At 26.2% G+C, this 72089-nt stretch overlaps 4 protein-coding genes and 1 non-coding gene across 6 annotated transcripts; 3 read left to right on the forward strand and 2 right to left on the reverse strand.

Annotated features, from left to right (window-relative positions):
- Positions 1 to 337: 337 nt before the first annotated feature.
- Positions 338 to 4507, forward strand: LOC112604252 (Golgi phosphoprotein 3 homolog sauron). The gene is made up of 5 exons (XM_025353209.1): positions 338 to 427; positions 505 to 758; positions 3544 to 3790; positions 3877 to 4052; positions 4160 to 4507. The coding sequence occupies exons 2-5, from the start codon at positions 561 to 563 to the stop codon at positions 4406 to 4408; spliced, it is 870 nt and encodes a 289-aa protein (XP_025208994.1). The 5' UTR covers positions 338 to 427; positions 505 to 560; the 3' UTR covers positions 4409 to 4507.
- Positions 4508 to 14694: 10187 nt separating this feature from the next.
- LOC112601949 lies at positions 14695 to 14790 on the reverse strand. Its single transcript, XR_003115073.1, has one exon. It is a non-coding gene; the product is annotated as a U6 spliceosomal RNA (small nuclear RNA).
- A 12276-nt stretch (positions 14791 to 27066) lies between these two features.
- On the forward strand, positions 27067 to 45207 carry LOC112601528 (very long-chain-fatty-acid--CoA ligase bubblegum-like). 2 transcript variants are annotated; one of them, XM_025349211.1, is made up of 17 exons: positions 27067 to 27087; positions 39269 to 39354; positions 39487 to 39533; positions 39647 to 39675; positions 39854 to 40052; positions 40123 to 40257; positions 40425 to 40620; positions 41319 to 41420; positions 41498 to 41644; positions 41703 to 41771; positions 41853 to 42034; positions 42208 to 42373; positions 42437 to 42571; positions 43819 to 43968; positions 44037 to 44177; positions 44248 to 44494; positions 44851 to 45207. In XM_025349211.1, the coding sequence occupies exons 2-17, from the start codon at positions 39286 to 39288 to the stop codon at positions 44925 to 44927; spliced, it is 2091 nt and encodes a 696-aa protein (XP_025204996.1). In that variant the 5' UTR covers positions 27067 to 27087; positions 39269 to 39285; the 3' UTR covers positions 44928 to 45207. The 2 variants fall into 2 exon arrangements, with proteins under 2 accessions (XP_025204996.1, XP_025204987.1); XM_025349202.1 differs by lacking the exon at positions 27067 to 27087 and adding an exon at positions 32366 to 33232.
- On the forward strand, positions 29173 to 31249 carry LOC112601535 (cryptochrome-2). The gene is made up of 2 exons (XM_025349223.1): positions 29173 to 29724; positions 29791 to 31249. Exons 1-2 carry the CDS (start codon positions 29607 to 29609, stop codon positions 31212 to 31214), a joined length of 1542 nt encoding a protein of 513 aa, XP_025205008.1. The 5' UTR covers positions 29173 to 29606; the 3' UTR covers positions 31215 to 31249.
- Positions 45208 to 51680: 6473 nt separating the features above from the next.
- Positions 51681 to 62144, reverse strand: LOC112602408. The gene is made up of 3 exons (XM_025350505.1): positions 61866 to 62144; positions 54907 to 55523; positions 51681 to 52892 (listed from the first exon to the last, which is right to left on the reverse strand). Exons 1-3 carry the CDS (start codon positions 61936 to 61938, stop codon positions 51909 to 51911), a joined length of 1674 nt encoding a protein of 557 aa, XP_025206290.1. The 5' UTR covers positions 61939 to 62144; the 3' UTR covers positions 51681 to 51908.
- Positions 62145 to 72089: the final 9945 nt, after the last annotated feature.

Raw genomic sequence — 72089 nt, forward strand, 5'->3', positions numbered from 1 at the left:
CAATAATGATCAATGATCATATTAATATATTATAACTGATTTAACTAATAACAATGATAACTTTCGAAGGAATAGTCGTCGACGCAAAGCGTTATTATTCATTAAGATAACACATATTCCACGCCGTGTTAATGTGTTATCATCTCGTTTGGGCCATTCGTGACCACATAACGATCTAATCGTCCAGTCGACGACTGTTTTTAATCTTGAGCCGTGGTTTTGGTAATTGTGCGCGTGGAAGGGGCGGTGAAAACATATTACATTATCGTGAATTGTGATACTACTATACGATATTATTATTACTATTATATTTATAATACCATTATTACCATTACTGTATTATTGTGTAGACGTCAACAAAAAAATCCTTATCAATAATTGTGCGCTTTCGCCCTCTCGGAATTCGCATTCGCATCAAAAACGCCAAGTGCGTAACCCTCGAACGACAACGTACGTTATTTTGATCCACTGGGTTTGGTTTTTTTTTTTTTTGTGGAAATTTAGTTTCTCACGTAATACACTGGTGACTACACGCGAGAACTCACATACGGTTCGCCGAGATGATGATGAGCCGCGCCGATGGTCTGGTGCAGAGGCGCAACGTCAACAGAGACAACGCGGACGGCGTGTCCAAGGAAAACGGCCAATCGACGGCAGACAAACTTGACTACGAAGAGGACATCGACGATGGTGACTCGAAAGAAACACGGCTCACGTTAATGGAAGAAGTGCTGCTGCTAGGTCTCAAAGACAAAGAGGTATACTATAGGTGTACGTTCACTTCTATTAAGATTCGCGATTGCCTTTACTTACACATCTAAAATATTTGTTATATAAATACCCAGTCAAGCGTACTAGTCATAATATTATTTTAAGCATATAGGTTATAGATTAAATATCTATTCAGTAATTCAAATTGACTACTTTTACACTTTCTAATCAATATTTAAGATGATATTCCTATTTTTTACAAATGATTAGGATGTAAGCCCTAATAGTAGGCATTTATAAAAATAATTAAATCTGTTTTATTTGATTTTTTAAAAATACCCATTTCTTAATAATCAATTATCTTTTTTTATCCATATTTTTATTTATTTTTTTTTTTTGACGCTTTGTCTGATTTTTAAGACCTTCAGCTCTTTTAGATCCCATTTCATTAGTCTAATCTGATAAATGTTTTTTTAAGCTATGCAATGTATAATTTTGCTACAGTGTTGAACCCAACATATTTTTCATGATAGTTTATTGATAAGTTTTTTAAACATAGTTCTACATGCCCTATGTACAATTACCTACCATTCAGCTAGTTGATCAGTGTCTAAACATTAAAATTCTATTATTCAAGCTAAATTAATTTAATTAGATATATGGTGTCTTTTAAACAATTATATAAAATATTTTACATGTTGTGCCATATCAATGAAAGTACCTTGTATAGAAATGTTGTACAATATTATGGATATAGCAGTTGATTTTGATAGACAGGTACATTCTAATTTATTTAAAAGCTTGTAGACTTCAATTTTTTAGTTTAATTGCAATTACAATTTAACAAAAATATGTCTATACCTACTTGTATAAGAGTAAGCATATGCCTAATATTTATTTTATGTACATATTAATGATTATTTTCTCATATTTTCATGTGCCTATATAATTTTTAGTATTTTTTAATGGATACCTTTACAACACCATAAACATAAAAAAATTAATTAATTTAGATAAGTACCTATTGTTTCTTGGTATTTGATAAGTAGTATAACATTAATTGTGTACCTACCATGTAAATATTTATAGAAAATTAAGGTATAGACTTCTTTATGTCCTAAATCCTTGATATTTTTTACAGATTATTTATTATTTACAAAACTGGTTTTTATCGTGGATTTATATTTATATATGAAAAATAAAAATATGTTAAGTAAAATTTAACCACTCTGATTTGGCAAAATGCTTATATTTAATATTAACATTCATTAGAACTTTTTGGTTATTTTTCCTTGTAATTATTTTATTTTAATTAATCTATACAGTGTTTGATTGAAGGTATTAAGTAGATAAATATTGTTTTGTTTTTGAATCTCAATTTGAATACAATTGTTGATACTTTAAAAATATAAATTCTGAGTATATTATTTTTATTTATATTTGAATGACGCCTACTATTTTCAGAAAAAAAATGTATATTTTTATTTAATAATTATTAATTAATATATAACTACAGATAATAATTATTTTTTCTTATTTAAAAGTATTGTACCTACTTGATAGTAATATTACATGATATGCTAATATTTTTTTTATATATATTCAAAGAACAAAATATAAATATTCTTAATAAGAACGAATTTATGCTACTAAGTATTAATATATACTACTAAAATTTGTTTGTAGATTAAAACATTTTAAATTAAAAATCAAAGTAAGTAGGCAGTAATTTAATAGGTAAATAAAAGGATTTACTTAAATAATTTTTAATATTATAAAAAATAGTGAAAATGATTTTTTTTTTTATATGTTCTACTGTCATATCTACTTAACAACATATATTTGTTACTAATGACCAGTTACATACACTTGTACAAACATGGTAATCTGTATAGTTTATTTGAGCCCCATATTCAATGCTAATTGATGTATTTGTGTATAAATATTTAAGTAATTCATAATAATTCAATATAGTTTATTTTATATTCATATCATATTAAATTAAATTATGCTTGTTATAAAGTATCTACTAATAAATGTAAAATATTATCATGATATACCTTATGAAGATAATATTTTTATTTGCTTTAAAGTATTATTGACAGTAGTAAATGTAACTGTTAAATGTTTAAAAAATAATTATGTAACCTCATGATTGTTTTAATTTTAAGAACTCCAATAAACCTTTAATGCAAGTATCACTAATTGCTAAATAAACTAATAAAAAAAAAATTATTATTTTATTTATTGAAAAAATGTTTCATATTTCTGTAATATTTACTATGAATCTAAAACACAATAATTATATAGATAATTAAAAATCATAATTTTTATATATTTTTAAATATAGATAGATATATAGCCTAGCATTTTTAATTTAAGATTGTTAAGTACTCAAGTATCACAAGAATTATAAATCCATCACTAACTATTCTTTAAATGATAAGTAATTTTTTAAATAAATGATTCAAAATTAATATAAATATGTACTTATAATAAATCTCTTTAAAAAATTAAAGTTCGAATTTGAATTCTCAAATAGTTAGAATAGTACTTGATAGTACTATTTTTTTATTAAAATCAGTCAGTATTTTACAACTAACATGTTTTTAAATTTTAATTAATATTCATGTTTTAATTAGTAAAAACTTAGGCTCGATCAATCCCTATTTCTAAGTAACATTTTTAATCTATTATATTTATGAATTCAAAACATAAGCTCGTTATTAATATTAGTATAACTATGCCAGTCACACTTTTGTTGAATTCGTTAAGGTATTTAACATACTATTAAATATTTATAAAAGGTTCATTTTTATAATTATTTTACAGGGATATACATCATTTTGGAATGATTCAATTTCATCTGGCTTACGTGGATGTATACTTGTTGAACTTGCACTTCGTCAAAGAATTGAACTAGAAAAGGCAGGGATGCGAAGAAAAAGCTTACAAATGAGAAAAGTAATTATAAAAAATGAGACACCTACAGGTGATGTTTTGTTAGACGAAGCTCTCAAACATATCAAAGAGACTAATCCTCCTGAAACAATACAAAGTTGGATTGAATATTTGAGTGGTATGTTATATTATATAAATTCTTATAGATAATTCAACAATTTATTATTATTATAAGAGCATCATTAACTTGATTCTAATTTATAGGTGAAACGTGGAATCCTTTGAAAATTAAATATCAATTGAAAAATGTTAGAGAACGATTAGCAAAAAATTTAGTAGAGAAAGGTGTTCTTACCACTGAAAAACAAAATTTCCTTTTATTTGATATGACTACCCATCCATTAACAGATAATGAAGCTAAAGTGAGACTAGTTAAAAAGGTAATTAACTCAGTATTAAGTTATTTTTATCTACTTATTTTGTAGTTTACATGACAAATTTATGAATATTAGTTATTTTTGTATGATTTTTTGATGTAAAATATTAGGTACAAGATGCTGTTTTGTCTCGATGGATTAATGATCCGCATAGAATGGATAAACGACTATTGGCTTTATTATTGTTGGCTCAAGCATCAGATGTATTAGAAAGTGCATTTTCTCCGTTAAATGATGAAGATTATGAATTAGCCACTAGAAGATTAAGAGAATTATCAGATATGGACTTAGAAGTTGAATCAATGAAAGGTTCTACTAATGACGTAATTTGGGCTGTATTTGCCAATTTCAATAAATAAGTTCATTTGAGACCAAATAGTTAACCAACATTTTTAATACATTTCTGGGGGGAGAATATATATATATGTAATAAATAATAATGTTGTATAATCCTTTGCCATTTTATGATTTATAGATTTTCGTAATGATATTATATTTTTTATTTAAAAATACATTGACTAGGTAAACCTAATGTATTTTCAAAAATGTAAATAACAAGAAAGTCAACAGACTGTTGTAAAAAAAATAATGGTTAGATATCAAATGTGAATGCCTTGTAACATACATGTATTAATTATTTTATAATACCTAATATTACTTTTGATCATTATGAGTTAAACTAAAATTTCAATTAGTTAATTTATATGATACACTTATATAAAGATATATTTGCATCTTATAGTTCAGTAATAATACTGATCACATAGCTACAATTTTAGTGCCATTTTATTCTTAAATCCGCTATTGTTATTAAAGATGTATTTCTATATACATTTTTATATTGAAATTTAAAATTTTTTTTTTATATATATATATGAGTATGAAATATATTATTCCTTTATTAAAACTACCAATTTGTATAATTTTTTTCATTATTTAATATTAATTTATGATATTTATTAAAATATTTATATTCCAAGAGCTTTGGATTTAATTTTAGTTGTAAAAATATCACAAAAATAAAGTTTTAAATATTTGCGATCATTTTCTAAGCTTTGATAAAAGCATTTTTATATAATACATTTCATTCCATTGACAATGTTTTAAATTTGAAGTTAAAAATTCTACAATATCAAACATTTGTTAATTAATTTTGGTTAAAGTCATTTCTAACATTTTTTCATTGATCAATTAGCTTTGGCTATTTACATCTAATATACCTTTTTTGTTTTATCATCTAAGTGTATCTAATTAAATTTTTTATTTTGTTATGCTATTATCATAGTTTGCTATCATCTTACATTATTTTATAAATTAAATAAATAATATCTAATATAATTTCAGTATGGGTACTGAGTATAATATGTGTAAACAATGGTTGTATGAAAATTGCTTTATTTGGCTGTGATGGATTTTCGTATAATTTGTTTAATTTAGTTTGTAAAACATTGTATATAATTAATTAAACAAATTTGATTAAAATATAAAAATACAATTTTAACATTTTATACGCCATACAACTATAATGGCAAAATTATTACTATACCATCAATAATTATGTACATTAACTTCATCTAAACTTATTTATATTAATTATTATGTTTATTATAATTTATAATATATTGTTTTCACTTTATGTTAAATATTTCATTTTTTTTTTTTTTTTTTTATATTAGTAAAATTGTAAGAACCCTACAATATGATATAGTTTGTTAAGTATTAAAATTGTTGCTTTTAAAAATCTATTAAGTTTATTATATTGTGAGGGTTAGGATATGGGTAACATTCTTTTGTTTTTTTTATTAATGGTTTTAAAAAAAGAATAATAGAAAACAATATTTTACCATCATTATGCAAGTGTATAATTAGTAATTACCTAATAATATTGAATTAATAATTTTGAAAAATATGTAATACACCAAAAAAATAACAATCACTTCAATTTTAATGGTTAGTAGTTTTTTAGTGGCACAAAAAGTAAGTGATAACCAAGTTTTACCACGACTCTTGTACTGTCTGTAGTAGCTATGGATTCTCATTGTGTTCATGTAATGCTTGCTGTAGTGTTAATGCATATGCCTTTAAAAATAACTACATTTTTAGTACCCATTGTTAAAATTTAAAATCGGACTTAGTGTAAACTAGGACCAAGTTGGTCGCTGTTTACTTCTCATAGCCCTTGTTTTAGTAATAACATAAAATATTTACACTTATTATTTTAGTCTTCCAGTGCGCTGTCTACTTAAACATAATGACCTATGTAATTATTAATATAATAATTTTAGTCTTATACCAAAAAAATTTTTGTGAACTTTGTACATCATTTGATTGTTTTAATAAAATAATAAACAGTACTCTCCAGTGTGCGAATATTTTAGGTAATTTAATAACAATAAAGGTGGATGGTATAAGAATGAATGCAAACTGAACGACCTTTAAAATTATTTAAAACTCCATGACAACTGTGTATATAAGATATATATTTGTTAAAATATACTTCTCAGAATTATATTTATTTCATAATATTGTATTGAACTCGTGCTGTTTTAATTGTAAAAAATAATAATGTTTACATCATTCAAGTTACCTGTAAACAATTGTTATTTTAAATTATATTCAACGTAATATGATGATTAATTTTTTAGGCTGCACTGTTGTTAAATATAAATAAAACATATTTATGAATATTATTAATGTATATTATAATTTATTATTACTTGTATAACCTAGACATTATATTATATACATATTACAATAACTTATATTGTATTAAAACATCAGGTGCTCAATACTTGCAATGTATGTGTTTTTATTTTCACATGTGCTGTCCATTAAATTATATTTGTAAAAAAATATATGTCTAATATATGTCTGTGTTGAGTTTAAATAACAAATTTAATTTATAATTTACGTAACAAGTGTAGTCTTATAATGTGTTTTCTGAATTATGCTGTTACTTATTATATATAATCTTATGATTCAAATATATATATAACAAGAGTATTATTTAAACATTGAAAACCAAAAATTTCCATTTAGTTGTTAATTTTCAATAATCTATATTAATAATAGTTAACACAATTTTTTAGAATATTCTAATACATTAGAAAGTGTTTTAAAATGTAAGCTTGATATTTTACTAGATTTGGTAATGACATACCACAACCATTAAAATTTACTTACAACAAAATATGTTCTATGTTGTTTATAGTAGGTACTAGTTAAATCAATGGCATAATTTGAGTTATATAATTGAGGTCCCAAAATTTAAGTGTCCCAATTTAATTTTATTGTTGGCTGTTTTTTCATCATTAGAGTACAGATTTTAAAGTACTAAAAAACTAGAAAAAGGATTTAAAATTTAAAAAAAATGAATTTAAAATAAGGCAATACAATTAAAAAAAAAAAAAAACCAATGTTACGTTTATCAAGCTATAATTTTATTTTTCTTGTATGTAATACTTAATCTCTAAATTTAATATAAAATGTTTTAGATAATTTATAAACATAATAAATAATAATATACTGATATCCATGAGTTACATTGGAAGATCAAAGTTCAAACAAAAGTAATATGTTTTATGTTTTGAACAGAAAGATGAATGTATCAAATTGTAATGATAGACGTTTAGCAGGTGATCAACTTTTCCGCCAAAATCAACCTTTCCATTTACCGCCAGTACAATAGGTAACATTATATTTTCTTTTTTCGCCACCACAAATTTTAGTTTCTATATTTTGGTAACCTCTTAGATACTATGAAAATATGATGACTCATTTATAATTATTAATTAAATATATGTTTTTACAAAAACATATTCAAGTGATACTTAAAATTAAAATTATTACAATATTATATAAGATATTTTATAATGTAATTACTAATATGCGGATTTATATGTATTAAAAATTCAAAAATATTTACATATATATGTATTTATTTTTATCCAAACGTGCGATTAAAAATACAAGATATGTAAAAAAAAATGTTTTTATTCTTATAAAAAATTATAAAATAAGTATATAGGTATAAAAATATAAATTATACAACACTACTACATTACATTATTATTTTATTAAAATTATATTTAGGAATACATTTAAATTAAGTAGGTACCTACTTATTCAATTGAGTAAGGTTGTCAAAAGTAAATCGACGTCGATTAGGACGCAATATGTTTTTATAGTGGCTAAAGGACCTTTCCACGTCGATGGAAGTTATAGGAGCAAATTTAAAGTTCCTAATTCAGTAAGATTAAATTCAAAAGAAGTTTACATATCGCTGCCGTTGTAAATATTTTAAATAGCTTCAGTGTCTTTAAATCTGGGTTTTTACTAAGTAGGTACTTGTTTAACTTTTTTTTTTATTTTTATTCCGACCTCCTCGAGGGCTTCTTTTAATTTTTTGACGATTAAGTTAGGTGAATATTTAACAAAAATATGTAATATCAACTATAGCTTAAAATAATCAGATATCTATATATCTTTATAACATATTTCTATAAAGGAATCATTTATTTATTTTACTTATTTCTTATAGTTACTGCAGGTAGGTACGCTATTGATTTTATAGGTATATATCGGCATATTTCTCTTCTTTTATACTGGTCAATTAAATAATGGTTTGTTTTTTATGTCATTTTAAAATTTGGTTTTGTAATGCTTTTTTGTTTGCTGACGTTTCTTAATTTGCAATCAACGTCATTTATTTCATTATAAAATAGATGGCGATTGTTGATAAAACTATTTTTGAAATGTGCATGAAATGATTCTCAGGCGCTTTTGTCGTGCACATAAGTTTTGAAGATGAAAGTGCCAAAAGTTTTAAAGGATATATACAATCTTCAGAAAGATATGTTTCTACAAAATAGTCAGCAAACTTTTAAAGTCTCTCATTAATCCGACACTTGCTCATTAAGTTGTCGATGAAGCAATCATTTACATCTCTCGGATTTAGAAATAATAAGTCAAGTATATTATTTAACCATGTTTACCAATTTCAGATGACTTATCTTTATATTGGTACATTCAATAAGCTAATTTCTTGTATTTTAAGGTATCTATGAAGATGATTGGGTTAAAATACGAAATCGACATCCTGAAATATTAGTTTAATTCTCACAATTAGAAGTTATCAAAATATAGAAACTGAAATTTGCGGTGACGGAAAAAAGAAATATATATTATGACACTGGCGGTAAACGGAAAGGTCGATTTTGGCGGAAAACGGTGACACCCGTGTTTTGTGTTTGTGTGTATTTGCAAAGACAATAAGAAGTTGGTTTTCAGCCTTCAGGTTGGTTTTTAATAGCGAGTTGGATCTAGTTTGTACTCTAGACTCTAGAGGGGTCAAAATTAAATATTTCCAGTTTTTTTTTTATATTTATAATCGAAAATAACTAAAAAAAAAAAAAAAAAATTAAAGAAAAACGGCAATTTTCATGCTAAATCAGTTTTCGACTAAATTGATCATAGAATTATACTGCATAAAACTTATACAATTAATAAGAACATATTAAATATTCATAGTTTTCCATTGTCTACATTATTGATACTTATAGAACGTTTATCATGTCTCTTTAAATATATAGGCCATAGGGTATTACCCCAACCTATTAGGTACACATTGCTTGTACAGTTTATTTTTTTCTTGCGTCAATCTTCAATTAATATATTATTATGTAATTACTAATCTATAACGGCATTTATCAAATTAATTAGTATTTAATAAAAATAAATAATAAATAACTTATCTACCTACAATACAGTAGATAGGTTACTTTATCAATAAATGTCCACAACATATTTCTGCTCACATGTAGTACCTGCATAATAATCATAGATAATACATAATAATAATACATTATGATAAATTATTATTATTATAATTAATTCATTATTTATAGATAATACATTATGTATTATCTATGATAATAATATATAGGTCGTTAGGAAATTCATTGCTCAAACACGATAATATGGTTCTGGGCATTACAATTTATTAAAATTATATATTCTCTAATTAAATTGAATAAAATGATGATAATATATAAATATTATAATTATTTTTAATTTTAATTTTGTAGTTCTAAAAGAAATAATCAAATCCGAATTAAGGGTCAATTATTGGGTCCGGGTACCTACACCATACACTCAATAAGTCTCTTATTTCAACTCAAACTTCAAAATAATTGTGTTACTGATATTTTAGATTCTGAGCGAAGCGATGAATGTATTGATTTTAAAATAATTTGTATTTTTTATGTGTGTGTGCCTACACTTCGATTTGTAACTTTAATGGTGAATTTTGATTATAAATTAAATCTAATTCGACTAGTTCGTACCTACTTTAAAAAAGTCAAGATCAAATATTTTTAAAATTATAAAATAACATTTTTATAATCAGGAAAAAGAACAAAAACAAGTAACTAACAAGTCAAAAGTAAACAGTTAACCTAACCTTGCAAAGTACCTATTAATATAATCATTTTCTATGAATGATACGATTTTCAAAATAATTTTACTTTTTTCGAGCTATTATTATTGGTCAAAATAATTTTCAAATTTTTTTTATTAATTTTTTTTTTATAAATGTCGATAAAAAATGTATAAATGAATACAAATTATTTTGTAGGTAGTTAAAAATATCAATACTGAATGTGTGGTCAACCTGGTGGTTGCATATAATATAGTTTAAATTTATATTCTTATAAATTATAATATTTAAATACTAATGTCTAATAATATAAAAAAATGCAATATATTTGGACAAAATTATATCAATCTTCCATAATACTAAACGTAAAACAAACGACCTTAATGGCTACCTCTTATCAAATATACCAATAAAATAAAACTTGATGATATTGGCTGACGGACCATTTCCGTTCAAAATTATTGTTCTTCATTCCCATACAATGATATATCATTGAATTCAAATTTAACACATCGATAATGGTTACCCATTCGACACCTAAAATGCACAATTGAGCGGTAACCACTACAGCTTATCTTTTTTGATATGTTTATTAAATACTAAATATTTATAATCAATACATGATATAATTGTACATTCACGAATACAATTTTATATTGTGGTGGATTTAGGATTTTTGTTTGGCGGGCAGAATTTCCAAAATTGTTCCTATTTATTTTAGTAAGCTGCCACTGTGATATATGTATACTGGTATCTACTCAAATGCATGATATTTTAAATACTTTTAAAAAAAGTAATTGAACAAAATATTTTTAATACTTTTATTTTAACAGGCGCGTATCCAGGAGGATCTACAGAATTTGAACCCCCCCCCCCCTCCACCGAAATTTTTAAAATTAAAAATAAAGGGTTTTATATATTAATTATGTAATCAAATAAAAATAAAAATTGTATTCAAAGTTATTAAGACCCCATCTTCACCCCCCTCAAAAAAAAATTTTAATTAAATCCTGGTTACCTGCAAAGTTAGGTACCATCTGCATTAATTGAAAATAATTTTTTTTTGCTAACAAGTAGTAAGTATTTGAAAGTATTCATAAATACTTTTTTAAATTATTTGTATCCACAATATCTACACTTCAGTAATTATTTTAAATAGTATCTTTTACATGAATGACAACACAATGCCATCATTCATTAAAACATCAAAAATACTCAATATAATATTATATAGATTTATAGATACACTTGTTCATAATAATACATACCAAATTATATAGATATACAAGGTACCTTTCAATAATAAAAGCTTTAATCACGTATCTATTGTTAGCATATTATATATACCTATCTTATAATAGCTGTACCTAAATAAGTAAATAAAACCTTCAGTTCACATCTACTTACTGCATCCTAAATGAATGTACATAATGCTTATGTTTATCCAGTAAAAAATAATGTACACATAATCAGTAATAGCTTGCATTTAATTTATACTTTAAGTGGTGATGGTCGGTAGCCAGGACTTAATATATTAGTATATGTGAGGGTGCCTGCATCGTATAGAATTGTATTTAATATTTAAGTCGCAACCCTCCCCACTCTCCGCAAACGAATACCGATTTCAGTTCACGATTATTATAGTCTTAATTTTTTATATAGTTTAATAATAGTATGTGCAATGTGCCTATTAGTTATTTGTGTTATTACAATATAAGCAATTTATTAATCAAATATTGAAATATACTTATTCAAATGTATTCAGTCTTCAATGCGTATAATAATGCGGGTTTTTTTTTTTATTCGATTTATTATTATGTTCATCATGTGTTGTATAATTATCACAGATCGCAACTATTCAATAATAAGCCAGTAAAGAAGTTATTTTTTTTTTCAAAATCGAGTTCAACTTTTCCATAGTATATAACAGGGGTCTCCAACCTTTTTTTACGGCGGGCCAAATTTGATATACGCTGTGGCATCGCGGGCCAACATTTTTAGAAATGTATTGTCTAAAAAAAAAAAATAAATGTTGTCTATCTAGGATTCTAGGAATATCTGATAGGTTATGAAATTGAGAAATAAATAAGAATAGATGAGATTTATTTAAAAAAATGTATGTTTATTTATATAATTTTTTAATTTATTAATCAATTTAATAAAAAATAAATTAAAAACAATGAAAATTAATATATTATTTTCAAAACATCAATTAGCTTGGTGGGCCGGATCCGGCCCGCGGGCCGTAGGTTGGAGACCCCTGATATATAATATATAAAATAATAAAATATTATAATACGATTTTACAGTGTTAAAATAATACGCGTATTGTACTAAGAAATTATGTAAAATACTTTGCAAGGCTTGCAACACTCGTTCAGTTGTACATATAGGTATACGCCCTGTATAAAAAATCATGTAACATTAAATTTTATATTTCATCTCTAACAATATGTATAAAAAGCGACTATAGTATTATTAATGTCCAATGGTTTATACCAACAATGTTCATAAATACAGGAGGAACGGCTAATATATAATAAACCTACAGTTTTAATTTTATTATCTACTTATTTATTATAATGCATAGAAAAATAAATATGCCATTTTTGAATTAATTTAAAATGTCACATAACAGTAACGTTTTAACGGTTTGCAGAATACGGAAAATTAAATTTATCGATTTATTAACATTTAAATAAATGTGTTAGTAATGTATAGAATAGCTAGATAGGTTAGGTATCTATTTAATAAGTTACTAATAGTAAATTTCAATACATATTAAATTATTTTATAATTTTTGTTTAAATACAAATCACAGTCCTTTATCACTAAGTGAACTATTACAACGTCAACGTGAAAAATATTTTTTCACTGATAAATAATAATTTAATTCAATCCATTCTATTCATTCGTATTTTATATTACGTAGTATAATAACTTTAAACAGATAAGTAACATGAATTTATTTTTAGTTATCAATCTTTAAAAGTTGTTTTTGTACTCAAAATTTGAAAATAACGTTTAATAACAAATATTATTACAGATCAATTTTTATAGCTATGGTATCACATTATATTTAATCATAAATAAAACAATAAAACTAGGTACCTAGAAGTTATTATTAAAAGTTTATGATCAAATTATTAACCTATAGTGCATAACTTCATTTTAATTTGATTAACTAGACAGTATAACATTTATATAATGCAGTACTTGAAATAACTTGATTAGTATTTTGTGGGTTCCCAATAATTAATACAAAATTAAAGTTTGGGCGCATTTAGAACAATGTTTTTAGGTCTCTGAGTAGAAGCTAATTGAATTAAAGGATAAATTTAGCTTATTATATGATGTCATAGTGATACATAACGGTATACAACTATATAAGTATATATACCTAATACCTACAAACGTGCCTGAAAATAAAATTCCAGTAAGGAAAAATAAAAATTCTATGGCTAGTAGCATTTAAGTACATCTATATTTTGGTATATCTATATGTTTTGGTTTATTTTTACCTTATTATATTCTAATTTAACATACTCCATCCCATCAATATGCTTTTTTTATCATAGAAATATTTTAAAAACCATATGATTATTTTATACTTTATTGTGCATGATATTGAATCACTATTACAGTTAACAAAGTCCCACGGGTGTTAATTGCCTGTTTAACCTTTACGAATGTCATTGCGATTCATAGACATAAAACAGCAAAGTATCTACTTAGTACTTAAGTGTTGATTATAAATTCATTAACCGTAATACTATTTTTCTAATTAATATTTTGAATTTTAAATCGAACTAGGTAAGTATATTCTTGTACAGAATAATGAATTGATATATAGCATAAGTCTTTATAAGTGAACATCTTTGTATGGGTCATGAGTTTATTGCTTATGAATTTTTAACAAACGCCGCGTATTAATGCAATGTACATCTATGCTTAAATTAAACTGTTGATTAAAATGATGTAAGCAATTTATATGTAGACATTTCCCGTAACAGAGCATGATTTATGTACAATTAATGCATTCGTTTATATTGCGTGCATTATTTCAAATCCTTGTTGAAAACACTGCTTTTAAATATGTACCTATATATATATTATGCATTACGTACTCGGTTCTAACTGCAGTATACATCGAATCAGCAAGTAATTATGAATTAGGTATCTCTATATGTACAGTTATAAAGAATATGTATGAATTTTCTATTTTTATTTTTTTGTGTCATCATTGCGCAAGGGCCATGCTAATCAACTCTGTGTCGTTCCAATTTTACTAATTTTAGTATATAATATGTACTGCCGAAGCAAGTATGACGCCGATTTTTACACTGGCGTGTTGGACTCTGATAGAAAACGCGATTGCAATCATGAAATATTATCGCATGTTGTAAATATATTAAATTGACACGATTGGTAATTTATAAATAATTAATAGTCTAGAGGTCGGAGGTTGGAATTTTATGATTTTACTTACAATGATTATGAATTTATGCTACTGAATGGAACTCCCAGATATCATTATGATTTATGTTATTTTATTTCATTGAAGGATAAAATTTGGATGTACATAAAAATAGATATTATTAGAAAAAATAAGTCGTTGAAAATTTTTTTCATCATGGGTGAAAAACTTATGAGGAACTTTGTAGGTATTAAATTTTCAAATTTTAAAAATTTAATTGTTTATGGTTTTGACATTTAGTTTTGAAATAATATTATTCTGCATCAATATTATATAAATGCTAGTTAATAAGCCGGGTACTAATAACTTGGTATAAATATGTTATTTTGGTCTTAATCGTTTAAAGTTTAAACAAATGCCGCGAGTAGCGACATTATAAAACGGTAGCAATTCATAATAAAAAAAAAATGCTTATAATAATGATATTATGTAACCTATGACCTATAATCTATGAACACAGGAAATTTATTTGCCAAGACATCTCTTGTCCTTTTTCTCAATATCCTTAGTTGGAAGACCTAGCTAGGTTCTACATAGCGACGATAAATGCACGTGCACTGAAAATGTTACTCTGCTGGGACGCAGGGAAAAGACGCATTATTATGATTTATGATTGTTTTATACGATTAATTTTTTGAAAACTATTTAACAAAAAAATGCCACTAGCACTTATCTATTGTTGTTTTAGTAATAATCGAACGTCTATTACCTATGTAATATTACAACGACATAAAATATTATAAACAACGGTATGAATGTATGGTCACGTACTTGTCTACTAAGGTAAAATATTTATTATCTACATAATATTATTTATAAATATACTTAAAACATATTATACATGCATATGAGTTAATTTGAGTAAGTATACCTTGTATATAATATTATTATACCAAAATAACTAAAAAAATAACATCAAAAACTATTTTTTGATGATTTCAAAAAAAATAGGTATGTTTTTACGACAATGAAACAAAAAAAATTATGACCAATGTACTTATTTTTTAAGTGATACACTTATAATTTAAATAATTAAATTTTTGGTTGAGTTAGAAATTTCCGTCGACTCTGCAATAAAAATATACTAGCTATTATTTATTTCCTCATCTGAGGATTTTTTTTTTTAAATCTTGTATTACATTTAAACATTTTTACTAACAAACAATATTTAATTGTTTTGAATATTTTAAATATCTATACTATGAAAAGCATACAAATAGTAGAATATTTTAAAAATTGTCATATCTAAAAAAATTCTAATATAAATATAATATTATCATGAACAATGAATAATTCTATTTCTAAAAAAACTAATTTCAAAGTTGAAGATTAAAGTATATTTTTACCGTTCCAAAAATTAAATACCGATACATAATAACATCGTTATAAAACCAATATTACGGCGATCAGAATTTAAATAATCAATTTTCCCATAACATCACAATAATTTAAAAAAAAAAAAAAAATTGAAAATAAATGAAACTTAATTTTTTCAAAATCAAAGTAATAATTTCCAAGGTAATTTTGTCCAAAAACACTAGTTTTAACATTGGAATATGTATTGTTTTAACTTATTTGTTAATAATACTTAAAATTTAAATTAAAGCAGTATTTGTATAATTATGAAAAATTATGTTTTATTGAATTATAATAATAATTTTTAATAAAATATAATAAATGTCATGCTGCATGGTGTAAGTGTGGGAAGGGGGAGGAAAAAAGTTACCATAATTTTGAGGAAATAAAATATGCTAATGATGTTACTAAAATTGTCTTTTCTCACTGGCAAAATTATCTAATTTGTAGTTCACGTTACCACTGTAAAATCATAATCCGTAAAATGTGACACCATAGTCTGCAGTATGAAATTACTATTTTTAAGCTTTTGGAATAGTTTATTATTTTTTAATAATGTATTTAAGAGTTTACTGTTATGCTACATACATAATGAATATATATTTCGACATTTCGTATTGTATCGTATCATGTCTTATACAGTAGTTAATAGTGGTAAAATACATTGTATCTGTATGTATGCACTGATATACATTGTAAGTCCCACATATTTAAAAATGCTAATTTTTCTTGTCGTGGCAATAATTATATTATCATAAAAGATTTAATACTTTTAACATATTTTGTCATCTATACTTCAGCTGCAAAGTAAGTATTTCTATTAAGTTAAGCCATACTGTGTGTTTTTTCTATTTTTATATAACAATTTTATAACGATTCATCTAAATCTGATTAAATAACTAGTTTGGCTTTTGACTTGCGTAGACATATTCTCTTACAACTCACTGAGTATAATTTTAATTATAAATTTTGACGTTTCGTAATGTGTAAATTCTATCGTTTTTTTTTTTGCATATTTTTGCGTATTCGAATGAAAATGCATATTAATTGCATACATGTTGCATATTTTACTATTATAATAATTCTATCTTTACTCGTTAAAATAGAGTCATTTTTACATTTTTAAAAATACCTAAGGTTGATTGTAAATATAAAATAACTCATTATAATTTATGTCGATAAATTATTGACGAATGACGTAAAATATTGGATTTTTTAGTGATAAGTGTATAAATACCTACACAGTACTCATGTTTACATTATTAGATAATAGGTACTCAAAAATAGTATATGTATAGATACTATACAATACGTATTGGCACACAGAATTTAGTCTTAGTATAGTCTGTATACATTTATCGTGTATGTTTTACTTAAAAAATTTAATTAACGAAGACGAAGAGAGGGCGCAGTTGAAGATAAATTTAGTTTTAAATATGTATCAATTGTATCTTGTGATATGGAAAGAATTTTTTTCAAATACAAAAGCATATCTCGAGATGATTATAGAAGTTTTCAGTTTGAAAATTTATTTCAAATTGATTTTAATTACTTCATACTGGCACATGTCACTTAATAATATATTATAAAATATAGTATAATACTTTAAATAAGCCTTTTTATTTATATATTTAGATAATTTAATATTTTCACTCATAATCATAAAGTTTATGAATTTGTAAAAAATATAATTTTGCATATTTAATAGATTTTTATTGCACATAAATTCGGGCCTTAAGTATTGCTATGGATAAAATAGTTATAAATATAATAGTATTTAAAATCAATGGTATCCCAAATATATAAAATAATAATAATATTAAAATATTACATAATATACTATAATGATATGATAATCTTGGCCGACAGAGAGCAACATTGTTATTAGATTTTATGAAATTAATTGATATGGCTACTATTATACTCAGACTAAAAAGTTCATAATTGTTTGAATTGATTACGAAAACAGCTATATTTTAATACAAACCTGAAGTTTTATTATTATTGAATTTAATTTATGAGTTCAATACTCCAATCTGATTATTGGACAAGATTAGCTCACGTTTAAAACATTATTTTTATATATAAATCTTATATTCATATAATATGGTCGTTTCAACTTCCAATTTATTATATTGTAGAGACTATACAAAATTGAGCAAGTAGCGTGTTCGAAAGAATAAAATCTTTCGTATAACTTTTGAACATTATTTTTTATGCCTGTTTAACTGTATAAAAATATATCCATTTACCTAATATATATTATATTCGATAATAGTGACCAGTATTGAAATGTATGTACCTACTATAATAATATTATTTATTTTATTTTTTTAAGCTCGAGTTATGGTATATTGGCGTCATACTGTCGTCTGCCACACCCCAATATAAACATAATAAAACTCAATTATTCGATAATTATTTTACATGGGTATTAGGTATCAATATTCTAATATGTATAGGGCATATCTGTGTTTATTTTTAAGTGTTTAAATCCTTAAATTAGTGTTTTCATTTTGATAAATCTGTAGATATAAATTTTAAATATATTTTTTCTAATATTTGACTATCGACTAAAATAATCCACTAAATTATAAATTTATATATATTTTAGTCTTAAATGTAATTTATTTAGCCATATAATTACGCCCCTGAAATTATACAGAACGGTCAATAATGACTTAAATAAATAATGCATTTCGATTTTCGACTTACTGCAAGTTTATTGCTGTGTTTATGACTCATTTAAAATATAAAAGTATTATAACATATAAATGTATACAATACACTTAAAATTAATAATAATAACCATGATTGCGGTTATCAAAAGTATATATATATATGTCCCATAGGGTATAGGTACCTGGTTTTGGTATATAAACTTATATTATCACCTAAAATAAGTGAAGAATTTATTTTTAAAAACTATAGAAATCATTTAAAAATATAGTAAATGTCGAGTGTTCTTAGTCATAGTATAAAGTATAGTAAATATATGTAATTGTAATGAATGCTGTGTTAAATTTAATGTCTACAACTTATTTTGCATGTATAAATGTATAATGTAATATTTAAAATAATTTAAATATTTTTGCTATTAATAATTTACCATTAAAGTTGCATATATTAAATTATTATTATTATTTATTATAATGACTTACAAGTTATCCAAAAAATCAGATTTTTAATATAATATCCACAGTTAAACTTTTATAGTCGGAAAGTATGCTTGATGAACCACACTCTGTTATAGTCTATAGGATACAATATAGAATATTGGGTTTTAAACTAATATACTAACGTTTAAACAAATTTTTCATTTATTATAATAATTAATAATTCAATATTCTAATGTATTCTATAGACCATATTATAGAGCGTGCTTCACTAAGCATATTATTCTTTTATTTTTTAAAAGTTGAATTTTGGATATCATATTTAAGACCTGATTTTTGAAATTTTTATTAGTTGTAAATAATTGTCTAGCAAATAACTTGTGAAAATGTTGATACATTTAAATTTATAATTGTATAATTGGATAAGTTATAACTTATAATATTATATGCGTGCGTATTATGGGTATTTTAAACTTTTTAATAACGGTTTTAAAGGTTTTATATGAAATATATGTTATATTTATTAGTGTAACAAAATTTAACTTAATAAACTTAGATAATTTTTGAAAATTATAAAATTTTAGTTTATCTTAATTGAGTAATAACTAATTATTATAATTTTTAAATTAACATACCTAAGTCATAACTCCATATTTTGAAATATTGAATAAAATATGTATTATGTTTCTTATCAACATTTATAACCATACCAAATTACAAACATTATTTTAGAATTTATTCTACTCTACTAGTCCATATAATAATAGATTTAAAATTTATATTTCTAAACTCGCTACCTATTCACTTTTATGCATTTATAAATATCTTATTAGTTATTATTTATTAATAATAAAATTTATTTATAAATCTATGACAATATTAATAATTAAATATTTTTACTCAAATTGTGATTTAAATTTATTTTGAAAATATTACATTGTGTTTTATTGATACTTAGAAGCAAAAAATCTCATTAAGCGGAGGCCCTCATTTTGTAGAGACCCGGGGTCCCCTGTCCTTTGTTCCTCTAGATCCGGCTCTGTTAGTATGTATATTATACTACAATAAATACTTGTAGTAAAAAGATATAGATTTAACAACAGTGTTTCTCAAGTCCCATCTTGAATCATTATCAAATTTTGAATCATAACATTTTTTTTTTTTATGCTCATTATAATATTATAATATTAAATTATTTAACTAAAATAGAATCTATAATATAATATAATAGTACAATTCTTTTTAATATAATTTTATATTCAGTAATCTGTTACAATAAAGAACAATAAGCTTAATTGATAATATATATTAAATAATTATATAAATAATGAAGTGAAGAGATTTCCCATTAGAGATACTTCGTCGGGAAAAAAATAGTACAACTATTATAGTTTTTTTTTTCTTTTTGTCACCTGTAGGCAAAATAACTGTACCTACATAGACGGAATATAGTATTGGGTCACCATGCCAACAGTTTGGAAAATATAGTATACCAAATTATTATTTTTTTAGCTTTATTATATATAATTATTATAGTTTATAATATTATATTATTAGAAAGACAATATTTATGTAGGTTTTCGTTAGGAAATTTTCGTGTAACACGCAAATATTATACATCATAGAGACTTTCATTGTAGGTATAATTCTATGTCAGATAAACACGTACCTAATTAGTATGATTATTTATTTAAAATGTTTATATCGAATTACACATAGCCCATGTAGAATGTAGATACATTTAACATTTTATGTTTTAGCATTCAAATTCCGATGAGTATATTGTATCACAATAATTCATAATGTAAATATTAGGTAAATACCTAGGTACATACCTTCTAATATATTTCATGGCATATTTGTTATTTACACACATGTGTGAAAACACTAGCCACTCAACTTGATTTTCCGCTGTTATACGATTATAGTATCATAATAAAACATTGTTGTATTACTTTAAAGTTTAAACCTTACGAAACTATAGATAGTAATTTCTGCTGCCGTCGTTCATATTTACGTAAACAATATAATTGGTACATATATATGTACCAATTACCGTACCGAAATCAATTTTCATAAACCCACATCTGAAAGCTAAGCAAACAAAATTATTACAAACTTCAGCCTTGATATCTACACACACTTATATATTTACGTGATTAATATACATATATAATCATTACATAGCTGTATATATAATATGTGTAATACACTCGAGAATTCGAGAAATAATCATAATTTAGGTAATATTGTTATCTCACATGCTGTATCGGAAAATGTTCATATATTATATACATTTATTCAAGTGATATATGTAATAAGTATACCATTTTGTCGTAACGGCCATACGTATTTTTTACTTGGCCAATTAGGCAATACACAATTTATTATTTAGTAATAACAAAAGTGTAACATGTGATTCTATATACAATCAGTCATATAAAATTCTACTTGCATACTGCAGTATAATAATTAATTTAGCTTATTATACATTTATGCTACCTATACATAATATGTATAATATTATAAGGTACTGGTGGGATTGTCTTCGTATCGATTGCACAAGGAAAATATTTTTGCTTTTTCTTGATGTGGTGTTTACACCGCACAAATGTTTGCTTTTATTATTATTATTATTATTATTATTGATTTTGACAAATAAATTTTGACCCCGACAACTAAGCCATTAACCCTACATATAAGTATAAATAAATGTTTTTAAATTGTTAAAGTTATTAACATGGTGATCTTACATAGTTACAAAATACAATATATTAAACAACTTTAAGATTGAAATGTAAACACACACATATTTACAATATAAATGATTATTTCTATAATACAATTATAATACTAATGATGGAATAGTTATAATTTTAATTATTAAGTAGGTATATTTTCTATAGTAGTATAGTTCAAAGTAAATCAAGTATTTAGATTTACCTACTTGAAAAATTGAATCATCGTTTTCATTTTTTGGACTTAGTCCTATACATTTTTAAAACCAAATTGCTTAATTTAAGTTCATAGTCTAGATTCCTTGAAAATTATTTTATTTTTAGTGTAGTACTACACAATTAAAATATTGGAACTTGAAGTTAATTTTTAACTATCAAAAATACAATATTGTGCACACAATTCTGACCTAATTTAGTTGTTTTTTGTTTTTAAAGTCTTATTATCTGAATATTATTAAAATTTGAAACTTGTACATTGAATTTTCGAAATTGAGATAGATACATGTTTGAAATAAATCGATACTGCAGTAGGTATTGAAATTATTAAATCATTTTCAGTTATAAATTGGATGTAATGTTTTTCTGTAACCCATCGCTTGGCATCTATGTCCTATATACTTGTATGATTGTACAGCAATATCTTGCATTGTATAATAATATATTAACATGACCCTCAGTATGTCAGCTATAATTATGATAAAAATTATAATAGAATAAACTAACATTACTTGAAATAATAATAAAAAAAGTTCTCGCTTGAGGAAATTTTACATTTTTATCATCCATCCTTATTCATACTTAGAAATGTACATGTACTGTACTTACATGCATCAAATACCTATTAAACATAATATGTTGTATTTATACATACATTATTGATTATCAGATAAGATAACATTTGGATATTTGGTATACCTACATTGTATATTCAACATATCATTATAGTAATATACATTGTAATGTGTCGAATGTGCATATAATATATGTAATAAATAATTATATCAATTTTAATCATCTGTATTCGGGAGATAATGGCTTACCACTAGGAAACTTTCATGTGATTGTAATGATTGCCTGTCCCTACATTACAGTAAATATATAAAATAAAAAATAATGTATTATTTTCTTACTATATTAATAAACTTGCAATTGCGTCAATGACACGACCCGTGACTGACCTCTATGCATCACATTTTATTTATACTTTTATATACATAACAATAATATATTAGGTACAACGGTACGTGCCAAAGTCCATAACCGTTCAATTTTGGTATACACAAAATAATGTTATGCATATATTAAATAAATTTTATGTAAAACATTTCGTTTGTATAATATACTTATACACCTACTAATATTTAATATTCTTCAATATAATATTTTATAAGTGACTACCCAATACGTGTACACAATTATATTACAATAATACATCTAAATAGCTTTTTATATTTTTATACTATAGTAATTCATTTTTGATAGGAAAGCCTAATGAGTACAATAATATTTAGTTCCCCGGTAGTCCATCACTCCCTCTGTTGGCTAGTAAACTTAATTTATAAGTACTTATTTATATTTTATAATTTATGATATGTGTTGAAAAGACTCATTTGATCTATATAGATACATTTTTAATTGTCTTCTGTAGCTCCGTCAAATAATCTCAATCGATGAGTCATATTTACAGAGTGATTCACCAAACATAATCTTCCTCATTTTTTCGTTTCATAGTAAATTTATTCAAATTCTTTTACAATTTAGAATTTTTAAGAGTAGTCAAATAAAAATATATTTAAAAATTATATATTCAAATGCTTGACATTTTTTTATTACTCAAGAAGTGCCTTTTTCTATAGAATATGGTCTTAATGTTAGCTCAAAAATTTAAGTATTTTTTGTTCTTATGATTTTGTCGCAAATTAAAAAAATTTCTAATAAAAGTTCTTGTTTTTCCGATTATTTTGTTGTTGTTTTTTCCAATTATTTTGAAGTGTATAAACTAGGCATTTTTTATTTTTTACGTAGGTATCATCTAGATTCAATGCTCACCAGAAATCACCTTCAAAATTGTTACAGTTCTATCGATTCTAAAAGCGACGATAAAAAGGTTTTTGCAATACATTTAATGTTTTGTAATAAATTTAAAATAACACAGTTTTTACTAGAGCGTCCTGAACCATAATAATTGATTGCTGTATCAGTATATAATATAAAAAATGATTTCACAATATTTAATAACATAATAGGTACTCTGCATTGCGTATTTATTATGACTATTAAAATGAAAACATATTTAATGAGTTATGACAAAATAATTAAATAGATGCTCTGAATGTGCGGGAGTTAATCATGCAATGATTTTATTAAAATATTTACCAAATAATACTGTTGTATAAGCTTGAATAATATTTTCAAGTTAGGATTAAGGATGGGAAGGCAAAGGGCATGGCTCCCAGATCAATCTCTATCCACGAAATAGTTTTTTAATGTTTATAATCAAAAAAAAGATTTTAATAAATAAAATTATTTTACTGGCAAATCATAAAAAAAATTCATATTTGAATATTTGATAATAATTTGATTAAGTTTGTAAATTATAATAAGAATCATGACTTTGAGTTTATTGTTAATTTAAGTAAAGATCATTTAATGAATGATGTATTTAATTTATTAACATTGTTTTACGAAGCATCATTCCAAGATAAAGATTTATTTCTTAATATTTTAATTACCTACACTTCAATTTTATTTAACGATAATGGTAGCTAATTGTTCTACTACTTCCATTGAAAGAATGAAAGAAAATGTTTTAAGTTGATACGAATAAAAAAAATAAATATACAAGACATAGAAAATGTGTAACATCATTAATCATATTATATTCAGAAAGTTACGTTTTGTGATTGATTGATTTTAATGAAATCCCACGAAAATTTGCAAATGAGAAAGCAAGGAAAAAATCTAAGTTATACCTACGTTTTTAATAACTTAAGTAGTTATAGTCAGAAGTGTTCCCATAGGGTATACTATATATACGCCATATATTCTCAAGTTTTTTTTTCATTATTATGGGTAGGTATACTGCGTATGCTCTCGATCATAATCGATATTATACCATTATATTGATCCAGATTATGTGATAAATATCTATGATAGGTACTTAATAATCTGGTTTAAAAAATTTTCCATATTATTGACACGTTCTTTACCGGCTTTACTCCTATAAACCATAAGAAAAATAGGTATTCTTATTGTATTAAATATTTAAATGTTTATTTTTGATGATATGGTATATTCTCAAAAAAATATATATTAATGGGAACACTTCTGGCTATAGTACCTATATATTAAAATATGTGTATTATGCATAATATACATAATTATTAATTTATTACCTCTTGAATTTTTATTTATTTTTGTATAGTAGTAGATTATATTCAACAATAATTTACTGAATCTGTGATTCCAGCCTTTTGTCATTTTTTTCTGGTCATATTATCAACTTTACCAAATTAAATTCAACATTAAAAATATAGTAACATAATTTTTTTGGAGTTCGGGTTGAAAAGGGACCATTATAAGTGCCTGGTGTTTCTAAGCCAATTACTCCGAATCAATTTTATTGGTGAATGTAATACCGTAATATTAACTATTATATTATCGTGTTTGAGATATGAATTTTCTAACGTATATATCTATATGTTATTATTTGCTACGCATGAACGGAAATACATCGTGGATATTTATTGATTAAGTATCTACAATTCTATAGGTAAATAAGTTATTTATTATAATTCATCGAAAACCACATAAAATGTATTTCTAGCTAATAATATTGATTATATAAACCATTGTTTATAGAATCAATGGTAGTAGGTACTAAAGACCTGCTTAAATTATTCAATAAAACTCAAACCGGGCCAAAGTTAGGTTCATATATATATTTATTTATATTTGTACATAGAAAATAGGTTTATAATATTGCTAGTATTTGTTATTTGATTAATGGGTCCGGTTAAAACGCGATAATTTGACGACTATAATACGAAATGATGTATTTGATTATTCTATAATAAGCGTGTAAGCTCCTCATTTACTCAAAACCATAGAAACTAACTGAATCGATGATTGCAGAAACGACATGTGTCAATTTTTCAAAACTTTTGGATAATTGATAAAAAGTGTATAATATAAATAATTCTGAAAAAAATTCTTATTTAAAAATGAATACTTGTAGAAATATATTATGCATTGATAATACATAATTTGTGTAAATAAATAACCAATATGATGTTTTTTTATTATTGACTTTCAAAGTTATCTGACTCGTGACATTTTACAAAAAATGTGACTCGAGTCGTTTTTGCAATCATCGATTCAATTATTATATATATGTTTAAAACTCGCCATGCTCCGAATTCAATATCGTATTAATAATTTTTTTTAGAAGTGACTAATTCGCTAAAATTGTAAGAAGGGTAGTTAATAATTACAAGTGTACTATTTTGCTAAAACTATAGAAATCAGAGATGCATCTAAATATCTATAATATTGTAATATCATTAGAGTAGTATAATTAATTAATTTATAATTTATTGAAGAAGAAATACGACTTCATTTATATTAGTTTAAATATAACTATTTTAACACGAAAAATGAATAAACATGTTCTATTATTCTGTAATTAACATGGGCGTATAAAGATGTTATGTTATGAGATCGTTATCTATGACTATGTGTATTTGTTAATATTCGAAGAATACAATGCGAGCTTTTATAAAAGGTGGGTACATTTAGATAAAATATGGGTGGGTGATATGTTCAAGTCTGCTCATTCAGTAGAAATAGTACAACATACCAATATACCACTGGTTTCGATTAAGACTTTTCGTCGCGTTTCAACAAGGCTAGTTTGGTGAGTGATGTTATAAAATTTATATAGCAAATACTAAATAACAATGTGTTTTAAAAAATACAAACTTATCCGGTCCGAGATTATACAAAAAAAAATTGTATCTGGGCTGCAAATTTTCGGCTTCAGCAGACCTCTAGCCTATTTTAAAACTATACAGTGTACACACTTGTCATTCTGTTAAACATGACAGTTCTATAAATAATTAGTTATAATAGTAAATATTACATTGATTACGAGATTTATCTTTGTGATTTTGTCTTATATGGCTAAATGTAAAACACATATTTTATATATTTATATAGATTTATCTGTGTCTATTACTTACCTATATTATTGCTTTTAATTATAAATTATAATACACACGTTACAGCATGTATACAATTATGATATACAAAAATAAGCTAACATTTTATTATTTTGTATTTTGTATTATGTAATATGTATACATTATACCTACACAATTTACCAGAGCTGTATTCTAGCCGACAGTATTTTCAATTTAGTATCGATGTGTCTATCAAGAATAATATTTGTTCAATATTATTATAAACAAAATTTTCTATTAATTATTTTTATTTAATTTTGGCAACAACGACCACTGGCCACATTAGACTCTGGACTCTGTATATACGTATATTTTATAATCCTTATACAGTTATACAAATGTTATATAGTACGATATACCTAATAAATAATATTATCAAGTAGATATTGATGGCACAATTTCGAATAACAATTTGAAGGGAATATGAAAATGTCTTCAAAATGTAGATACACTAAATAACAAGATTTATAAAACATCATTTTATATATAATTTCTTTATTATATAAAACCAAACTAACGTTATTATACTAAATAATATTGGTAGGTACCTATAAGCAGAGATACATTTTTATAAATCATCAGTTATTATTTTATGATAAACTAAAAAATAATTGTTTTCCTAAAGTGCAGTTATGGCAAATCCAGCCATATTTATAAAAACAATTAATATTAGTTAGGTATAATATGTCAATATAAATTTAAAAAAAGGTAATGTAGTGTTGGAGTGAGTACTACACTGTTGTACATTAGGTGTTGAGTGGGTCACTATTATAGGTGTGATATATTAATATGAACTCCATAGTTGTCATTAATCATTATACATGATGAAAAACGATTTTGAACGGAAACGATCTGTTAGCCTATATTATCACTATGTATATTTCATGATTTGTTTTTTTGTTGTTGTTAAGCTTTAACAACTTTTGCTATTATAAACTACATTTAATTAGGTAAAGATAAAATTTGATAAATTTAATTTGGTAATCAAGGATACAAAAAAATAATTTTTAAATAATATTGGATTTGTCTAAAAATTACAGTTTTTTCTTAATTTTTTGTTTTTTGTTCGATTATAAAAATCAGTGCTGGAAATTTTAAATTTTGACTTCTCTTAAGTACAAACTAAATCCAATTTGCTATTCAAAACCACTCTCAAATTTTAAAAACGACCATTATTACGATATTTTCAACTACTTACTGTACTTTCACACAACTTTATAAAATCAATAAAGTATTGCTTCTTTAATCATCTGATATTATACTAGTTTAATGGTTTGTTTATTAAGTATTTGAAGTTTAAAGTAGTTATATGGGCATAAGGTTATGGTTATATTTACTTTAAAGTGTATTTTATTCAATGTCAACAAGAAGAATTCATTATTAATTCCATAGTCGGAAATCACGTATAATTATTAAGATGGTAGTGGGAAGAGGACATACACTTAAATTAATACCTTAATACGATTATAAAAATGGTGATATTATTAAAGTTTTTTTTATAGAAAAGGTATAGATTATTGATTATTGTTGTAATTTTATTTTATTTTATTATATTTTCACAAACTCACAATACTGATACAATTAATTTAAATACAATAACTGTTATGTTTACTGTAAAAAAAATAATGTATTTACCTACAATTGTATGTTATTCTTATAATTACTTCGAACAATTAAAAAAAAATATATAAATAGTCTTAGAAGTTCAAAATTTAAATAATAACATAGTTCATAGACTTCAGTCTGACGCACGATTAAAGATATACTTTAATCGTGGTCTGACGATAGGATACGAGTACCAAAACAAACATACAACCACAATACAACTGTTATCACTCGATATTACGATAATGATAACAAATAACTACAGAAATTATTTGATTAGATAATACAGATTCATACGTTTCGGATTCAAGTTAAAACTTTTAACTATTTAAATTTAGACTTTCAAATAAACAATATTAATGATTAAATATTTCTGTACTTATATCGCTAATAAAGCTGTAACAGTTAAAACTACTAAAACACTTGTAATTAACCTATTACTTTACGAGTACATAATTTTCACCTTGGTGATTTCATTTTTTTTCGTCCTAAATAGCTCAACGTAAATTTTTAGATTATCATTTTGTCTACTTAATATATGCAAGATTAAGATACAATAAGATCATAATATTGTAGCATTAGTAACAACATGGATAAAAACAATGTTGACGTTGGACATGAAACATCCGTGCACTGGTTCAGGAAAGGTATGCGTTTGCACGATAACCCGGCATTTAGGCTATCGTTCGAAGCGAAAAATAACAGCGGTAAGTGTTACAAGCTCAGACCCATTTACATATTAGACCCTTATTTCCGCAAATACATACGAGCAGGTGCGAACCGTTGGAGGTTCTTGCAGCAAAGTCTGGTGGACTTGGACACTACACTACGGAAACTGGGCACACGGCTTTATGTTATCAGAGGGTTGCCACACGAAGTCTTTCCAGACTTGTTTGCTAAATGGAATGTAAAACTGTTGACATTTGAGTTGGATACTGAGCCGTATGCTCGTGAGAGGGATAATCAAGTGGAACAACTGGCCAGAAAACATGGTGTCAAAGTAGAACAAAAGGTCTCACATACTATTTATAACACGGAACTTGTGCTCAGGGCAAATGGAGGTTGCGTTCCAATGACTTACCAGAAGTTTATATCTGTTGTTGACTCTATGCCAAATCCTCGTCAACCAATACCTGCACCGCATACATTGCCTTCTGAGTGTCTACTTAATGATGACTTAAACAACCAAGAGTTTGATGTGCCAACATTAGAAGAATTATTAACGTTGAAGGGTTTCAACCCTGCAGAACTTAAACCATGTTTATATCCTGGTGGTGAAAAAGAAGCTCTTAGACGTTTGGAAGAATATATGAAAAATAAGACATGGGTTTGTAAATTTGAAAAACCAAATACATCACCAAATAGCCTGAAACCCAGCACCACTGTATTAAGTCCATACATGAAATTTGGGTGTTTATCAGCAAGTCATTTTTATTATAGATTAAAAGAAGTTATTGGTAATAGCCCTCATTCCAAACCACCTGTGTCTCTGATTGGTCAGTTGTATTGGAGAGAGTTCTATTATACTGTTGGTGCTTCAACTCCCAATTTTGATAAAATGGAAGGAAATTCAATTTGTTGTCAAGTGCCGTGGGACAACAATCCTGATGCGTTAGAAGCCTGGACAAATGGTAAGACAGGATATCCATTTATTGATGCCATTATGAGACAATTGAGAGATGAAGGGTGGATACATCATTTAGCCAGACACGCTGTTGCATGTTTTTTAACTCGAGGAGACTTGTGGATATCTTGGGAAAAGGGTTTAGCTGTATTTGAAGAATTATTACTTGATGCAGATTGGTCAATGAATGCTGGCAATTGGATGTGGTTGTCAGCATCAGCATTTTTCCATCAATTTTTTAGAGTCTATAGTCCAGTTGCATTTGGAAAAAAGACAGATAAGAGTGGTGATTACATCAGAAAATATATTCCAGAATTGATTAAGTATCCAGATCAGTATATATATGAACCATGGTTGGCACCCAAGTCCATTCAAGAAAGAGCTGGTTGTGTGGTTGGAGTACATTATCCAAAACGAATAGTAGTGCATGAAGATGTTTACAAAAATAATATTACAAAAATGTCATTGGCTTATAAGAGTAGCAAAGCTGGCAAAAGTTCTTCTAGTACTAAAACATCTAGAGATAAATCATTTCCTGATAAAAAAAACATAAAAAAGGCTAAATTAAAATGATTATTTTATTTTGTTATCAATTTGTTTTGAATGAATAATTTATCATGTGATCTTAATAATCTTTTAACCATTTTATGAATTATATTATTGTGATACTGTATATGAGCACTTAAAAATGTATATTGTTGTGTACTTTTTGAAATTAAGAATTTATATTTTTATGTATAGGTAGGTACCTATACTTATTACTTAGTAAATATTTACCTACTTAACTAAAGTAATTTTAAGTATTTTTTGAATTTTTCCATCAATATGGCAAATGACCTAATGTACAAGGTAACTTTTATTTTTAATAATTTTGTTGAACTTATTTTTTGAATAAAAGTCGAATATCATAATAATTACAAAATTACTTTGTTGATTTTTTTTTGTGTTTTAACATTACTTGCTAATTGTACGCATGATGGTTGTTATATAATCGTGTATTCGTGTGAGGTGAGATTGTACCGATATTTGGTCCCGACGATCCGATACAAGTAGGAAGTAAACGAGTAATCAGTATATTATACTACTGTAATATTGTACATACTGTACAACTAGTACAAGGTAACCGAATGTCATGATGATCGGTGACGATGATAATGATAGTGGTGAATGGCATGACGATGATGATGACGATAACAACAACAATGATAACCTTGAAGCGAAAAATAATCACGGACACCCGTCTAAAAAAACCCGGTCAACAACATTATATAATATTGTTTTAATATTTAAAAGCGTTCATGACTGAAAATCGGGTCGCGATGATTTATTAAATATGTTATTAGCTTGATATAGTTTGTATTTTTAATCCGATTTTACACATAATATTTTTCACAAAAATCGAAAGAAGGAAGTGAAGAAACGCATGCAAGAGTACGCCTCGATCGGTGACGCGCGCGGAATTCGCAATTCGCAATTCAGTATTTTACTTAGCGCCGCGGCCTGGTCTGTGAGCGCGTTTCCCATTGGTCGCCGCCGAAGTGGTGCGATCGAGAAAGCCCGCCCAGCCATACGTCGCCGGGTCGAGCGTTGACCACGTCGTCACGTGCGCGTACGGCCGGTTCGTTCAAGCCGGGTCGTCGGGTCCTAGGTGCAGCCGCGGTTCTGTTTGTTCCATGACGACGTAGCGGTAGCAACCTCGTGTACGTGCAAACGAGGTGACGTCACGCTGTCGCGATTCGATCGGAAGCGATCACCTTTGCACTAACACCGATTTCCAATTCCGTAACCGTTTCCACGACCGTGGACCGTGTAGAGCAGACCGCCCGCCAGTGTATGTGCGTGTCACTGTTGAAGTGTCGACGTTGTCACCTTAGGAGAATTTACCTGTCCGCGCACGAGTCTTGCGAAGTAAAAATCGCAATTCGCAACTATAGAACAATCATTATTTACGCTGCACAAAATTGTTGTAATTATTATTTCTTACGCACACTATACCGTGTCGATTATCGGCCGCCGTCGCGTTAATAATAATAATACAATATCATTTTATGAGTATATATATGTATGTGTAATGTAATTATATTTATAAATAATTTGCAACACTCATCCGTCGTCCACGACAAACGTGGGCCCCCGGGACGTCTGTCGCTCGCGTTATCGGAATTTTCCGTTTATTATTAAACTGTTTCATCATTTAAATCACGACTGCAGTGTACACCTAATTAAAAGTAGTAAAATTTGCTTATCGCCGACTTCAACGCGATACGAACAACAGCCGGTTCAAGTGATTAAAAGAGGAGGAAGTTACGAGTCATTTGGATTTCGTACTTTTGTAGCCGGTTCTACAATTCACTGCCATCGCCGACTGTCGTCCCGCGTCTGTCAGTCACTGCTCGGCGCTCGCACTAATAGCCGTTTACTCATTCGAGTGCCGTCGTCTCTCGTGAACTACGTTAAGAGTCAGTATTGTCGCTGTCGGTATGTCTGTCTGAACTTTCACTGTGGCTAAAGTACGTTTCTAACTTGGTTTCCCCAGTGGCTGAAGAGATAATAAGATTGTTTTCTGTATTAATTCGACATCCGACGAAAAGGTAAATACTGCATTTTACTTTGCACGAAGGGGACGATGGTCGTCAGATAAACTACGACCGGGCCCACCTTTGTATAATATAATATAATATATTGATATTACCTTCAGTACCCTCTTTTAATTTTGATAAGCCAATAAGTGATTTTTCATTTATTGCCAATACAAACGTATACTATTTTGTTTTACACTTTCTGCTTAATATCGTGTACCTGATCTGTGTATGTGTATGTGTGTGTGTGTGTGTGTGTGTGTGTGTGTGTGTGTGTGGATTATGATAATACGTCTGACACAGAGGTCAGGACGTTTTGCGCGGCCAACTGATAAATTTGAATTGAATAAAAGTTTTTACACCTTATTGTTTGTTTAGTTGACTTCATTAAACGCTTGATTATAATTTAGATTGTGTACTTTCCATAATATTATCATACAAATGTTAGGTAGGTACATACAATTATTTCATTAGTAAGTAAATGTATATTCTTTTAGGTTCATATTAATAAGTAGTTAAGTAGTAGGTATCTATCCTTGTACCTATCTATGTAATTGTAAATTATTTTATCTATGTGCTTATGCATTTTTACATTTTTTTTTTTTTTATTGTTTTTATTTTGTACATATATGAGTAGTTGAATTTATTTTCAGAATTTGATTATTTATGGGTAGGTACATTTAAACCCCAAAAAATTAGCTTTAGCTTTAGGGTTTTTCCTTGTAGGTAGATAATTATAGACTATTTCTTTTTGTTATATTTTTACATACGCTTGAGTATGCTCTTCGTTAATATAAGAAGCCTTATATATTTTAAATAGTCATTATTAACACAAGATAAGCAATTTTTAGTCTACAATATTCGTATTTTATACATTGTTTGAATATTATATTATTGTGCTATTAAAAGTTTCATACTTTATTAATTTAGTTATATACTCATGACTGTATGTGTATTAAGTGATTAGATAATTTTAGTATTGTAATATGTAGATATAAAACTAGTATTACACTGGCTCAATATTAGTTGATTGATTAACTATCCCGATTGATAGATTAAAGTCAGTAAACACCAAAAAATGCATTTATCGATTGACTGATGGGTAAATCAGTATAATATGGGCTTAAAATACTTATTTATTGTAATGCATACATGTATAATATTTTTGTACATATCTATCTTCAGTTATATAAAATAACCAATTGATTTTTTTTTAACAGATTATCTAAAATCAAGTTAGAATAAATATTCTAGGTATATCTACTTAAACTAATAAAATATATATGGATTTGCACTTCCTACTTAAATCTTGAAATAACTGTCCTTGAATGTTAGTTTCTTAACCTATTATTTAGGTGCATTATTAAATATATATTGATGTTTTAACCAAGTATTTATTTTAAAAACACAAATTCTGTGTGTAAAAGTTATGATTTTTATTTTCGATTGTTGAGTAATTTTAAAAGATATTATGTTCAAAGATATTAGTTATTCTTATAGTCATATGTATATATATTGTATGACTACATGTGTTGGAAAAATACCTAATATGTATGTCTTCAAAATTGTTCTTTGATATAACTTTGCTTGATAAGTGGTTAATAATATGTACCTACTTTCTTATTTAATGACTACCTTTCCATCTAATATTTACTCTCATAGAATCCACAGTTCGGTATTTATTTATTTATTTCAACACAATTCAATAACATATTAACTTGGAGTAAATTATAGTATAGATGTAGGTATAAAAAGCATAATATGTATTTTAATATATGTTTTTGGTAAAAGTGTTTTATTTCATTTTAAATTATGTAGAAGATATTTTAGAATGTATTACTGAGTTCCAGTTTATTAGGTACCTACTTATAAAATGAATCTCATCTATGTCTTACTGTTAAATTCCAATTAGATACTTACCTACATTTACATTAATTAGGTAAATATCTAATATGTTATTAAATGTAATTACTAATCAGTATTTAAAAAAAATTAAATTAGGTAGATTAGGTGCATTTTAAATTTTAATATATTATGTATTAATTTTTAATTACCTTGGTATCATAAAAATATGTTTGTAATATTTAAAATGTTTTTAACAATTATTATTTTGATGTTGTTATATGCTTTTATGATTCTATTTTATTTAATAGAAACATTTTGAAATTTTTGTTTAATCATACAAGCTATAAAAACTGTGAATGAGTTACTATGTATGTAGACAATTAGTTAATACTAAGACCTTGTGTATTTTATGAGTCATAAGTCATAACACTAGGTACCTATACAAATTAATTTTCCACTAATCAAATTATTTACTCGCTTATGTTTCATTTTTTTTTTTATAGACTAGTAGTTGGAATAAACCTTGGTCAGAGTATTCGTTTTAAAATTGTCATATATCAAAATATATTGTTCATATAGTAATATCAAATAAATCTGTAAATCCTCGTTATCTAATTATTATCTGTATTTATAAATAAGGTTTTTTTTTATTTTCATAAAATCAGTCAGTTTTATTACCTAAGTATAAAGCACCCTCTGCTAACCTTTACTATGTGGCTTTTCATGATTCTTCATGTACCTTTTCATTTACATGATGCTAGATAAAATGAATTTGCACCGTCATTATAAAATTTTGTTCATCTAATTTTATATTTTAAAATTATTGATAATAATTATTATCTATATAGAATATATCATTTTAACAGAGGAACTAATCTGAGCTCAAACTCATTGGTTACCTGTTTGATCACTAACCTGTTTGACAATCAACACAAGTATACTGAGATCATGGTTTTTTTTTTTTTTTGTACAACATATCATAAGTAACAAAATAGTTGGAACATTTTTTCATTATACTTTTCTTTACATGTAATGAAGTAAATAAAATAAGTGTTTGTTTCAATGATGATTTAGGACATGTGTTTACTGATAATATTTTGAATAGTAGTATTGAAAATGAAAGCTTATTTTCACCAGAATTGTGAGCAAAAAAGCCATCAACATTCTTAAGTTAGAAATACCTATACACTTTAAAAATAATTTAAGAGTATTTAGTAGTACCTTAATGATAAGACTTTAACTTTTTGTAGAAAAACTAAAGATTTCAAAAATTTTCATTTTATACTAGTAATTTATAATTTTATCACTCTTATTCACACATTTATTTAATTTTAAAAGAATTGTTAGAATTTTAGTCAGAAAAATCGGATTAATTACATTGTTTTATGATCAGAAAATATTAAACGTAAAAAAAAACTTATGGCATTCGTCATAAATAAATACAATAAGTATACAGCTAAATTAAATTAAATTGATTTAATTTTATTATTTTATTTATAAAAATTAAACTATCATTATTGATTTTTGCCATTAGTCATTGATAATAAAAGAATAAATTGAAATCAACTACCTGTCAATTTTTTTTGTATACTTTATTATTATTTATTTATTTCATTATAATTAATTTATATAATGTTTATTCAATACAATTTGAAAACAAATTATCATTATTATATTTATTTTTAACCATACATGATAACGTCACATTAAATGTTGTGCAAAATGTTGTTACATTATTATAAAATCTCTTATGTGACAAGCATTTATAGAATCAGATTAATTAAAAGATGTATTATGTGGACTCTAAAATCTTGTCGCTCCTGCTTAGGCATTGTAATATATTTATCAAAATAATATATAAATAATTAAGTTTATTGAACTGCCCACTTTTTTTTTCATTGATTGCTTAATGATTTAGTTAATTTTTATTTTCTTTAATAATTATTAACAATAAAAGATATATTTCTGTCTTATCCTCTACCTAATAGCAATTTGAATACAAATAATTAGTAAATAAAAAAATATATTTATTAAATTAAATACCTATTTGGTATCTATAATTATTAATAGGTTATTAAATTGAAATTATTTTTTTATAGCATAAAAAATAGTAAGTTGGCATTTAATTTTTAATAAGATTAGTTGATCTTAGGTTTATATATATTTGAGGTCATCTTGAATAACAGATGCAAAATAAACTTGATTTTAAACTAAACCTGTTTCAATAAATATTTTAGTAGCTCCATATCCTTGTTTTCTGATTTCTTCTTAGATCTGATACTTAAATTAAAATTTGAAATTAAAAAATATTTATTATTACTTTCTTTAATTGTATGAAGTGATTACCTAGTTCTCATAAAATTTTGTTCTATAAATTAAAATAATTATGTAATTGAATGTACTGAATGGTTCAAGGTTTCTATTGTTATTACTCAATAATTATAACTATTCTATGAATGTAATTCAAGTCAAAGTGTAAGTATTTGTTTTGGCTTTTACATTAAAAATAAAAGACATGTAGTGGTAGGTAGTTAGTAAATTATAATCAAGTGTAATAATATAATTATTATAATTAGAGTTTCTCTGAAAAAATGCTTTTATAATTTTTTTTTACATAAACATACATTTTTCATTAAAAATGATTTAAGTGCTCAATTATAAATTCCTACTAATTTAATGATTTGCTATTATTCACAATTACAACAAAATTATTGGCAACTTTACATTTTTATTGTTGGTGAATAATCAATTTATCTTTATACTGTAATTAGGTTATATTTTATAGAAAGTTCACTTGCATATACATCTGCATTGATTAAGTCAATTAATTACTGTTGATCTCTCACTTAGATCAACTATAAATTTATTTTATGTTATCTTAATTTATGAAGTAAATTTTTTACTGTTAAATTATTTACATTTTATGGATAAATAACATATTAAACTTTTAAAATAATAAATTTTTGATCAACCTGTGTTATTGTAAACATAATACTTAACAGTTATTAACATTGTAGATATTTTTATTATTTATTTTTTGATATCACCTATGTAGTTTTTTTTGTAATCATGTACTTATAGTAAATATCAAAGTCACATATTTCAAATTTCTACTGATAAATTTTATTAAAAAAAATTCTAAAATATTGATTTTATAGAGTAGGAATTTTATGTAAATTCACACATCACACTGTAATTTTGAACATTGATTTATATATTTTTTTAATGATTGTGTTTATTTTATCTCAAATAAAATTTATAAGCAATGTTAAATATTGATATGTTTTTAAATTGAAGGTCATTTTAGAATACTTTCCTAAAGAAGACTTGAAATTAGTAAATGTACTTAAATATTGTAAGGTCAGATTACTTATAAGTTTTCAAAATGGTGTTTATTTGTGTATGTACAAAAAAAATCTATTGTTAATTTATATAAATATTATAATTTAATAATCATTAACAAAATTTGGGATAATTAGGTATTTTAATATATTTATACATAAGTTTATAAAAAAAATGTTCATCAATATAGTTTAAATTATATGATAAAAAATAATATTTTAAAATAGATATATTGTACTTACATGTTCAATGGCATAATAAATAAAACTGATTAACAAAAAAAAAAAAAAAACTATAAATACTTGTAGATTATAATTATTACCTATGATATAAACTACACATGCCTCATTGATTTTATAAATCATTATTGCAATTTAAAATATAACAATAATTGATGAAAAAAGAAAATAATTTTAAATTCTAAAGACATTTTGGGTTTTACTATAATGTGATATCTTTAAAATATAATACTTTATATAAATACTTTTTTGAATCATTGAAAATGTTTAAAAAGTTTATTATACTTATTTCTGTGATAAAATGTTATAAATAGTGTCTATATATATATATATGTTTATCTTTCATTTTAAAGCTAATTAAAAGTTTTGTTATGTATAGAATATAGATATTGCTGTATTAAGTATATAAAGAAAATAAAAATGAACTTTGGTTTTAAACCAATCCTACCATAAATCATGGAAATATAATTATTTTAAAATGTATTAATATAATTGAAGTATTTAATTAGATATATCTATGTTATCACATTTTAAATTTATTTATTTTCCTAATTGGATCAAAAATATATAATGATTTGTAATCTGCTCTAATAATAATTGATCTCTATTTTTATTTTTTCAGTACTTATTTAATTCATTATGAGTGATGACGGTGATATTATTCCAAGTGTTATGCAAAATGGTGGAAATCAATATAAAATAAAAGAGGTTAGTTATTATTAACCATAATTTAATTTTTTTACTAAGTTAATGTATAGAATTAAATATAAAATATAGTTAAATTTATTTAGAAATATTTTCCTTGATTTGGTTCACTAATATTACTATTTTGCTTTACAGAATTCATTTTTACCTAGTGTTGTTGATGAAAATAACACAAAAATGAGGTTAGTATTTAAGAAATCATCTTTAAAAGTTAATCATTTTGATTTTACATTGATAATTTTTAAAATTATTATTTAAATTTTTTTCCTTTATTTTTTTATGTTTCTTATTGAAGTTTTGACAACTCAAAACCAGCAGAAAACTGTAAGTATTAGTTTTTTTTCTTTATATTAATATGAACTCATTTTATAGACTTAATTTTAAATTTATTAGTTAAATATTATTTATAAAAATAAGCTTTTAAATTAAGTTAAGATGTTCAGAATTGTTTAATATTGAGTTATGAGATATTTATTATAATTATGCAATTTTTCATATTTAGATGGGCCAGACCAAGTTTTACCTGCTTCTCAAAAATATACAAGTGAAGCGAATGGTCGAGTTACTTTAAGAATTGAGGCTGGTTCAGATATTACTCCCATATCTGTACCTGGACTTTTAACTAGAAGTGCTGAAAAATATGGAGATCTACCTGCTTTAAATTATAAATCTGACAATAAATGGGTCAAAGTTACTTACAAGTATGTTTTTTGTTAAAATTATACTCACTCACAAGTACTTAATCTTATTAAACATAAAATTTATTTTTAGAGAATATGAACAAAATGTACGAACTGTTGCCAAAGCATTTATAAAGTTGGGCCTTGAAAGATTTCATGGTGTTTGTATAATCGGTTTTAATTCTCCAGAATGGTTTTATTCAGACTTGGGTGCTATTTATGCTGGGTAAAATAATTTTTTTTCTCTTATAATTTAGTGTACAGTTCGACCACAGAATAATATTTTTACTTCATATATTCAATGCATAATGCAGTTATATAAGTCTTATTTTATTTTTTAAATATTTATTAACGTCTTAAAATGTATTAAATAACTATTTATTGTTAATGAAGTGGTTTCGCTGCTGGAATGTATACAACAAATCTTGTGGATGCTTGTTTCCACTGTTTAGAGACAAGTAAAGCAAATATAGCTGTAGTTGAAGATAGCAAACAATTAGAGAAAATACTATCAGTAAAAAGTAAATTACCCCACTTGAAAGCCATCATTCAGTATGAAGGAAAACCTACTGAAGAGGGTGTTTTATCTGTAAGTTATTAGTTTAGTTATATAATTTTTTCCTGATAGTATTTTAAATTTACTTGAATTAGTACATATTTTAGAAAAATGTTTTATTATAATATGTAGTGGTATATTTTTTCAATTATGAATTTTCAAACATTTTCAATACAAATGTTTTGATAATTTATATTTTAAACAAATTTCAATAATTGTTTATCAACATTTTTGGAAAAAATGGTAGTTTTTACTATTTATTATTTTAATTTGTCAAGCTTTACTTTTTTGAATGACCAGTAAATACATTTTAATTTTATATTTCAAAGCAGAAAATTGTTTAGAGTATTTTGGTATATAAAAATCGAATTTTGAATGAGTATTTTACAAGTATTTAAAGCTTAGATAAATGGAGTAATGGACTAAAAAAAAAAATAAAAAAACATGTCATTATAAAAGTAAAAAATTAAATTTTTTTCTCACAAATGTTATTTTTTAATAATTTAATATTTACATCATAAAAATATTGATAGTTTTTAAGATAATGAGTGTTTTACATTGAAGTATGTTCATATTGTATAATACATATGTAGGTCATTTTAATGTCATGAAAGTCTTAAATAGTATACTTAGGTATAGTAAATTTATGGTTTTTAAATTAAATTTAGATTTTGGCTTCTTATTGTTTTAAAATTACCTTACAATTAATTTCATTTTTATATTTTTTATAGTGGGAAGATGTAATGAGAATTGGATTAGCTGAATCTGATGAAAAATTAAATGCTATTTTGAAAACCATGGGAGTCAATGAGTGTTGTACATTAGTTTTTACGGTAATTTATATTTAAATATTTTATCAAAATATCTTTGTTTTATATCAAAAGTATTATTTTATATATATTAAAATTAGTCTGGAACTGAAGGTGCATCAAAAGCTGTCATGGTTAGTCATGATAATCTCACATATAATGCACATATGATCACAACATTTTTGTCCTTAGTCGATGGCAAAGAAGTTCTTGTATCATATTTACCTTTGAGTCATGTAGCAGCACAAGTACGTACATGTACATTAGCTTATGATTATTTTTTTTAATAATATTTAATATTTATAGATCACTGATATATATAGTGCGATCACTTTAGGGGCTCAAGTATATTTTGGTGAAAAAGACGCTTTAAAGGTTTGTTTATGAAAATTAAAATTTTTTAATACATAATATTGTATACTTATTTAATTGATAAATTAATTATTTTTATTTTAGGGTTCTTTAGTGAGTACACTTCAAGCTGCTAGACCTACAGTGTTTTTGGGTGTTCCTCGTGTTTGGGAAAAAATCAATGAAAAGTTAGTGAGTATTGGCCGAAAATCAGGTTCATTGAAAAAATACATTGCTGATTGGGCTAAAGAAGTTGGCTTAAATCATTATGAAGATGCAATGAAAGGGTTAGTACACTTAATGCTAGACATTATTATTCTAACAAAACATATTTTTTATTGTTTAGAAACTTTAAATTTGTGTTTAATAAAAATATAATTTTGAAATGTTAAACCTGATGGTTGTTTTTATAAACCAATTATTATTTTATACTATTTAATTTAAAATATGTTTGTTACAGAGTTGAAAGAGAAACATATTCGTATAAATTCTTCAGATGGTTAATATTTAGTCGCATCAAAAGTGCTATTGGTTTCGATAGATGTAAATATTTTATTTCAGCTGCTGCTCCTATATCAGTAGATATAAAGAAGTATTTTATGAGTTTGGATATACCCTTATGCGAAGTAATATGATATTACTCTTAACAATTTTTTGGACTTTAAATTAATTTTATTTGGGTTTAATAGGCATTTGGAATGTCTGAGTGTGGAGGTGCACATACGCTGAGTAATCCAATCGATGAAAATGTTGCTGGTGTTGGAAAAACATTAGAAGGAGTTAGGTCAAAAATCGACAAACCTGATAAGGACGGTAACGGCGAGGTAAAACCAACATTTTTGTTTTCTACAATACATATGTTACGGTAAATGATGTTATATCAGAAATTAACGTTATTCGCCGGTTATTAACGTTATTTACCTACGAATGTGGGAATTATCGTTATTTTCTAGTGAATAACGTTAATAACCGTATGATTTGGGAAATTTTGATCTGATTATAAAATAAAAGAGGTTATTGCGGAAGATTTAAAAAAATAACCAAAGAACCAATCATCAAAGAAGACAAAATCGGAAATTAAATCATAAAAATCGCAGAAAAAAATTCGGAACTTGGTACTTAAATATTTTTTAATTATTTAACGATAAATTTCCGAATTTTAAATATAACAAAAATAAAACTAAAATATAAATATTTGAAAATTATTTTAAATATTTTTTTGATGATTGTCAAGAAAATATTTGTATTGTATGTAAAAATTCAAAAAAAAATTTAGAAAAACAAGGAGAGGAAATGATAAAATTTTCTAAAGAAAAGTTTCCTCAGCTTGAAATAGGCTTAACTGTATGTGTATTTATACCAAACGTTGATAGAGCTCGTGGTTCTATGCAAAATATACTATCAGTTGTCACTCAAGTTGAACATGATTTATACAAACTCTGTAAGTTAATTCTTAATGAAAAAATATACTATTAAAATTAAAATTTGTTTTATTATTTTATAAGTACGGAATATAGTTTTCTTAAATATTATTTCACATGCCAAAAATAGCTGTTTGCAAATAAAATCTATTAGACATGGACAATGTGATAAAATTAGCATATGGTAGACAGTTGACACTGAGGGAAGTAGCTAGTAATAATTCGGTTGCGAGCCCTCGAAGGTACCAGCGTTGTCATTGCAAGACTAGTTGTAATAATAATAAGCATTGTGCCTACCTTGGGGCTGAAAAATTATGTTATATTAAATGTCATGGGAGTAAAATTTGTAAAAATAAATAAAAAATAATAATGCATTTATTCTATTTTTAAAAATATCTGGGTACTTACATAATTTTTCAAATTGTAGTATTTGAGATTCATGCGCTTATCTGATTTATAACATCAATTACCTGTGTATTTGGTCATTAACGTGATTATCCAGTTTATAACGATAATTACCTGTATATTTGGTAAATAACGTTAATAACCGGTGAATAACGTTAATTTCCATTTAACATCATTTACCGTAACACATATACATATAATTTACATTTTTTTAAACCGATATTAATTTAATATAACATGTTTAGTTGTGTGTTTATGGACGTCATGTGTTTATGGGTTATTTGAATATGCCAGATAAAACCGAAAGTACCTTAGACACTGATGGATGGCTTCATTCTGGTGATATTGCCCAAATAGATGATAAAGGATATGTTACTATTACTGGAAGGATAAAGGTATGGGAAATTAAATAAAGTAAAATTTGTAACATATATAATTATATTTTTGTTGTTTTGGATTTTAGGAGTTATTAATCACAGCAGGCGGAGAGAACATACCTCCTGTTTTGATTGAAAATAATGTTAAAGCTGAATTACCAGTTATTAGCAATGCTTTCTTAATAGGAGACAAGAGAAAATTTTTGTCAATATTGTTATCTTTAAAGGTATACTTTAGTGTTTTATTTTTTTTAGACATTTTTATTAGTATAATTATATTATATTGTATGTATTTAGTGTGAAGTAAATGCTGAAACTGCTGAGCCACTTGACACTTTAACACCTGAAGTGATTACATGGCTATCGTCACTTAATTGTAATTTTACCAAAGTGTCAGAGGTTGTAGCAAATAAACCTAAAGAAGTAATGGATGCCATACAAAAAGGTATTGATGCAGCAAACAAGAAAGCTATATCTAATGCACAGAAAATCCAGAAATTTACACTTCTACCTGTTGATTTCTCCTTGCCTACTGGTGAATTAGGTAAGCAAATTAAAAATCCAAATTTTACTTTTATCTATTGTTTATTACATTATATTAAAACAAATACTATTTTATAGATATTTCTCTTTATTTTTTGTCATATATTATGATATTTTACTGCCATTAAATGAGTAGTTTAAGTGATTTTCTAAATGTTTTGAATGTGTTTCAAAGATATTTAAATGATTATATTTCATTATTTCAATGATTATGGTCTCAACAGTTATATCAATAATTTATTATCCTTCATTTCAATATTAATGAGCTGCATATATGAATATTACTTTATTTTTCTTGATAATTATTAAAAGTTTTGTTAATAAACAGCTACAAATGTAAATAATTGACTGTTTCAGGTCCTACATTAAAAGTCAAGCGTCCAGCGGTGAATGATAAATACAAAGATTTAATCGAAGAGTTCTACAAAAACTGATAAAACTGTATTGATTTAATATAATTTTTATTTGTGTTACTCAATTAATTATACACTACACAAGAAAGGAAAATTAAAAAATACAAATTGTTAACACAGGGTGCTTGAATAAGTAATTTTCTTTCATTTTGTACCAGTGAAACATCTGTAAACTTATAAAAAAAATTTTTTTTTGAAATTGTATATCTTCTTCTTTATCCCTTGAAACTATTGTTGTTGTACTTAAATAAATATGAGTAAGTTATTTTTAATTATATTTCCTGTTACCTTGTGATCTGAATTTCTGTACGTCTTTGTGTACAAAATTTGTTTTCTGTAGGTAACTATAATTTTTTTAATTTAATTATTTTAAATAGACAAGTTATCATTGTTTTAGTAGAAATATTTTTATTGTGATATTTTTTTTTTTTCAAACAAAACAATTAGAATTTTTATAAAACATTTTAATTGAATATTATTTAAAATTAAGTTAATTAATTGGTGATAAAATTAATAAATATTATATTAATTTTTATTTTAATATTTGTGCACTTATATACTTATTAAAAGACTACAACTTGTTGTACGGTTTCATGTGAAAACCGTGATAATATTGTCAATTTTTTGTAATATAATGTTGTGTAATTTGTAACAATTATATTATAATGATTTTATATAATAATATTATACATAATTCTACGTTTATAGTATTCATCATGTGATTTTTATTTGTTGAATTATGTATCAATTGTGTATATTGTAAAATGAAAATCGTGCAACAAAGTTGTCTTAATTTTTTTGTACTTGGATCATGGAAGAACTGTTTAGTCTTTAATTAACATTTTTTAGTCTGGTTTTATTTGTTAAATTATTTTAAATCTGTTATTGGTATGAATCTTTTTTGTGTAACTGCTCACCATATGTACTCAATAAGTTGGTTAGCCGATTTTGTTTTGTGTTCTTAGCAGTTAGTACTTAATATTAACTTTTATCAGAAATTATTAGAACTAATTATTGCAACTAAAATCTGTATTTAATGTTTTTAATAATTATCCTTTTTAAGCAATATAACACTATTACTTAATTCCTTATAAAATACTGAAGTGCTTCTATGGAAGTTTTACTTAATACATTTTTAGCACTAATGGATTTTTTTCTGTCATTTTAATTTTTATTCAAACAAATCATTTAATTTATCTTTCATTTATGTTTGCAATTTTTAGTTATTTTTAGGATTAACATCAATATAGAATTTATAAAAAGACAATAAATAGTTGGGTAGAAAAATCTATTTTCACCTAACAGCAGTAATGGTACATCTGGTTGCAAAATATATGGTAATATACAAAATATACATTTATATTTTTTCAAATTTATGTTGAATTTGTATAATATTTTTAAATTTAGTACAGCATTTTATTTTTTATATACAGTTTGATAATGAGCTTTTTTTTTGTAAACAATGTATAAATTATCAGACACTTAATTATTATGAGCTTATAGAACATAATATTTTTAATTGTGATTGTTTTGATGTGCAATATGGTCAAATGTTATTAAAAAAAAAAAAAGTACTATAACAAATGGTATTGCATTTTTTAATGTTTTATAGCTTATAATTATTATTAATTCCCATCTTAGTTATTTGAATATCACTTTGAATCGCCAACGGCTTATGAATTTATGATAAGACATCTATACTATATACTACGGAGTACAGACACGGCGTCATAATCGTCATTATTATCTCTGGTTAGGTATGCATTCGAATAATTTAAAAATTGTACCTATGCATAATTTTTTAAGTTCATGACTAAACTCAAGTGCAGAGATCGAGAACTTGACTCTTGAGGATCTTACTCAATGAATTGTACATCAATATCGAGACCCTTAAAATATAAACTAAAATTCAATTTTATTATAATAAAATAATGTTTTTCTAAATTTAAGACTTATGTATTAATGTCCACTAAATTTAAATAAAATTGTTCAATGAAACATATCAGTCGTTTTTTGTACTATAGCATTTTTTTTTTTAACTGAAAGTCGTGATTTTACAGTTATTTGTTTTCAAATAATGGCTAATACAAAACCATTCCACACCCCCTGGTTCCTGCCCAGCTGCCCTAGAGTATTAGCAGCTTTAGCTTATGAATGTAATGATTTTTTTGTGTTTAAATAAATATAAAAGTACATATATTTATGTCAATAGACCATAAATAACAACTGGATTAAGTAATTCATAACATAATATATCATTTAGTGGTGTACCTAGTCTATTAGTCTACTCGGTACGTGCTATAGTTATAATTTGAGATACAATTAAACAGCAGTCATCGTGGTTATCAGAGACCTCAACTGAGAAAAAAAAACCTATCTGTGGAAAAATAATTTTATTCCTACGATTTTTGTCAGTCGTCAATGCTTAACTGTTTGAAGAAAAAGTGTACAATTGATGATACAATTATGTAGATACCTACGTGAAAAGTTTCCATACGTTTGATAGTCGTAGTATTATTATTATTTACCAACGTCCTATGTTATTTTTACCAGAGACGTGAAATTGTGACCTGCAACATTATTGACAGTAAAAACTTTACCTACGTGCCCATAGACAAAAAGTCTAGTGAAAGGAGTAGTAGAGGGACTTCGAATATTAATGAATCAAATATGATTACAAATATTTACCTACCTATTTCCGCATTACTAGTGTTGAATGTTGATCTATACCGGCTATATCTATATAGGTACTATGAACAAAATAAACACGTTTCATGGCGAAAAAAGTTTCACCTTGTTGACCGACGATCGTCGATTGGTGATATTAATACATTTCATACGTGCATACATACGCAGAAATCTTGCACGTCATTTCGCTACCTACTTTTATAACGCAATGAGACTAATGATTAATGATTATTAATTTGCAGCGATCACTGACCACGGGCTGTATACGCGACCGCAAGCGCTTAAAAAATTGCCCGTTTCGAACCGCTTAAAAATGGTCGATAATAATAATTGTCATTAAAAAAGTGAGTATTTGTCAGTTGTTTTAATTTAAATACTTAGGCATTCTTCTCGGCTATCGTGTGTCGTGTTGTCTAGCTTATTTAAATTTAATATACGTTAAAAGATTTACATGTTTCATTTTTTTCAAGAAAAACTTTCACATCATGATTGTGCTAGGGCCGCCTGTAGGAAGTTCCGTATAAATAGTATAAACGCAAAATCAAAATACACTAGACATTTGAGAAAAACCATTCCTGTGCGCATATATTATTATCAGTTATCACATCAGAAACTACATATATTTAAATACGTTTACAGGGATAGTTGGTTTTGGTAGACAGAGAATGACATTGAATAAAGGTATTTAATTATTAGGTGCATTTAAGTAAATAGCAGGTGCCGCGAGAATATGAGATGCGAATCGACTCGTGACATATTACATGGCTGATGGCAGTGTGGAGTACGTACACCGTATAAACGAAATGTAATTTAAGTGTGAGTACAATAGCAACAGTAATTAACGTTTGGTATAATTAGTATGGATTTTTACATCATTAATTAACTTATCATGAACTAAAGTAATTTTAATTTATTAATATAAATAAATATAATTTTATTATTGTTATAATTATTAGGTATGTGCATTATTTATTGATCAATATTATGCTCACTGGGGGGGGGGGGGGGGGGGGGGGGAAGCACTGTGACGCGCCACGCGCGATTGCTGAGTACGATTCTAATTTACTTTTCCCATAAATTTGTTTGAAATAATTTAAATTCTTTTTCAAATAATAGTGTGACCTGATTCGCGTGTATTGTTATACAATACAAACATAAATTAAGATCTTTTTTGGACCACTCGTTAGCAGCGTGAGGGGGATTATCCGATTGCGCCAACATTTTTAATCCACATGCGTGTAACGAATAATTCGTGCTGGCCAAATTTACTTACGTTTATATTTCTCGATAATGACACGATTTAATTCAATTTTAAAGATAGATATAATATAATAAGCTTAGGTATAGCAAGAGTCGGTAATTGGTGGCTCGCTGACCCAAAGGAAAGAAATGGACCGCCAAAAATATTTTTACTCCGTTTTATAAACATAGATATCCATCTTTGTTAAATCCGTACTTGTCTATCTATGTTCAGTGATGTAGTTGTAATTTTTTTTAGTGAGTATACGCTTAAATGTGTTTGAAATATAAACGTGGGAGGCTTTGCCCCCCACATCCCCCCATAGAAATAACATAATTTAGCCATGCGCTGTGCAATAGATAATGTTAATGTTTAATTATAGTCTTGTACTATCGTAATTTGTACTGTTTGTAGAATAAATGCATTCCGATACACGTATACCCGCGTATCATGTGTTATTCTATAAGTATACGCACTTACGGAAAATCAGAGAAGTGGGTATACCCTCCATTACACTATGTCCATTGTCCAGTATAATCCTTCATATGTCTTTGATAACCAAGTCTTTTTATCTTAACCTCGTGGTTATGGTTACGCAAGTTCTTTAAAAAAAAAAATCCATCTATTACATATCAAATTTTACACAAATAAAAATTATGACATATACAAATTTTCTTCCCATTTTTTCATTCAGATTTAGGACTAACAATGGGGTTGGCATAGTTAAAATTTTTTTATTTTTGTATTTTGTAAGAACAATCAAATCTAATTTTTAATTGAATCCTAGTCATTTGTAATGTATAGACGTATAGTTCACATACTATACTTATTTAAAATAATAATAATAACAATAATGTAAATTACATTTTATGTGGCATATTGCGAAAGCTCAAATTCTTAACATATTACATAGGTAGTCATACTGTGTTATTTTTTATGTTGTATTTTAATATGTTGTTAATTATATAATTTTGTTTTTATTCGCTGTTCTTACTTATTTTTTAAGGTCTATTGCAATATGATGTGTTTTTTATAAAATGTATTGTTATATCTTATATCATAGAATTATACCATATTAAAAGAATTTTTTTTTTTTCATTAAACATAAAAAAAAATTAAGTTCATTTTTATAAATGTATAACGTGAAATGTGAACTCTGTTGTTAATAATCAATGAGTAATGAATTCAAAAAAATAGATGATCCATATTATTTATCGTATCATAGGTAATCTGGCGAACCACATTTATTATAACTATTATATTGTATTTATTATTACTTTATGTAAGCTGAAGTAATATAGTCGAGTCTTGATAATAGATATTAATAATGCATTTAATCTACTTCCTACTATCTATTATTAATAAGGCATTATCGCTATGTCAGAAATTGCATATTACTTATTGGTTTATTTCTGTTCGTGCAGGAACTTACAATATGTAAACGTTTATCTGCCACACTTCGTGTGGGAACTCACCAAACTACCTTTTCGTTACACGTAGCCCCCAAGAGAGCAACCTCTTTATTCTTATTTCATCTATTACTTGTATATTGGGTTTTTGATAAAGCTATTATTTTACTCTCTAGCATTTGCATTTGAGCAAGTGCTAAAAATCAACTATACAATTTTTTCCTAGTTATAACTTAAAAGTGTACTCATAGTTAGGTACTTAAACTCTTGTATTCTATTAAATATGTACCTATATGTATCCATTTCTCCCAATCCAAATGAATATGTTCATCCTGTGATAAAATTGCTCCATAAGCTACTGTATACACACTGTCTTTTCCACAATATTTTCCAATTCAACTCATATTTTTTGTCTCTATCTTCGGGTTTGTTCAATGAGCACTTTTTAATTTTATGCTAATAGCATTGAATTATTTGCGTACGCTAGGATTCCAAACTTATTTCACCTAATTGTATTATTTTTTGTTTAGAGCTATTGCTTTGCACTACCTTTCCCAGTGTTTAGTTAAACAAATGCAAAATGTATGTAAAGATAGTTTTGACGCAAAAGGGCTGTCGATACAAACATACCTTTTTATTTTTGCATTGATGGGTTATAGAGACCCGATTTGGATAAACATTTTTTTTTTAGCGCAAATAGGCAATGCCTGTGTATATAATAATAAATAACATAATAAGGAAACAATCCGTTGGACGATTATAATAGTAGGTATACCTTCCTAAACTGTATAAAAGGTCAATTTTTATAATACGTTTATAACCAGTATAAGGTTATATATATAAAAAAACCCTCTTTAGTCTCAGTATATGACCCACATATTTTATAATTACAAATGATTAAATAGAGATAAAATAACACACAAATACAACGTCCGTACAGTTACACATATTAAATTATATAATAATATGCAGAATGTTACAATCATGATAGATAATAAACAAATATCGAAATGTATACTTATATAATATACATTTCATAATAATAAAATCTGTGTAGAAAATTTCAAATGACGAATCATCTGAATGATGTATCTACAACTAACTACGCATTTCTTTATTTATAATATTGTAATAATCAATTTGTTGTGTTCCTATTTAATTAAATTAGCTAGTATTACAAATCGTTATATACAATAATAGGCAATATATAATATTACAATCTAAAATATTATTACGTGAACATAACATTAAATATCGTAAACAATGTAATAATAGATATGTTAAAATTAAAATTTTAATTTCGAATTAAAATCGATTTGAAAATTTGAAAGTTTTTGACGCTTATCTAATATACAACATACTATACTTATAAATATTATTATTATTATTAAGTATAGGTACATATATACTAAAGTATAAAAAACTACCTAAAAAAAAACCTCGGTTATAACTTTTAAGTATAATATTATACGATGAGATAATTCATAATATATATAATATATATTGTAGATATTTGTCGAAGCGGCCGGCACTGGTTACATTAATGTATACCTACAAAAAGATATGTTTTGTATATTTTATGTAAATTCGTGGCCCAGAATTTAATAAAGGTGGATTAGAAAAGAGCGATGATAAGGATAGATGTGGTGGAAGTGAGGTAGGCATTCAATCGCCGGCCAACCGGTCGAGTTCGGGCAGCCTGTCCTCGACCAGCTTCTCGACCTTAACGTCGTCCAGTATGGTTTGCACTTTCATCTTGATAGGCTCCTCGAGCGCGTCGACTATAATGTGCCGCAATAGCGATGGCAACGAGTTGACTGCGACCTCAACGACGAAGTCAAGTGGCTCCTTCCGGTCCATGATTACCTCGATCTTGCCAACTTCGATGTCGAGTTTCTCCAGCACCGGTTTGTTGCGGATGTCCAGCGTCTGGTTGACCACCGCCCGGACCTGGATGTGGTCCACGGTGAAGTTAGATACTCCCGCCCGGCCGAATGTCTTGGTTAAGCCCAGCTGGTAGCTCCACTGCAGCGACCCGTTTATCGTGCCGGTAATGACGTGCACGGCCAGCTGGAGCACGGGGCCGCGGACTTGCAGCCCAATGTCACCCACGCGCTGAAAGTTGGACAGCCCGGCTACGGTCAGTTTGGTGATCGTTAAGTTGAGGGGTCCCTCGTTGATATGTCTGTCGACCATGTGGTACGGGTCGAAGCCCATCCGCCGGACGTATGCCCTACCTTCGGCTACCGCCAAGTCCGGTACCGGCACGGTGATCTTGGGCAGCTTGCTAGTGATAGCCTTCACTTGGGCGTTGACGTCCGCTCGCAGGTTGGTGTTCACCTCGTTGATGATGAACGGCTTGATACCCTCGAACAGCACCGACCCCATCGTGCTGATGACGCCTTGTAACATAGAAGCGCCGAACCCGAGATTTTTGAAATCTAACTCGCAGTCCTTGAACTGCATGTCCATTTCTGTGTTAGTGGCCTGCAGGATGCCATCTTCGTCCGGTTCAAGTGCAGCCTCTGCGGCGGCTTCCACGTCGATGAGCGTCACGTTGAACGGGCCAGCTGCTGGTCGGCTCAGCCATGACCTCAGCGTGTAGTTGCCCAGCACATACATCCGTTTGATTTTCAATAGCACGTACACCTGTGAAAACCGTTGCATGATCAGAGTTTATTCTGTCAGGTTCACTTAAACCCGGGTAGGGAGTAGATTGGGTTCGGATCGGGTTGTACGCATAATATAGTGATAGTAGGCATAGATTAAATAATATTGTATTAATTAATTATTAATTAAAGAGAATTAGATTTTTGGTCAAAAAATGATGTTATATTTGTATGCATATAATGGATATACGCGTAATCGTTATTTACGATAGAAAAAAATATAGTACGCTACAGGCTACAATAAACGTCGTAAAAATGTAATTTTGATTATGTCTTCATTAACTATGTTAAAATTATATAATTAATGTCATCGGCTAAAACGGATTTCGAAAACTCGAATGTCATCAATTGTTTTTGGCTTTCACGAGTTAGCTTTGAAAATACTATCAACCTTTTGTAAATAACTGTGTAAGACGGCTTAACCCTAAAATAAATTTGAATACTTGAGGGGTAGCAGAAGCTATCCATCTACGTTTATGCGTTGGATGCATCTTTAATCTGAAAGGGTACGATTAGTATTTTTGCACATTAAAATTTAAGGTTTAATAAATGACCAAAAAATACAACTATTCAATTTTTAATAGTTATTTTTATTTATAATTTATAATTATTATAATTATATTATTATATCTATGACAAAACGTGCGTGTTTTATAACATTGACCTGACCACTGTATGTGTATATAATATACGGCTATACGATTATTATAATATGGAAATATGGAAATTGTTAACATTTTAATATATCAAAATACTCACGGTAACTTTGAACTTCGAAGCTAATAAGCATACTAACGATATACGATTTCAAAGAAACGATAAAATAGCCAAAGGTATATTTCAAACGAACTCACGCGTTAAGACGTATTATTGTACATGTAAAAAAAGGAACAAGTATTTGTATAAAATATTTACTTTATAGAAGCACCGCATCGGAATGTCAATAAAGACTCGATTGAGTGGCGTTGCATTGGTAATCGCGGACGGTATTTTTATTTATTACTCAACACCAAGGATATATAGGTAACATAAGGTACTTAAACAAGTGATTATAATATATTGTGGAAGTAAATCTCTATAATAGAGAATAGAGTACTATGGAAATATATCCAAATATACTCGAGTTCAGAAAGGTATACATATTATTATTATAGGTAGACATGTAATAATATTATACTTGAATGGATTTAAGAAATCGAACAATTGTGGCCTTCTTAAGTGAAAGATTGTGATAGATTTCAAGAAAAAAAATTATCAAACACGTTAGTTTATTGGTACAAAACTGTCGTCTTTGCAGTATGCATACACCACCTATGTACACATATTAAACTAATTCAAAAATTACTTGTTCGAATTTTGATTTAGTTAAGTACATCGAAATTCTCATTAAAAATCAAAAAGTAAGAAAGCGGGTATAGTTAGGTGTTTTAAAGTTTCATAAATTAAAATTTTAATACATTTATGAATGCATGATATCAAAAAGTATAATATGTCACGGGGTAATATTATCTAGTGAATCTAAATATCATATTTTATAATAATAATTATCATTTATGATAGTGATATTCTACAATCCATGTTATTTTTTCCGATACCAATATGCGTGTTTCTAATTTAATGTTCTTAATATAAGTTAAGATTTATTTTTATCTATATGATTTTGATTGTGTGGTTTTGAATACTATAATTGATATATTTTTTATTAAATACATGCAATAGAAATTCTATTTTTGTAATTGTTAAGTTATAAAATGAACTTAAGAGTGTTTTTATTTCGAAAAGGAAAAATATATTTAAATAGTTTTTCTCGATTTTCAATTGATCTATAGTGTTAAATTTTGAAACAACTTGGTAAATTTAATGAATTTATAAAGTCAAGTGTTATTACATTTTTAATTCATTGAGCTATTAAACCTTTCTGACATACTGACATAATACTATTCTCAATTTTTGGATAGAACAATCTTTTTTTTTTTTTATCAAAAAACACTTACTCGCATGTTTTTTAAATCCGTATTGACTTGTTCCACTTTGAACTTGGAAAGTCCGTGTACAGTCATGTTTTTGAATGTCATAAATGCCATACCAAAATCTTTGTTCATTGGGGGTATACTTAGTGGATCAGGAATCGGGGCGCCTGGAAAGCCAACGGGGTCAGGTCCCTGGTAGTGTTTTAGGATTTTCCTGATCTGTTCGCTTAGCTTATCCTTGATTACTTCTGTTGGTATCGTTGTTGGTATACTAACTTCCGTGTTATTGGTGGGTACTTCCAACGGTGGAGTGGTGGGTACTTCCAACGGTAGAGTAGTGGGTACTTCCAACGGTGGAGTGGTGGTCTGCACTACATTTTTGATAGTGGTATCAGAATCAGGAGTGACATATTCGGTCGTGTCCACTACTAGTTCAGTCGTGGTTTGAAACTCAACTTCGGTTGTGGTATCAGATATAGATTCAGCAACGATCTCGACATATTCAGTCGTGTTCACTGCTGGTTCAACGGTGGTTTGGACCACATTCTCGGCCGTGGACTCTTGAGGATTGATAGTGGTAGGAACCTCGATAGTAGCGATAGTAGTTGCGTCTTGTTCATCTACAGCTATTGGTAAAGCGACTGAAATAAAAAAATTATTATTAGTTGCTGAAAGATTTATACATATGATAATATTGGAAAACGAACGCTGAAAATAATTTTATACAAAATAGTATCATATAATATGTATTATTACAATTAATATAACATAGAACTATTATAATTTCATTATAACCTATTTTATTAAAAATGTTTGTTTTTTTTTATTAAAAATAAATTAATTGTGCGTAGTAGTACTTTAGACATTTTTTTTTCTATACATATATAACAATGATTTCATCGAAAATTCATTTCATATGTTTTAGATAATATAATACAAAAGTATGTACTCCTTCCAATAGATTGCAATCGAACATTTTATGATACATTATTTATGTTAACAGATATGGACGTTTAGTCCAAGAAAACCTTTTCTGCGTTCAAAACTTTATCAGTAAGTTTATCCAAAAACAACAAAGACATATTTATTCGGACCATTTTCCTATATGTCGAGCAATAAACGAGCTATCAGATGCAATCACTAAACAATGACACGACCGACGTTATAGCAATATGGCCACTGATCTTATTATACGTTTTGGCCCTATTCAATGTCAATATAATAAACTATAAATTTACGACAAAATAATATTGATAAAAGTATAAAACAGAGAAGTATATTTATAAATTCGTGTATATACTCGTTATAAAATATATTCATAATATTGAGAAATGAGAAATCATTTTTTTTTTTTATAATTATTTCTTTTAATATTGATGGATAATTAAATTTGGCTTTTTGACTTTAAATTGTGTGTCAATTTAAATGTTCTTAAAAATTCTATTAAAGAGAAAAAAAAAAGAAATATCGTTTTAGTTTCAATATTAATCTAAGATCGGATTTATCAAACCTGACATATTTCAAAATTGAATTATTCGTTAATGGTTGGAAAAAAGGCTTAAAGCCAGATTTATTGACAGTGCGACTAAAATTTAAATTAAATTAAACCAATACCGAGGTAGGTACATACCATTACGCTGAAAATCATGAATATATAAATATTAAAAATGTTAAATTAACAATAAAACAGATAACAATAAACTATATTTAGATACTACTTGATCTTTGAGTAAATCCTCACGTAGACATATAATATTATATTTTAAAACATAGCAGTTTTTATAAAATAGTGTGTATGATATTTAGTTTTAATTTGAAAAATGACGATATTTAGAAATTTTTAATCTGAATCGATTATCAATTTATCATACTATTTTGTAAAAATTAAGTAGTTCATGAATGACGTTGATAATTTTTTTACTGTATATTATTAATTTTAAATTGGAATTGGAAAGAAAATACAATTTTTACAAAAATTAATGCTCGAGAATATATATTATAAATTAATAATATAATATACAAGGAGTAGTATTGTTCAAATAGAGCTTCCTCTGCTGTCGGTTAAACACAGAAAAAAATAAATATCATTATATTATCACTAAAATACATAGATGTATCAGAATATTTTTTTGAATATCAAGATTTATCACTGTTTTCCCATTTATCATAAACAACACAACATAATAATTTTACAACTGTTTTTGGTTCACAATTCTATAGATAGATATAGATAGTATTTTAGGTAAGTATTTTAAATGAATAACAATATTATATTTTAATAATCATAGGTATTTGGAGATTTTGTAGGTATCATCGCATTGCCTAGTCATAATAGTTATTTGATAGAGATTAGAGAATGTACTCGTAAAATATATTATAATATCTGACAATTTTATTAATAAAATCTTAGGAAGTATATGATAGGATTTAATAATTAAAAATAATTAAAAAAAATATTTAATGTTGATTTAGTCTACGAATGAAATGTATAGTCTCATACGAACAAATGGTTTAAAGTTTAAAATGACTTTGTTTGTATGGAATAAATATCTAAAATAATTTTAATTACGCAACATATTTTAAGGTATGTTAGTTGAAAAAAATAATAAAGGTAATAACAATGTTAATTATATGATATATATTTTTCAAATCTCGATAATGTAATGAGTTTTACAGCAGAAGTCTATAAGATTTTCAAAGAACATACTATTTAAGATGAATTTATCATGGACAAAATTCCAGTGAAACCACATTAGTTTAACAGGTTATCGAAAACTCGAGGTTATAGCGTTGTATAAATAAATATTGCATGCACTTAAATACACGTGGCTTAATTTAATTGACCGGAAAGCTAAATAGTAGCATAATATTTTATATATTATACAAGGTGATACACGAAGAGTTAGCTCTCTTTTATCCTTTATTAATGCATTTATTCATATTATTATTTTTAACATTTTTAAGTATACTCAAAGACTATATTTTCCAATACTTAAAATAATTGTATACTATCTACTATACATCCTTAACAATTTGTAATCAAATTATGATTTGAGAAATGAAGTTTATTTCACATGATTTTTAAATTTGCTTAGAAATATCGAAAATCCGAATTTTTATAAATCCATAGTTGTCAAAAGAAAAAAATGGGATTTAACGTGTTCATGGAGTGTATCATATTAATTACTATGTAGAGATAAAAATATTTCAACAGTTATACTCACTACTGTTAATATATTAAAATATTATTATTTAAAAGAGTGGATAATTTTGAGAACCATTTTCCCATATGTTGTGTCTTTTGGATCGTAAAATATAATATGAATATTTTAGCATACATATTAGTTATTCAGTTAAAACCTTGAACATTAGGATATTTGAACTTAGAAAAAAAAGTTTTGATTAAATGTGTAAAATAGTGAGTTTTATAGTAGAAATTATCTGTGTACTTATATGACAAAAGAATAAAACCTTTGATGATGGTATTACTTTTGTATGTTAGCTTTTTATAAAATACAGTCTAAACCAGCAAAATTGTGCAGATGGCTGTAGTACTTAATATTATCAAAGGAATTACCAATTTGCTTGACTAACACGTACTATCTACGCCGTTGGTCGCTGTACATTGTTCAATTGTATTAGATTCTGAGGTAAGCAATTGGATTGTGGTATTAGTCTTGTAATGTATTTTTTTTAACCTACACATGAAGTCGCCATTCCGGATGGTTGTACACATAAGCATATCAATCAAATTCAATTAGACAAATTTACTGCTATAAAAATATTTCTATTGTATAGGTATACAAACATAGAACTACTTAATAATGATGTCCAAACTTACCATTTAAAACATTTAACATTTTAATAGCATTAAGCAAACAAAAATAAAGTCGTAGGTTTATAGTAGGTACAGTACAGGGTACATATTTATTTTAAATTATTTTATATTTTAAGTAACTGTAACACTTTATGGTATTGACTGTAAATGTTCGTTACTTTAAAAAAAATATTATACTCAATAATTAAGTAAATTAAGATTTAATATTTTGATCCATTATTACAATATTAATATAATTAATTAATTTTAACAGTCGGTTAGTTTTAAAAATGATCATTTTGCACTCATATTATTGAGGTATTTATTTTTATGAAAGATTAAAATATGTAAAAAGTCCCACATAATACTGCAGTAGTAGACTACTAAGAATGATTATATTGTGAACAAAATTATTCATAATAATACAATAAAAGTTTGTACAATAAAGAGCACCCAATATCAAGTCATTGTATTTGGCATTCCAATCTATACTTTTTATTGCCTATTAATGTATTATATACGCTCTAAGTGGTGCATATGATTTTAAAATTATATGCGTTTCTTATTTCTCTGTATGCCTTTTTGGGTAATAAAAAAGTACTTATGTAAAAGCACTACAATAACGTCTTATATTTAGATTAGAAAATTAAATACATAAATATTTTTGGATTTCAGTATCAAAAAACGTGAAAATAAAATACTTAAAGATTGGAGAAATATTACATAACAATCTTCAAATAGTTTTTAATACAATGTATTATTAAAATAATTATTATTCAATTTATAATATTTTAATACTTTTTAAAATATAACTTAAGTTTTATTTTCTATATTTAATAAATAAATTGAAGTTTATGAGATGTAAATGTACTCTTCGATAAATAATAATCTTTATTACACTAAAACGGTGTTTGCTTAACAATATACGAGCATAAATATGTGGTTCATTTTCAATATTTTACTTGTAATACGGGCAATTCACAATTATACATCATATTCTGAATATGTTTATTTTGTTATAATTTTAATATTAAATTAATAATCTGTGTAGGTAATTATAGTAAAGCATTATATTTTATAATTATTTGTTATCTCACAATAGCAGTTAGCATATATATGTATGTAACATCATTTTTACGTTGTGCATTGTGGGCATATAGTTAAAAATGTCAAAAAAATATTTTTGATCATCATTTTATTAAAAAACCGCGTATTTAATTTTGATAATAATACATAAATGTAGGAAAAACAATGAGATAACATAAAATTAAACTACCTTTTGGCTATTAATCAGTTATATATTTAATATATTTAAAAACGTATAAACCAATGAAGTGTCGCTTCTAATGTTATGCGTTACATAATAATTTACAAGGTATTTATTTCATAATTTATTTAGATTTATTTTGTAAATATTACCTACGGAAACAATACTGTTCTTTATTATTTATATTTTATTTTTTTTATTTTTTTTTTTTTTTTAGCATATGGCGCTTATGTCCGGGAGTAGGCCCGAAGGCCTAGTTCGGACGCCTGTTACCATATTTTATTTAATTTATGCTATTAAAACAAGCAGACCGCGTTATCTTCGAATTATTATAGTTAAGTAATTTTTGTTTTTAAAATAAACATGTTAATAAGTAAAGACGGATTTTTATGCATTAAAAAGTATCAAAATATATGCAATATAATATGCTGTAAAAAATTATGAAAATATGTAACAAATATGTAAAAAAAAATTTCGTTTACTTAAAATTCACAAATTAAACAACTTATTATAATTAATTACCTATTTAAATATTTAATACAAATTGTTTGTTTAAATATGTGATACATTTCGAATTTCGTAAACATATACAATAACTATTAAATATGAAGAAATATGTCAAAAAAAATTTTACCATTAGATTCAAATTATTATTATTCGTAAAGATAACTGACAGAAATCCAAAAAAGTTAAAAGGAAAAAATATGAAATTGCATAGAAATCCACGTTCTATTTATAAAACATGAAAAAATTGTGCAAAAATTATTAATTATTATTATTTATTTATTTTTTATTTTTTTGATAGAACACATAATATCAAGAGTTCAAATTACAATTAATAATAATAATAGTTGATGCTGTCGAGTGATGAGTACAACACAATTTTGTGAAAAACAATTTATTGTTATAATTGGTCTTAGGAATAAGAGCTAGTTTCCATAACAATTCATTACGCGGGAGATGTATGTGCGTACGTATATCATAGAATATATTGTACGGGATAGATTTTGAGAGTAACTTTGAAATTAGTATATGAATCTCAATCCGCAGAATCACGAGGGTTGATATATTAAACTGCCGGACGTCGGTAAAATATATTAAATTTGCGAAAACACTATTATGGTCTCATCTATAAGCTATCAACATTATGGCGATAATACGTGTGTACTGTGTAATATTTCGGTCTAGAGCCCGGTGACGAAAGCATCGATGGCTGACGAACGTGTCTCCAATATGTACGCAATTATTTTAAGACGTTCTACTACGGTGATCAAAATTCGAGTAAAATACATATTATAACATAAATATATATTATAACAGCAACCATTAATTATTCCGATCCGTAGCTATAGGTAATATTATGTACACTGCGTACACGTGTGTACGCGAGTTGCCGCGCATTACAGTGATATGGTACACACATATTATATATTATACATATATATGTATATATATATGTGTGTACCATGATATATAGCGTGTAAATGTTGTGTGTATTTATGGACTTCAGAAGCGTAATGGCGGTCGCATTTATACGTGGCGTATGTATAATAATAATAATATGGGGTGCGGACCTGAGATTTAAGGCAACGTTAGTCATCGCATATACGTGCGCGCGGACTGAAAATACAATTTGCAAATGAAAATCTTCGCTGCGCCATACTCGCGCAAACGTTGTTCGGTCGCTATGATTGACTTAATAATTATGTATTCCCCTTTTCACGCGATACTGCAATGGTAAAACGGTCGTACGACGAGGGCTCAAAACGGTGGTTAAAGACAAATAGTAAAAATAATAATAACGATAGTAGAAAAACGTACAATTTCGAGGTCGTCCAGTGTTAAATAACGACAGTGGTAACGTATAATAATAATAATAATAATAATGAAATCAAGTACCTGCCGGACGTGCGACGAACGGAAGAACTCCGCACAGGGACAGCGCGATGGCTAGTGCGACGGTCGTCTTCATGCCGACGACCACAGTTGACGGAACGATTTCGCGGAATGTTTCGTGGACCGATTGGTGTTGATGAGCGACGACAAGACGATTGCCAGCATCCGATGAATAAACGTTCGTACGACAGAAATACGTACTGTTAAGCTCCGAGTAGGCCGCGTCGCGTGTGTGCGTAGTTATTGAGTTCGTGAATAACTGTGTGCCGACATTCTGAAACGACGAGATGGACTCTGCCGCCGCGATTAGGACGAACAAAAAGTGCCCCGTTGACCCGGACGACTTATCAATGTATAATTTATAATATTATTATTATAATATTTCTTTTATCTATTATATATATATGAACATTTATAACAATAACGAAGGAACGTATACACATAATATGATATTGTGTGTGTGTGTATGTTATATATTACTCAGCGTGTATATAATGTGTACACTACGGTCGTGCGTAATATTTCGTTCGAAGATTAGACGCTTATTATATTTTGTTGGTACCGCTATATCGGATTAAATTTACGTGCATACAAATTTCTCGTCATTTGTATCGAATAAAGTGCAGGGATTACCATTTTTGGTTATTTTTTTTTGAACCATCAAAACGTGATGTAATTATACGTTTAGGTGTCCAATGAATTAAGGAGAAAATCCATAAATAAAATGAAAACCAATAAAAACTTCATTTACGAGTAATTCCCCACAAAAAAATAAATAAATAAATTTCCTTATCTTTTCTGAGTTAGTCAATATATTTTCTTCAGTGGTGAATAGAGCTAAAATAATTATGATAAAAAATAAGTTTAGATACTGTAATCTACCTTAGTTTAAAATGTTTAAATACATCAATTATTATTTTATCATGTATGTAGGTAGGTAGGGTGGAGACCCTTTTTGACTAAAACGCACCTTTCCCTTCTCAACCTATTTAATTTTTGGCTGAAACAAAAAATTTGATACATACTTTATGTCATACATATCGAAAATGATTAAAACCTGTGTATGATATTGGTCATTAATTATTCGATCAACGGTTGTCGAGTTTGGATATGATGTGAAGTAATTAACATATATAGGTTTATATAGTATGTACCAAGACCGATCATCATAGGTACCTATTGTAAAGAGTCACTCTCTTGTAGCCAAGATAAAATATCAATAACTGATTAAATTGTCTCGTTTCTTATTTTATTTTTGTAAAATCAATGCTTGTTTAATTAGTAATTACTACAATATCTGTGCGTGTGTTATACTCTTATGTTGTTTTCATCGTTCAAAACTATTATTTTTTTTTAACTTAATATGGCTGAATTAATCATAAATAATCGCAGAGAAACATTATTATGTTTAGATACTCAAATATTAAATATCGAATTAATGAACAAAATATAATAACTCAACATGTTGGCGTTATATTAAAAAATATTTTTATGCTAAAGTGTTAACAGAAAATGAAATTGTTGTACAAGATCATCTGAAAAATTAATTACATAACCATTCTCCATATGATCAGAATACAATATCGAGGCAAATTGTTAACTTAGCGTGTAAACGAAAAGCAGCCGAAGCACTTTTAATGAGACTAACCAAAAACAATTATCTTAATTCTTAAGTAAACTTTGTGAAAATGTTGAGTCTTACAGTTTACTATAATAGACATAAAAAGCATAAAGACGAATATATACGAAGCTCCATACAAAGTATTACCAGCGTACTCCACAAGTTTAGAAGAAGTTCATTTATTGTTGAAAAAAATGAACATAACAACTAAACAAGGTGAGCCTTTTTTTATATGGGAATGATAAAAAGGAAAACTTTGTTATGATATTTTCATGTACCTCAAACATTTTATTTTTAAAAGAAATCGTGAAATTATACATACGGACGGGACACTTAAACATTAGACTCGTTTTTTTACACAAATGTTCATCATCCAAATTTAAAAAATAGGGCTGATTATTGATTACAATAATAAAATGTATACAATAAATCAGCCTTTTTTCATTTATTTAATATATTAAATTTTAATTTTAAGTACTAAATGTAAGTAAATAGGTAAGACAAAAACTAGAGATACCACAGCATTTATAAATATAAAAAATTTGAATTCTTAAACATATAAAAATATTCAGGGCATGATGACTAAACTTTAAGAACCACGACGTTTGGATACTTGAAGTCTATATTATAGCTATATCTTAAGGTTAAAATGTATACAAATTGAGATCAAATTTATAACTACACTTGTGCATCCATGGTAATATTGGTAACTAGGTACTAACTCGCAAATAGGTCAAATTAACGTTAAGCTGGCCATTAAATGTTGAATACATCCATTTTTTTGGTGTTGTGATGGCTTGTACAGATACAGTGTAAATAGACGGTCAGTTATTCTGGAACAAAATTTCAATAATTCATATTAATAATAATTAGTCTCCAAATAAAAATTTCTAGTATAAAACAATATTGTTTTTGTAAATAATAAAATAATTGAATTGATTACTTGATGCCTTGATGAACTCGAAATTGTTTTACCAGTTTGGTAAATATGCGATACATTAATATGGGCATTATATTTTTTTTTGCATATCACTAAGTGTATTAGTATTAATAATATAGTCAATATATTATTATTTTACATCATATTATACTTGTATTATATGATAACCGTTTTAATAATACATTGTTATTTATTAAAATATTATTTTTTACTCGTTATTTTTATTATTTTTTATATTGTTATATGTGAGTATGTATGAAACATTCTTTAAGACGACTGTACTGACCCTTTCAAAAAATATTTTAAAAGTTTAAGTCTTACTGTCTCTTAATTTTCAAACTTTCTGACCGTTTTTTTTCCATATTTTGATGTATTGCAGCTGTATTGATAATATAGAGGCTACGTCATGGAAAATATTTTACTATAGTTGACATTTTGATTAACGTTTACCGGAAATACGATTATGTTTTTCTGTTTTTCATGGTTAGGTTATACGGAAATATAAGTAAAAAAGATCGTCTATTTACAGATTAAAGAACAAACAACTGATAATATAATTGAGAAGCAATATATTTTTTTTCGTTTTTCACAACGGGTTAAAACAGTGATAGGCGAATCACCTCTTCTGTCCCAAAAAACAACGTTATTGTCTTTAAAAATTGCTTGAATAGCAATAAAATAAACTACTATTTGCAGTATAGTAGAATATATAAATATATATATAGGTATATATCTATTGCTGGTTGGGTCTTGGATTTATTTAAGTATGTATTTATAATTTTTTTTTTTTTTAATAAATATATAAAATTCACTTGCATAAAATGAAATAAAAATTAATTTAACTATTAGCATTTTTTTTTTATTATTTGTTACAATAATACAATGTATGAACCATTTCATTTTATTTACAACGATGTATGCAACAGGTATTGTGTAATAGGTATTATTTGCACTGATTTACGTACGTTTATTTGAGTTCATCCGGTTAACGGTTTATCGGAGCATTTTAGTGTTCATATGAGTATCATGCTTATTTAATAAACGTATATCTGAATCATATAATAATAATAATGATAATTTATTTATTATAAATTATCGTGTTTTTTCGATGATTTACAAATAGCGTATTTTTTGTCGTATCAAAGATCATTATGTACTACATGTCTACATTGTAGGTATAGCTACTTAATAATTAGTACTTATACAATAATATAAATTACTCAAATGTTTGTTTATAAAATAATTGTCTTACGGTATTGTTTATAATTTTTTAATCATTAATTATTCACATAATAACAGTCTGTGATCACAGGGATGTATTATTATTTGTTTACGAGTACTTAGTATTTACCATTGTTTGTTACATTTTATAATTCATTAGCATGAAATATTTACTACTTATAGGAATTTTGATAATTACAATTTTACTTTAAGCGAACTACTTTGTAAATAGCTGTATATAGGTTCGCGCGTTTCTAAAAATGAAACATAAACAAATTTGGTTATTTTTGCAGGAGCTATAAAACGATAATAATCGGTGATATGCGTTAGTAAATTATAATAAAACAGGTACGAGTATGAATCGTGGATAGCCGTATACTTGTATAGGTTAAAAGTTGTTTAAAACTACTAAACCAAACTCATATATTGGTTCGCAGAATCGTGGTATATTTTGTTATTATATTGATAAAATAGTTAAAATAAGTTAATTTTGTTATATGTAATTAGTTAAAAAATGTTTATAAAATATATTCTCAACGAGTTACATTGTACGTAAACTACTACGTGAATAACATCAAAATTTCTTCATTTATTCGCATACAATTGATTATTCCGACAGGTTTCACGCGAGTGTAGCCTGAGTCTTTGATTTTTTGTATGCGCTTTGGAGTGTTTAACATATTTGATTTTGTAGTTAAAAATAAAAATAATAGATTTTAAATATTTATACAAGTTATTAATATTAAAAAAAAACTTGTACATAATCGATACATTATACATATTATTCACACATAGGTACTAAATAGCTTAATTTTTATTTAATAATTGAAATTATTCAGAAATAATTATTATTTAGGATTGTTTCTATTTTTTAATATTCCCAAAAAAACAGCGTCAAATGACAGGTGAAATATGATATACCACTTTGCGGAACTACCAAAGATATTTTAACGGTATTAAACTGAATATGGTCCGCTTTTGTTAGGATAGACCTTTAATCTTAACAAAATCGGCTCATGTCAAAAGAGCCTCGCTAAATCCCAACTCGCGTAGTACATTTAAAAGAATTTAATGTTCAACTTTGTCAAGGCTTTAGCAAAATCAGTGTAAATTACTAAGAGCATTCATTAAATAGTTGGTAAATACTAAGGTACAAGTATATTGGCGGAACTCAAAGTTCAAAAAACGTGTTATTTATCAAAAAGAATTCGATTAGCCGAAGATAATAATAAAATTTACTTATTGTCTATAATTTAAGATGATGACTAATTATAGACATTGGTTTATGGTTGGGCACATAGATGAATATCCAGATTTTGAAATTGCGTTAAATAAACTAATTTTTAAGGTATTTAGAAAAATTAAATATAAAAAAAAGAAAAGAAAAAATTCTTATCAAAAATAAGAAACAAAAAGTAACAAAAAAAAGTTTTAAGCTATAAAGAATAGAAACAGAATTTAAATCAGACAGTTTAAAGAAATAATATAAAAAATCGTCAGTAAAAATATATTTATTATATTTAATATATATTGAAATGTGAAGGAAAATCGAAAGGTAATAAGCAACTAAAATAAAAACAAGCAACATTGACAGGTATATAGTAGAAAACAATTGACATAAAATCATTAGGAAATATACTCCATATTTCTTATTTGTTAGTGTTAGGCAATATACAATAGTGTATTGTAACTAACAAGTAACATATCTTCAGAAGAACTAGCTTTAGCTAGATTTATTTTTTATCTGATAAAATGCAGTGCATTATTTAATACCTGTTAAATAAACAAATGTTTAATTAAAAATGAACTTAATAATGTTGGCTGAATTCAATGTTTTTGATGGTGTTTCCTGATAGTGGACAAAGTCATAAAAAACAGGTCAGTTACGGATGAAACTTAAAAAGGTAACATACGTCACATACGAATTGCAGACACAAATATAACACAAAAATCACGGAAAAATTTCTTATCATTAATTTTGATATAACGATTGAAGACATTGGACAATTTGTAATTGATATCGAAGATTAGCATTATTGTTTACATACCTAGTTACTCTATTAATGATATTTATCAACATTAATATTGTGTCGAAGTTTTTGAATAAAAATCATTTTAATAATGAATTAACTCGTGCTTGTTTAAATATCTCTTATCTATTATTAAATATTAATGAAATTTACAGTGAAAAACTTCAAACAATTGCTCTTTTACAAAACACTAATACCAGTATTTTTAATTCCACCTACCAATTTGTTCTGAATCCTGGAAAAGTGATCAAGGAAAATATTTGTGTTCGCAACTCACATGGTTTTTATTTACTTGATGTTCACAATTAGTGTTTTGATAATGAAACCCGCGTCCACAATTGTTACGTTTTAATATTGGCTTGAACAATTTGTCCTCAAATAGTGTACTGTAGACGTTGTTGATTGTCTACCGCTAATACAATTTATTGTGATATGGGATGGATCATCGCGGCGAACGCGGCAGGATCTGTTCGTTTAAAATTGTAAAACGTGGTGAAACGGGAAAATAAGGTGAATCAACTAGTGTACATATAATGTATATATTATATTATACTATTTATAACTGTTGTAGGTAAATTTCAACCAAATTGAAAACAAGTTACATTAAGAGTAGTATTTGCTGTGTGCCTGAAGTCCTAAATCATTTTGATCTGATGACTGTGTATCCAATATTAACTTTCTATATTTCAAACAAAAGTTTTTAGAATAAATCAATTTTAAAATATTTTTAGTAAATAATAACTGATATTATACTATTGGAAATTATTGTCAAGAAGCGTTTCTCGAAAATTTTTTGCACATGTATTATGTTGTCCTTAAGGCAGGTGTTACATAAAAATAAGAATACAAAAATGGTACCATTTTTCCACTGAAATAGAATTAAATTAATTGAAAAAAGTTTTTTGTTTGGGTGAGTTAATTTTTATGGTAACCACTAACCACAATGTTATCATATAATTTCAAATGTATAATTTTGTGCTGAAAAAAAATCAATTGTTGTTTGAACATCATTGGACTTTAGAGTTTGCTTTCGTACATTCAATCTATTGCAGTAACATTATACCTCAACTTTTCAACTTTGAATTGGAGCGAAATTTATTTCACTTGTTTCATAAATACATACATATTGTTATTGATTATTAAAATTGTATCTATAATCAATTATATTGCAATGTAAGAACTTATTCATTGTATCTATGTGTTATCAATTGAATGTCATTTAAACAGCGAATTATTTTTAATAGAATATTGTTTGAAAATACCTTCCTGTTAACTATAACTTGTCGATGTGAGTGATGAAGGGACAGAAATTATCGTTTTTTGAGTTTTTAAATTGTTAATGAAAATAATATTTTGAAGGATGCATTTTAATGTATTTAAAATTGAAATATATTCTAAGAAGTGTTATGAGAATGATTGTGGTTTAATGTATTTAAATTTTAAAGTGTAGATTTTGACATTTTGTAATGCTTTCAATGTTGAATTTAAAATTATTTAAGGTGATAGAATGACATTTACTCCGTGTTGCGATAAGAGAAGAATTTTTTGTCCTCAATTATCTCATAATTTATATTTTAATTTACTTAATGATGGGCTTTCTTCTATTGTTAAGAATAAAAAGTACACACGTACACACATCAGACATGCGTATATTTTTTAATCTTAGAGTAATGTATACTAATATATCCTAAAGTTTACACGTATTACTAATACGGTATCATATATTTTCTATGGAATTCAACTGATTTTCAAAGTCGTGCAATATTACATTCAACATGTTGATCGTTACAATATTGCATCAAATAGTATTGAGTCTACCTCCGATAATCTCTGTAAACGACTACTGGTTTGTTAACAATCTATCCATTTGCGGTCGTTTGGTTCTTGCATCGAAGATACGAATAAATTATTCGTCTGCATGTAGGGTTTGACTAGGTTCATTAACAGAGAATCACCATATAAAAAAGCAATTAAAATTGAAATACAAATAATTTATTACTTTTGTTATGTTTCTGTCTGTTACGTTGTAAAAACATATTTTGTTTTATAGGTAATAAAATAATAATATATATATTTATATATTTTGTAGATCTCTAGACATTTTCTTCCCCTCATCGCTTTTGCTAATTTTTATATGTATAATAATTATTATTTACGTAATTTATTATAATATATTTGCATATTATACGATAGTATTGATATTTTAATCACATACCAATTAATTTTTAATTCCATCACATTTTTTTCTACTCTTTCATAACTATGTTATTGCCAATATTACCGGATACATCATCTTTTTTGTTAATAATTTGCCTTGTACACTGTGTTAGATTTTTTATACATATTTTCATTAAACATAAGAATAATTATGTATTATTTTGTATTACACTGTACACAGGAATGTATCATAAAGATATTGTTATTTGTTTAATTTTTACTATTTCTTTATTGAATTTCTAGTATTAATGTAAAATACGATACGTTTCTATAAAATATTTTCTACTAAATAAACTATAAATTGCTGCAATATTGCAGAGTAAAAATCCGATAATTAAGCTCATCACATTCGTTGTATCACTTTGAAAATGACTATAAAAATTAGACTGATAAATATTTTTTGAGCTTTAGTAGGGATAAATCTGTCTACATGGTTTTTCTATTCAAGCCAGAATGCAAAATAATTTATAATAATAAAAAAAAAAAAATGAAGGAAGTCTTAGTTACTAGCTTTTTTTTTTATTATATTGTTTTTACTATCATTAGATTATCATGCTGAAATTTCTGTTTAATATTTAATTTCGATTTTTTTTTTATATATATATTTATTGTTTTGCTTATTAAGTATTATATATGACTGTAGAGTTGTAAAATTAAGTGTATATTAATTTGTTTTTTTTTAATCTCTACGTCTAATTTAATTTTTAAACCCTTTTTTTTTTTTTTTTTGAAAAGTATTGGAAATTTTTTACTCTTAACTACCTCTCTCACTAATTACTATCTGAATTATATTTACTACTAGAATAATTGTAAAAATTTAAGATTGAATTTCATTGCTCTAAAAGGTGATGACATACATATCATGATTTTAAGTATAGATTTTAGAAAAATAATATATAGGTACTTGTTTAGTTTTGAAATGTTTGATTCATGTGTTTCATATAAATATTATTTTTAAATCGTTTAATGCGATAAAAAATTAATTTACGTCAGCATTAGTAGTAAGAATTACGTGAATAAACTTTTGATTAGGTGTTTACGTCACATACATTTTCATAGTTGTTCGTCTGATTTTAATAACTATTTTTTGTGATATTAAGTGTAGGTAAAAAAATTTCAAGGGATAAAATATTTGAAAAAAATTATACAACTAAATAATATAGAAGGGTGGTGTATGTAATGAGTAATAACGACATAAAATAATATACTAATAGGAAGTAAAATTCAATTGCACTGATCGTTATTAAAGTACCTGAAAAAATATTAAAATTTAATTAAGTGTAGAAGTTGAAAAATACATGATATTAAGATATGTGTTGTCGTATATCTACATCGTTTGTGCATCAACTTTTTCTATCTACATGCGATAAAATTATAAATTTGTCACAACGGAATATCTATTAATAAAACTAGATAAGATGATAATATAATCTGAAAGTTAAATAAAATATGAAGTTACACAACTTGTTTCCAAATGATCGGTATCGTTTCATCGTTTGTGTAATCGTCTGGTGTCGTTAGATAGTCGTGTAAAATATCAATGTAGTGTAATATTATACTAGAAGTAATTTTGAGAGAACATAGTAAAGAACTAATTATTTATAGAAATTATAAATTTTAATGTAAAGAATTTACTAAAAATGGATTTAAGTGGTGGTATATAGAAAAAAGTTGAAATGTTTAATTGTATGTTGATAAGAGTAAAATTATAATATTCAAAGAAGAAATTGAACACAATCGTTTCCCTTCTAAAAAAATCTTCAAGGAAAAATTATATTAAATCAAATAAAAAGAAAAGCCGTTAAAAATAATAAGTAGGAAAATATTTACTGAAAAATCAACAAATTATCTCAACTTTGAAGATATAGCAAATATACTTCAAAATGTACATAGAGTAAGATGAAAATCTTTACCAAAATTACTCAATTGTTTTCAAGAAATTTAATAAACTTTAATATACATAATAACAATTACAAGCAAAATGAAAGATATATGTGCAATTTATCAAGTGAAAGGACTATAAATGGCTGTGAGTCGTTTCACTTAGCACACCCAAACATTTTTTTATTTTCTGAAGTTTTGAAACTTATTTAAGTATAAACATGTATTAAAATTAATAGTACTCAAAAAAAAAAAAAAAATAAGATACAAAAAAACAAAAAAAAAAAAAATAAATAAATAAATAGATAAACAAAAGA

Source organism: Melanaphis sacchari, unplaced genomic scaffold, assembly GCF_002803265.2.
Source record: "Melanaphis sacchari strain LSU unplaced genomic scaffold, SCAv2.0 Contig0_pilon_pilon, whole genome shotgun sequence".
Lineage (NCBI taxonomy): Eukaryota > Metazoa > Arthropoda > Insecta > Hemiptera > Aphididae > Melanaphis > Melanaphis sacchari.

Bases quoted from the DNA above. Each gene is read 5' to 3' on its own strand.
- LOC112604252 (XM_025353209.1), top strand. From the start codon at position 561: ATGATGATGAGCCGCGCCGATGGTCTGGTGCAGAGGCGCAACGTCAAC. The intron at 3,791-3,876 runs GTATGTTATATT...TCTAATTTATAG, and splicing joins TTGGATTGAATATTTGAGTG to GTGAAACGTGGAATCCTTTG. The intron at 4,053-4,159 runs GTAATTAACTCA...GTAAAATATTAG, and splicing joins AAGTGAGACTAGTTAAAAAG to GTACAAGATGCTGTTTTGTC.
- LOC112601535 (XM_025349223.1), top strand. From the start codon at position 29,607: ATGGATAAAAACAATGTTGACGTTGGACATGAAACATCCGTGCACTGG. The intron at 29,725-29,790 runs GTAAGTGTTACA...ACATACGAGCAG, and splicing joins CGAAGCGAAAAATAACAGCG to GTGCGAACCGTTGGAGGTTC.
- LOC112601528 (XM_025349211.1), top strand. From the start codon at position 39,286: ATGAGTGATGACGGTGATATTATTCCAAGTGTTATGCAAAATGGTGGA. The intron at 41,645-41,702 runs GTACGTACATGT...TAATATTTATAG, and splicing joins TGAGTCATGTAGCAGCACAA to ATCACTGATATATATAGTGC. The intron at 44,178-44,247 runs GTATACTTTAGT...GTATGTATTTAG, and splicing joins CAATATTGTTATCTTTAAAG to TGTGAAGTAAATGCTGAAAC.
- LOC112602408 (XM_025350505.1), bottom strand. From the start codon at position 61,938: ATGAAGACGACCGTCGCACTAGCCATCGCGCTGTCCCTGTGCGGAGTT. The intron at 55,524-61,865 runs GTACTTGATTTC...TTTTTATTTCAG, and splicing joins GTTCGTCGCACGTCCGGCAG to TCGCTTTACCAATAGCTGTA. The intron at 52,893-54,906 runs GTAAGTGTTTTT...CGGTTTTCACAG, and splicing joins CGGATTTAAAAAACATGCGA to GTGTACGTGCTATTGAAAAT.